This window comes from Lissotriton helveticus, chromosome 4_1 (assembly GCF_964261635.1).
Source record: "Lissotriton helveticus chromosome 4_1, aLisHel1.1, whole genome shotgun sequence".
Lineage (NCBI taxonomy): Eukaryota > Metazoa > Chordata > Amphibia > Caudata > Salamandridae > Lissotriton > Lissotriton helveticus.
Window position 1 is genome coordinate 612,615,748 of NC_136063.1, and position 72,089 is coordinate 612,687,836.

Sequence of the window (72,089 nt, forward strand, 5' to 3'; positions counted from 1 at the left end):
TTGGTCACCACCCTGGTTCTGGTTCTGGTTCTTTTGCTGAACTCTGGTTCTAACCCATTTGTCTGCCCTCTTTCCCAATTCTTGGGGAGAGGTCAGATCTGAGTCAACCAAATGTTGATGTAACTGCTGGTTCTGACAGTTATTTAAAATCTGTTCTCTCATCAGTAAATTGTACAATCCTTCATAGTCTGTAACCTTACTTCCCAGCAACCAGCCCTCCAGAGCCTTAGTGGCACATTCAATAAATTCAGACCAGTCCTGAGTCTGTGTCTTCTGGGTGTCTCTGAATATTAACCTGTATTGTTCAGTGGTTAAGCCTAACCCATCAATCAGAGCACTCTTCAGGACCAGGTCGTTTCTAGAATCCCCATCACTAACTGTCAGGAGTCTGTCTCGGCCTCTACCTTCAAAGGAGAGCCACAAGATTGCTGCCCACTGCTCCTGAGGGATCTGCTGTACTTTGCAGGCTCTCTCAAGTGCAGTCATCCATTTGTGGATGTCATCCCCACTCTTGTAAGGGGGCACAATCTTACTCAGGTTTCTATTGTCATAGGACCTGTCTTTATCCTTTTGGATATTGCTGCCACCAGTGGATCCTAAGCCACTCTCTCTAGGCTGTCTTGCTCTAGCAAGCTTCTCTTTGGCCAAGGCAACTTCTAATTCTTGCTTCTGGATCCTAAGTTCAGCCTCTCTCATTTTGGCCTCATGTTCCCTTCTCTGAGGGCTAGACAACTCCCTTCTGGAGTGTCCATGAGAACCTCTAGAAGCTTGGGAGGCATTCGACTCACCTGAGTGATTCCTTCTCCTCCTTTGCTCCTGGTTAAGTCCACTTGGGGGTCTGAATGGGTTGGACCCACTTTCAGTCCCAAATGTGCTTAAGTTAGCCTGGTTAAGCCTGCTGACTAGCACCTGACTATTTTTCTCATCCTCAGACCCACTTTCCTCCTCCTCCTCCTCTTCTTCCTCATCCTCTGGCTGAGTATCTCCAGTGACCTGGTCTTCCTCATCTATCAGGATGACAGGGGCAGGGGGGTCAGTGTTGTCATCTTCAGTGGGAGAGCCTCCCTCTCCAGTCCCTGAGGGGCCTGGTTTGGAGGTCTTTAGAGCTTCAGACTGGTCTAAAAGCTCTCTGAGGTGACCTGCTGTAGGGGTAGGACCCGTTTTGATTCCTCTTAAGGATCACAGCTGCCTCAGTTCTTTAAAAGTAAAGATAGCAAATTTGGATGGTGCCCTTGGAGGGTCACTCTCAACAGAGATAGGTCCAGTGGATCCCTCTGCTCCAGACATTGCTCTAGTGTGGGTGGATATGTTGCAATCTACCTACACTGGTGTTTGCCTACCAAACCTATCTAGTAGTTGTAGTCAGGGTGTGCTACTCCCTATCATCTACAACAACTAAGTTCAGTAGAACTTAAGTATACTAGTCTTGTTTTAGTGTACCTATCAGGTACCTGTATGATCTTTCAAATGATACTCTCCAAAGATTGTAATGGTAAAACAACACCAAGCTCAAATCCCAATCCGCTGCTCACCAATGTGAGAAGTTGGCCTGGTATATGATGCTCACTAGTTCTAGTGATCACCTTGTACCATGCCAAGCAACCCTTATGATGATTGGTTGTAAGTCAACCTTAATAGACCAGCTATCCTAGTAGCGTGGACAAAGCAGTCTTAGGCTAAACTCTGTAAAGGCATGTGAAACAAGCTGTTTTACCATACACAATCCCCTTGAATACCAAATGAAAGGACACCACACAGATATATATTGAAAATATATATAGATTTATTTCTACAAATATCCCCTATACTCTTTATGAGCTCAGAAGCAAATGCGTTAAAACAAAACACAGTTTAAATATACGAAAGTTGCACAATATGGATGAGCCCTAGGGGCCACCTAAACCATATACTAAAATAGTGGTATAAGAACCACTATGGGGAAAGGAAGGAGGCCTAGGGCCTGGGGAATCGCTGGAGCTGTTCGAGACTAGCAGTGATGAAGTCGGGAAAGGCCCGCGGGACTCGGGTGCAGTGCTCAAAGTGCACGCATGCACCAATGTTAAGTTAATGGTGCGTAAAAGTTACAAAGTTAGTGTTTTAGGAACCTTCCGATGGACCTACAAGGATAAAACTTTAGACACAGGCACTAGAGGTGTATACCAGTGTGGGAACACCGGCGTTGCTGAGTTATCTCACCCACAGGAAGCGGGTCTACAGGTGCGAAGTTGTGTTGGGTTTTGTCACGCAGGTCGATGGTGCTTGGAGCTGAAGATGCTGCAGGCGGGTCGTCGAGGAGAGTTCCGGTGGATCCAAGGGTGGATCTGAAGAGGTGAAGACCTGAAAGCAGAGGGGACAATGTTCAAAGTCACTAGCCAGTGACTACCGTGGAACCAGGATGGAACCAGGCAATGTCGGGAGCAAACAGGTGAAGAGGTGCAGCTTGTCTCCGCAGCCACGTGGACACGAAGAGGTCAAGGACGTCCAGGAGTCGATTACGAGCTGTCCCACAAAGGCTCTAGCTGATGGCGGTGTCGGCAACTTGATTGGAGCAAACAGGCCTTGGCTAATGCAAGCCACGTAGGAAGTGGAAAAAGCTTAACACTCGGACCAGCAAGGTCAGAGCGGGTGCTCTTTTTCAGGCGAGCAAGGGGCAGTCTGGAGCAACCAGACCAGCATTGCAAATTGTAGTTTTTGTTGCCAAGATGGCCACTACCCGCGTGGCAAGTGACCGGGATGGCGCGTCGAGTGGCAAAGTGCAAAAGGGCCCCACGCAGATCGTGGAGATGCTGGGGGGCTATTCTTCAGTGCAGATTCTGCTCGGTGTCGTGGCTTCTCAAACCCCAAAGCACAGCGTCGAGGGTGCCTCGGGTGCTGCGCAGTCAGCTTCTCGGGGGTCTTCCAAGATGTCCCGTCCCACGTCTCTCGGTGCCTCCACAGGTCTCTTCTTTTCAGGGACTGGGAATCGGGCTCTGAGATGTCTGGAAGTTTGGGTCTTGTCAGGCTCTGGGCTCCGACGGGAGGCGGGAGGCGGCGGCAAAGCAGACGTCGAGTTGCTGGTTGGTGCCTGTATTCACAGGGTGGTCACTCCTTGGCCACAAGGGAGATTCTCTTCAGTCTTCTGTGCAGCAGAATGTCGAAGTTCAGTCTTCTTCTTAGTTTCAAGTCGAGTTCAGGATGATCTGAAGTCTTGGGACACAGCTCCTACTCTTATCCCAAATCTAGGGCCCGGATTACCTGCTAGGTCCCTCCTCTGGGTGGAACCAGGAAGGGGGGTGGTTACACCCCCTTTCCTTTGTCCAGCTTTGTACCAAGACTGGGGCTAGAGAGCCCCAGCACCGGTTTGAACTGGCATATGCACAGGGACACCTTGTGTGCCCCAGGCATGTCTGATTCTATTCAGCCCTGTCCTACCCAATACACAAAATCCTGTCTGGGGTGGTGCTAGCACCTCCCAAGGCAGGAAACCCTTTGTCCAAGCTGCCCTCGCTGGAAGGACTCCCAGCAGCAGGAGGTCAGACTTGTGTCTGTGGTGGCAGCCTCCATTTTGTGATGCTGAGGCTCTGTTTAACTTTAACCGGGGTTCAGGTTAGGTACATGTCGTATCCCTCTAGAAGGGTGGAATGCTACCCCCGTCGCCAGAACTGGCGAGGGGGTAGTATTCCAATTCGTATGACACCTTACTCGACATGTTTTGATAAAGCCAAACCAAAGATAGCATTTAACCGCAAGGTTCATAATGCACTTAAGAGTATATGGTATGGCAGTATCATGGAACAGCTAAAGGAATTGGTTCCGAAAGCTGCAGACAGGCTCAGCTCATGCCAGAGCACTATCTCGCATATTTCCAAGCACTCTGCCTCCAGGATTGATGAGGCCTTCCATAGGAGTGGCTGATAGGAACATATGTGTCCATTTTGGGTTAGATATAGGCATACTATACCTAAGTAAGGGGTGATTACACCGACTTACCCCAGCTGAGTGATCATCCAGTTGTGTCAAATAGGGAGGCCAGGCCAGGGGTGGCACAATACGTGCTGCAGCCCCTGATAGGCCTTGGAAGCACCTATGCCCTGGGTACCTGGGGTACACTGTTACAGGGGCCAATAAGGTGAACCAGTTCCAATTTCGTAATGCACCTAATGGGCATTGGCATTAATTTAGAGAGAGAACAGCAGGCTGTGGGTCTGATTAGCAGGCCCACAGCCACATCAAGTCATAAACCAGTGAAGCAAAAAGCAAAAATTTGGGATGACCATAGGATAGCAGACCCTACTCTCCTACAACGTTGCCACTGGAGTCAAGCAAGCCCGGCTGAAGACAGCTGTAATGCCTGAAACCGCCCCTGGGAAGCTTGATTCCGGTCCAGGGAAGACATGGCTTGGCAGTTCGGGCTGGACTATTCCCATGAGGCACAGGGTCAGACTGATTTCCACATGGCCATGTCTGAACTGGGGTGGCGGAGTGAGCTAAAGAACGGTGATGGATTAAACCCAGATCAGTTGATTGGGGTGGGTGTTTGTATTGTCAACGCTCCGTCCATCATCACCTTTGGTTTTTCTTTGTTCGCCCTAAGTTGGCAGGGTATGCTCAGACGTGAGTCCCTTGCTCACTTTGCCACTGGAGTCAAGCAAGCCCGGTTGAAGACGGCTGTAATGCCAGAAACCGGTCCTGGGAAGCTTGATTCCGGTCCAGGGAAGACATGGCTTGGTAGTTCGGGCTTGACTGTTCCCATGAGGCACAGGGTCAGACTGATTTGCATATGGCCATGTCTGAACTGGGGTGGCGGAGTGAGCTAAAGAACAGTGAAGGATTAAACCCAGATCAGTTGACTGGGGGTGCGTGTTTGTATTGTCAACGCTCCGTCGATCATCACCTTTGGTTTTTCTTTGTTCGCCCCAAGTTGGCAGGGTATGCTCAGAAGTGAGTCCCTTGCTCACGTAGCCCCTGGAGTCAAGCAAGCCCGGCTGAAGACGGCTGTAATGCCTGAAACCGCCTCTGGGAAGCTTGATTCCGGTCCAGGGAAGATATGGCTTGGCAGTTCGGGCTGGACTGTTTCCATGAGGCACAGGGTCAGACTGATTTCCACATGGCCATGTCTGAACTGGGGTGGCGGAGTGAGCTAAAGAACGGTGATGGATTAAACCCAGATCAGTTGACTGGGGTGAGTGTTTGTATTGTCAACGCTCCGCCCATCATCACCTTTTTTCTTTTTTTTCTTCGCCCTAATTTGGCAGGGTATGCTCAGACGTGAGTCCCCTGCTCACTTTGCCACTGGAGTCAAGCAAGCCCGGCTGAAGACGGCTGTAATGCCAGAAACTGGTCCTGGGAAGCTTGATTCCGGTCCAGGGAAGACATGGCTTGGCAATTCAGGCTGGACTGGTCCCATGAGGCACAGGGTCAGACTGATTTGCATATGGCCATGTCTGAACTGGGGTGGCGGAGTGAGCTAAAGAACTGTGATCGATTAAACCCAGATCAGTTGTCTGGGGGTGAATTTTTGTATTGTCAACGCTCTGTCCATCATCACCTTTGTTTGTTTTTTTCTTCGCCCTAAGTTGGCAGGGTATGCTCAGACGTGAGTCCCCTGCTCACTTTGCCACTGGAGTCAAGCAAGCCCGGCTGAAGACGACTGTAATGCCAGAAACCGGTCCTGGGAAGCTTGATTCCGGTCCAGGGAAGACATGGCTTGGTAGTTCGGGCTGGACTGTTCCCATGAGGCACAGGGTCAGACTGATTTCCACATGGACATGTCTGAACTGGGGTGGCAGAGTGAGCTAAAGAATGGTGATGGATTAAACCCAGATCAGTTGACTGGGGGTGTGTGTTTGTATTGTCAACGCTCCGTCGATCATCACCTTTTCTTTTTTCTTTGTTCGCCCTAAGTTGGCAGGGTATGCTCAGACGTGAGTCCCTTGCTCACCTTGCCACTGGAGTCAAGCAAGCCCGGCTGAAGACGACTGTAATGCCAGAAACCGCCTCTGGGAAGCTTGATTCCGGTCCAGGGAAGACATGGCTTGGCAGTTCGGGCTGGACTGTTCCCATGAGGCACAGGGTCAGACTGATTTCCACATGGACATGTCTGAACTGGGGTGGCAGAGTGAGCTAAAGAACGGTGATGGATTAAACCCAGATCAGTTGGCTGGGGTGAGTGTTTGTATTGTCAACGCTCCGTCCATCATCACCTTTGGTTTTTCTTTGTTCGCCCTAAGTTGGCAGGGTATGCTCAGACGTGAGTCCCTTGCTCACTTTGCCACTGGAGTCAAGCAAGTCCGGCTGAAGACGGCTGTAATGCCAGAAACCGGTCCTGGGAAGCTTGATTCCGGTCCAGGGAAGACATGGCTTGGCAGTTCGGGTTGGACTGGTCCCATGAGGCACAGGGTCAGACTGATTTGCATATGGCCATGTCTGAACTGGGATGGCGGGATGAGCTAAAGAACGATGATGGATTAAACCCAGATCAGTTGACTGGGCGTGAGTGTTTGTATTGTCAACGCTCCGTCCATCATCACCTTTGGTTTTCCTTTGTTCGCCCTAAGTTGGCAGCGTATGCTCAGACGTGAGTCCCTTGCTCACTTTGCCACTGGAGTCAAGCAAGCCCGGCGGAAGATGGCTGTAATACCAGAAACCGGTCCTGGGAAGCTTGATTCCGGTCCAGGGAAGACATGGCTTGGCAGTTCTGCTGGACTGTTTCCATGAGGCACACGGTCAAACTGATTTGTATATGGCCATGTCTGAACTGGGGTGGCGGAGTGAGCTAAAGAACGGTGATGGATTAAACCCAGATCAGTTGGCTGGGGTGAGTGTTTGTATTGTCAACACTCCGTCCATCATCACCTTTGGTTTTTCTTTGTTCGCCCTAAGTTGGCAGGGTATGCTCAGACATGAGTCCTTTGCTCACTTTGCCACAGGAGTCAAGCAAGCCCGGCTGAAGACGGCTGTAATGCCAGAAAACGGGCCTGGGAAGCTTGATTCCGGTCCAGGGAAGACATGGCTTGGTAGTTCGGGCTTGACTGTTCCCATGAGGCACAGGGTCAGACTGATTTGCATATGGCCATGTCTGAACTGGGGTGGCGGAGTGAGCTAAAGAACAGTGAAGGATTAAACCCAGATCAGTTGACTGGGGGTGTGTGTTTGTATTGTCAACGCTCCGTCGATCATCACCTTTGTTTTTTCTTTGTTCGCCCTAAGTTGGCAGGGTATGCTCAGAAGTGAGTCCCTTGCTCACGTATCCCCTGGAGTCAAGCAAGCCCGGCTGAAGACGGCTGTAATGCCTGAAACCGCCTCTGGGAAGCTTGATTCCGGTCCAGGGAAGATATGGCTTGGCAGTTCGGGCTGGACTGTTCCCATGAGGCACAGGGTCAGACTGATTTCCACATGGCCATGTCTGAACTGGGGTGGCGGAGTGAGCTAAAGAACGGGGATGGATTAAACCCAGATCAGTTGACTGGGGTGAGTGTTTGTATTGTCAACGCTCCGTCCATCATCACCTTTTTTCTTTTTTTTCTTCGCCCTAAGTTGGCAAGGTATGCTCAGACGTGAGTCCCCTGCTCACTTTGCCACTGGAGTCAAGCAAGCCCGGCTGAAGACGGCTGTAATGCCAGAAACTGGTCCTGGGAAGCTTGATTCCGGTCCAGGGAAGACATGGCTTGGCAGTTCGGGCTGGACTGGTCCCATGAGGCACAGGGTCAGACTGATTTGCATATGGCCATGTCTGAACTGGGGTGGCGGAGTGAGCTAAAGAACTGTGATCGATTAAACCCAGATCAGTTGTCTGGGGGTGAATTTTTGTATTGTCAACGCTCCGTCCATCATCACCTTTGGTTTTTTTTTCTTCGCCCTAAGTTGGCAGGGTATGCTCAGACGTGAGTCCCCTGCTCACTTTGCCACTGGAGTCAAGCAAGCCCGGCTGAAGACGACTGTAATGCCAGAAACCGGTCCTGGGAAGCTTGATTCCGGTCCAGGGAAGTCATGGCTTGGTAGTTCGGGCTGGACTGTTCCCATGAGGCAGAGTCAGACTGATTTGCATATGGCCATGTCTGAACTGGGGTGGCGGAGTGAGCTAAAGAATGGTGATGGATTAAACCCAGATCAGTTGACTGGGGGTTTGTGTTTGTATTGTCAACGCTCCGTCGATCATCACCTTTTTTTTTTTCTTTGTTCGCCCTAAGTTGGCAGGGTATGCTCAGACGTGAGTCCCTTGCTCACCTTGCCACTGGAGTCAAGCAAGCCCGGCTGAAGACGACTGTAATGCCAGAAACCGCCTCTGGGAAGCTTGATTCCGGTCCAGGGAAGTCATGGCTTGGCAGTTCGGGCTGGACTGTTCCCATGAGGCACAGGGTCAGACTGATTTCCACATGGACATGTCTGAACTGGGGTGGCGGAGTGAGCTAAAGAACGGTGATGGATTAAACCCAGATCAGTTGGCTGGGGTGAATGTTTGTATTGTCAACGCTCCGTCCATCATCACCTTTGGTTTTTCTTTGTTCGCCCTAAGTTGGCAGGGTATGCTCAGACGTGAGTCCCTTGCTCACTTTGCCACTGGAGTCAAGCAAGTCTGGCTGAAGACGGCTGTAATGCCAGAAACCGGTCCTGGGAAGCTTGATTCCGGTCCAGGGAAGACATGGCTTGGCAGTTCGGGTTGGACTGGTCCCATGAGGCACAGGGTCAGACTGATTTGCATATGGCCATGTCTGAACTGGGGTGGCGGGATGAGCTAAAGAACGATGATGGATTAAACCCAGATCAGTTGACTGGGCGTGAGTGTTTGTATTGTCAACGCTCCGTCCATCATCACCTTTGGTTTTCCTTTGTTCGCCCTAAGTTGGCAGCGTATGCTCAGACGTGAGTCCCTTGCTCACTTTGCCACTGGAGTCAAGCAAGCCCGGCGGAAGACGGCTGTAATACCAGAAACCGGTCCTGGGAAGCTTGATTCCGGTCCAGGGAAGACATGGCTTGGCAGTTCTGCTGGACTGTTTCCATGAGGCACAGGGTCAGACTGATTTGCATATGGCCATGTCTGAACTGGGGTGGCGGAGTGAGCTAAAGAACGGTGATGGATTAAACCCAGATCAGTTGGCTGGGGTGAGTGTTTGTATTGTCAACACTCCGTCCATCATCACCTTTGGGTTTTCTTTGTTCGCCCTAAGTTGGCAGGGTATGCTCAGACATGAGTCCCTTGCTCACTTTGCCACTGGAGTCAAGCAAGCCCGGCTGAAGACAGCTGTAATGCCAGAAAACGGGCCTGGGAAGCTTGATTCCGGTCCAGGGAAGACATGGCTTGGTAGTTCGGGCTTGACTGTTCCCATGAGGCACAGGGTCAGACTGATTTGCATATGGCCATGTCTGAACTGGGGTGGCGGAGTGAGCTAAAGAACAGTGAAGGATTAAACCCAGATCAGCTGACTGGGGGTGTGTGTTTGTATTGTCAACGCTCCGTCGATCATCACCTTTGGTTTTTCTTTGTTCGCCCTAAGTTGGCAGGGTATGCTCAGAAGTGAGTCCCTTGCTCACGTAGCCCCTGGAGTCAAGCATGCCCGGCTGAAGACGGCTGTAATGCCTGAAACCGCCTCTGGGAAGCTTGATTCCGGTCCAGGGAAGATATGGCTTGGCAGTTCGGGCTGGACTGTTCCCATGAGGCACAGGGTCAGACTGATTTCCACATGGCCATGTCTGAACTGGGGTGGCGGAGTGAGCTAAAGAACGGTGATGGATTAAACCCAGATCAGTTGACTGGGGTGAGTGTTTGTATTGTCAACGCTCCGTCCATCATCACCTTTGGTTTTTCTTTGTTCGCCCTAAGTTGGCAGCGTATGCTCAGACGTGAGTCCCTTACTCACTTTGCCACTGGAGTCAAGCAAGCCCGGCTGAAGACGGCTGTAATGCCAGAAACTGGTCCTGGGAAGCTTGATTCCGGTCCAGGGAAGACATGGCTTGGCAGTTCGGGCTGGACTGGTCCCATGAGGCACAGGGTCAGACTGATTTGCATATGGCCATGTCTGAACTGGGGCGGCGGAGTGAGCTAAAGAACTGTGATCGATTAAACCCAGATCAGTTGTCTGGGGGTGAATTTTTGTATTGTCAACGCTCCGTCCATCAACACCTTTGGTTTTTTTTTCTTCGCACTAATTTGGCAGGGTATGCTCAGATTTGAGTCCCCTGCTCACTTTGCCACTGGAGTCAAGCAAGCCCGGCTGAAGACGACTGTAATGCCTGAAACCGCCTCTGGGAAGCTTGATTCCGGTCCAGGGAAGACATGGCTTGGCAGTTCGGGCTGGACTGTTCCCATGAGGCACAGGGTCAGACTGATTTCCACATGGACATGTCTGAACTGGGGTGGCGGAATGAGCTAAAGAACGGTGATGGATTAAACCCAGATCAGTTGGCTGGGGTGAGTGTTTGTATTGTCAACGCTCCGTCCATCATCACCTTTGGTTTTTCTTTGTTCGCCCTAAGTTGGCAGGGTATGCTCAGACGTGAGTCCCTTGCTCACTTTGCCACTGGTGTCAAGCAAGCCCGGCTGAAGACGGCTGTAATGCCAGAAACCGGTCCTGGGAAGCTTGATTCCGGTCCAGGGAAGACATGGCTTGGCAGTTCGGGTTGGACTGGTCCCATGAGGCACAGGGTCAGACTGATTTGCATATGGCCATGTCTGAACTGGGGTGGCGGGATGAGCTAAAGAACGATGATGGATTAAACCCAGATCAGTTGACTGGGCGTGAGTGTTTGTATTGTCAACGCTCCGTCCATCATCACCTTTGGTTTTCCTTTGTTCGCCCTAAGTTGGCAGGGTATGCTCAGACGTGAGTCCCTTGCTCACTTTGCCACTGGAGTCAAGCAAGCCCGGCGGAAGCCGGCTGTAATACCAGAAACCGGTCCTGGGAAGCTTGATTCCGGTCCAGGGAAGACATGGCTTGGCAGTTCTGCTGGACTGTTTCGATGAGGCACAGGGTCAGACTGATTTGCATATGGCCATATCTGAACTGGGGTGGCGGAGTGAGCTAAAGAACGGTGATGGATTAAACTCAGATCAGTTGGCTGGGGTGGGTGTTTGTATTGTCAACACTCCGTCCATCATCACCTTTGGTTTTTCTTTGTTCGCCCTAAGTTGGCAGGGTATGCTCAGACATGAGTCCCTTGCTCACTTTGCCACTGGAGTCAAGCAAGCCCGGCTGAAGACGGCTGTAATGCCAGAAAACGGGCCTGGGAAGCTTGATTCCGGTCCAGGGAAGACATGGCTTGGCAGTTCGGGCTGGACTGTTCCCATGAGGCACAGGGTCAGACGGATTTGCATATGGCCATGTCTGAACTGGGATGGCAGAGTGAGATAAAGAACGGTGATGTATTAAACCCAGATCAGTTGACTGGGGGTGAGTGTTTGTATTGTCAACGCTCCGTCCATCATCACCTTTGGTTTTTCTTTGTTTGCCCTAAGTTGACAGGGTATGCTCAGACGTGAGTCCCTTGCTCACTTTGCCACTGGAGTCAAGCAAACCCGGCTGAATACGGCTGTAATGCCAGAAACCGGTCCTCGGAAGCTTGATTCCGGCCCAGGGAAGACATGGTTTGGCAGTTCGGGCTGGACTGTTCCCATGAGGACTGATTTGCATATGGCCATGTCTGAACTGGGGTGGCGGAGTGAGCTAAAGAACGGTGATGGATTAAACCCAAATCAGTTGACTGGGGGTGAGTGTTTGTATTGTCAGCGCTCCGTCCATCATCACCTTTGGTTTTTCTTTGTTCGCCCTAAGTTGGCAGGGTATTCTCAGACGTGAGTCCCTTGCTCACTTTGCCACTGGAGTCAAGCAAGCCTGGCTGAAGACGGCTGTAATGCCAGAAACCGGTCCTGGGAAGCTTGATTCCGGTCAATGGAAGACATGGCTTGACAGTTCGGGCTGGACTGTTCCCATGAGGCACAGGGTCAGATTGATTTGCATATGGCCATGTCTGAACTGGGGTGGCGGAGTGAGCTAAAGAACGGTGATTGATTAAACCCAGATCAGTTGACTGGGGGTGAGTGTTTGTATTGTCAACGCTCCGTCCATCATCACCTTTGGTTTTTCTTAAATAAAACAAGGCTGAAATTCATGCTGTCCGTTTGTAGATCCAAAGTTGAATTCAAGTTGTGAACCCTGCTGTCCGCACTGTAGATCGAAGGAAATAGTCAGCACAGATATCGACAAATAATTTTTGTCACTTATTTTAACAAAATCTGAACATATACAGTTCAATTGTCTTTGCAATTAAATAAATTAAGGCTGAATTCCCTACTGTCCATAGCATAGATGCAAAGCTGAATTCAAGTTGTGAACCCTGCTGTCCGCAGTGTAGATCGAAGGAAGTAGTCGGCACAAACATCAAGGAATGCTTTTGTTACATCCTTTAACAAAATCTGAGCACACAGTACAATTGTCTATGCCTTAAATAAATCAAGACTGAATTCAATGTTGTCTGTAGTGTTGATGCAAAACTGGTATCAAGTTGTAAACTCTGCTGAACGCAGTGCAGATTGAAGGCAGTAGTCAGTAGACATTGAGGTATATTTTTTGTCGCATCCTTTAACAAAATCTGAGGAGTTGGAGGACAATTGTCTCTGTCTTAAATAAATCAAGGCTGAATTTTATGCTGTCCGTAGTGTAGATTCAAAGTTGAATTCAAGTTGTGAACCCTGCTGTCTGCACTGTAGATCGAAGGCAGTAGTTACCACAGATATCGATGAACAATTTTTGTCACTTATTTTAACAAAATCTGAGGACATAGAGTACAATTGTCTCTGCCTTGCATAAATCAAGGCTAACTTCAATGCTGTCCGTAGTGTAGATCCAAAGCTGAATTCAAGTTGTGAACCCTGCTTTCCGCAGTGTAGATCGAAGGCAGTAGTCGATACAGACATAAGTCTGCGGTGCTGTGGCGCTGAGTTTGCAATGGGTCTGTATCGAGGAGGCACGTGGACATGGCAGCAGCCACGTGGCAGGGTGAGGACCTTCGCTGTGGCAGAGTCTTTTCTCTTTGCAGAAGTGAACCACACCCAAGGCATAGGCTAATTATTTATACTCTTACACTAGAGTTGTGTGCATTGGACGAGCCAACTTCCCTTCTGCTTCGAGGGGAGACAATACAGCTACATGACCAAGATATTCCCCAGAGTCTGAGATAATATGGTTGCATCCACTGTGCAGTACACTACACGTATCAATAGTATAACTACACACAGAAAAGTTTTTGGTTTGTATAGTGACTTGTGTATAGCATATCACTGGTAGTTTTAGCATTATGTACATTATTGTTGATGTGCGAGTTCCTTCCCTTATACATAGTTGTTTGCCACATCTCTGAACATTCAGCTAGTGTGCTGTTGAGGGAATATATTATTTTGGAAAGGTCCGTCGGCCTGGTTTGCGCTGCCTCTGAGGTAGTAGAGGGGGAGGGGTCAGGAGGGGTGGTTGTAGTGGTGGTGGCGTTAGGTGTTGTGATTTTGTTGGGTCTTGGAAGTGCATAATTAGTACCTCTATTACATATTTGTCTTTAGACATGGGTGTGAGTTGGATGTAATTCACACAGTACTTAGTCGATGTCCTTACACTAGTTAAATGTTGATATTAATTTGTTAGTGGTGCATGGAACTATCGCCTTTTTTTAGGTAGCATTGTAGATTTGGTTTGTGGTTTAAAGTATGGGAAGTGGTGTTTTTTTGTTTTTTTTCTAGGGGAACGCCTAGTTTGTATATTATTAACGTTAGTTGTGGCTCTGGTTTGTAGCGATTTTCTCGGAGGAAGGAATAAATTGAAGAGTGGTAATATTTGCAGTTTTTATTACGTTGAGAATGGGATGGTAATTAAAAAAGATAGAAAAAAACAGATATGATTAATGAACATTATAATTAGGAATTATCATTTAAAAAACCTTTGAATTTCATTGAAAAAAACATATGTTTCAGGCAGGTTATAGTTAGGAATTATCATTTAAAAAACCTTAAAAATTCACTGAAAAAACCATAGGTCTCAGGGGTGTTATAGGTAGCTGGACATTTCACTCATACAAAACCATTGAAAATCCTCCATGATAGTTAGTTGCACTAAGAGTAACTCTCGCGCCCGGAATCCACTACTGATGATGTCGCATATTACATAATTCATGACATGGTCAGTGACATCACTGATGACATATCAAATGACATCACTGATGACATCATCCACGTGACAATCAGATACACCTCATCATACACTAGTATAACCTTTCATCACTCACTGTAAAATACAGAGTACCATATTTGAAACCATTGACACACCAATACCAATTACTACATACCGACACAGTGATTCCTAGATCTACACACACATCTTATCAATTACCTATTGATTCACTCATACATGTTGTCAATAATCAATAGAACACTATCAAATATACTTATACACCTATATTAACATTACACACCTACTCACTTTTGCAAACAATGTATCATATTTACATTTACTCAGCTACACACTTATACAAATAGCACTTCATTCATTCATATAGATAGTAACTCATACTTAGTGTGTTATGAAATCACTATTACAAGTATACAGTCATCTATACAGCCACTCATGCAATCACTGAGTCTTATGTATACTTATTTGTATACAACTACTGTTACATACAGTGCCTTTTATTTTTCTACTTTGTTGGACATGTACCATTGAGAAATATATTTGCTCATCACCACACCCATAAATATATTCACTCACCCAAATAACTATTATAACACCTAGTCTTAACGTCATATACCTACTGAATTAACTATTCACATATCTTTGGGCAGTCACTGATCCCTTCACTGAACTACACACACATTCACTCTACCATAAAAATAGTCAGTTAACTAATCAATAACTAATATAGACTTTCACGTAGCTGATAAACAACTGGTGCAGCAGTTTACACAACAACTGATAAAGTAATACAGATATTCACACAGTTTAGTCACTATCCAATATATTTAGTGAGACACTATAAATTAGTCAAGTAAACAGTCAATCACACTGCTACTAAATCCTCCCTCAAGATAGGTATATATCCACTGATTCTTAAATGCAGATTGCTTATATATTGTGGTACTGAAAATTCTGGACCCATGTCATAAACATCGTCGAATCATGACGATTTTGGTAGCAGCAGACCGAGAATGACGAGTATACTATGTACAGGCATTTTTGGCGTACTCGAACAGCTAGATCACCATTTCATCAGGGATTCCGTCCTGAACCCTCGGGTTCCATTTTGTGCATGGCAGCCATTTTGTGGTTGCCCTCACATAGGCTAATGACTAAGGTCAAAACGAGTCTTAAGGACTCGTACACCTTTGCTGACTTTTGTGTGACCTGGGCAAGCTGACTTCACTGCCTGAAGCCAAACCTGTTCGGCCAGTTCCTCTCCCAGTGGCCGATCGAGATTAGTATCAAGGCACAGCAAACCATAAACCTTTCATCACATCCAAACCACGCCAAATCTTACACACACCTGTCTCTTCTTTTTGTTTTATGACCTGCTTTATGAGGAGGAGGTGCCCGATTTTATTAGGGGTCCGTCCGATATCTGATGAAAAATGTTGGGCCTTGCCGGGAAATTGGTTATGGGATGGACAAACTGAAAATGGGCTTGTCATCATGAATCTGCTTTTTTTTTGTGAAAATATGTGAATGGTCAACTGTAAAATAAGGAATGTTTGCCTAAAGCATAATATTTTGTATAAAAAGGGATGGCTGGCTTTGTAAGTTGAGCAGTCTCCTGAGAATATACACCGTGTTGTACTTCTAGGATACCTGTTACTGGCTGCAGCCAATAAATTCGATCTTTGACTTCACCAAGAAGACTCTGTGTTTCTGTAGTCTGGGACAGGAAGGACTCGAAGTTTAAGGGTGTGTTCCCTGGCACCGTTGGGTTCTTAAAAACCCAGTACTTCAGTTGGCGCCCAACATGGGGCGATTTCAGCGGTACCGGTCCAAGCCAGAGGTTCGTGAGGAGCTTCGTGTGAAAATTCTGGAGGAAGGCCAACCACTTCATCGACCCCTGTATGTCGTTCGTGGTCCGAAAGTCTTTGCTGCGAGGTTCCCCGCATCCAGACGGCTACGCAGGACTGCTGCCCTGACTATCGCCCTGTCTTGGACCCTTTGATGTTTTGTAGAGCGAAACGATAGACGAGTCTTCTGGTGACGTAATCGATACCTCAGTTAAGTATAAGTGGAGCGTCTCCCAGTCCTTAGTTTGAGTATCCCCTTGGGATCTTTGATTTGGAACTTGCAAGTACCAAAGCCGAGGGACTCGTGTATTCACGAGACTATCGTATTCCGATAATCCTTTGAAGTTTGAAGCTAGACTAGTTAGCGAAGATGCTTGGTCTTAGCAGACTTGGAAATTTGTTTTGTCTTGGTTGTAATAGGGATTCCCGATTGGAGGACTTGTGTCCGGTTCCTCCAATTGGAACTCCAACTTATGAACTCTATGTAAAGCACGGCGTGGGCCCCATCACGTATAATGAAGTATGGATTCGATACACCAGGAAGGATGGTGTTTTAAAATGGCCCCAATATGGTAGTTTTGACACAGAGATATTAGATAATCTAGAGGTTAGACTTTTTAAGAAGAAAGCCCGGCCGGCGATGTTTGACTGTTTCCGCCTATGACGAAAGGAAGCCAAACAGAAAGAAATGAAATTAGCTAAAAGGAATAAAAGAGAAAAGGGTATCTCGATAATGCAAGCTGCTATGCAGTATAAAGATAACGAAGAAGAGCAAGCGAGTGAGCAGTTGCACAGGCAACGGGCAATCGATAAATGCTATCCAGTTTTGTCACCTCTCCAGCAGGATACAGCAAAGGAACTTGAGAAAGATCCTTTAATGTCACATTTGTTGAATTCGCCACCCCCCTATGCTCAGAGTGCTACTGCACCTCCGCAACCTTTAGTTGTGCAACCTCCGATTATTGTGCCTCAGATTCTTCCACAACCGCCAGCTCTTCTTCAGTTGGCTCTAACTGCTACGGAGCAGCCTCCTCAAGGGCCGCTGACTTTGCTACCTGCTCCCTCTGTACTTCCTACAACTTTGCCTACTGCACCGACTACCTCTTCTGATGTTCCTACTGTTACTGCCTCTGTGTCTGCATCTGCATCTACCTTGCCTCACTCTGCTTTTCCTCCTGTTCTTTCGTCAACTTCTCCTTCTGTTTGACAGAGAATGACTGACAGTGTTGCTAGTCTCCTATCTCCTCTTTTTGGGGCAGCAAGTATGACCCCTGTTTCAACGCACAAGCAGTTGCGCAGTCAACTGCCCGACTCTAGAGAGCAGGAAACATTGGATTATTTGGCACATAAATGGGTTACAGACTCCACAAGATATGAGCTAGAGTCTGTTATGGATGTCTTCCAGCAGTGGGAAGCACCGAAGCAAAGATACGTTTTTGATAAAATGTGTGCTTTTTTTGTGAGGATTTGGAGAATAATGATTTGGAGCCCAATCTACCTGAGTTGTGTCATGTATGGTTCGAGTTTGCAAAAGGAACGATAGTGGGTTCCGGTATTGAAAGAGCAGTTGCGACATTGTTGTCATTTAGGAGAGAGGCTATCTCTCGGTCGTTGTTTGAGCCTGATCCCTCTGTTAGGAGGAAAGCCAGACAGTATCCCATGAGAGAAGTTCCTCCGGTATGGAAGGATGCCGTTGCAGCTGATGTCGCTAATCACGTCGATGCTGTACCAGCACATTTTCAGCGTGTTTGGGTACATGTTCCATGGAAGCGAGCTGAAGTTTTGGCCTTTAAGCAGACTTTGCCTGACCCCCGTAAAAACCCTGCAGGGTATTATAAGGAACTATCACAGACCGCAGGCTCATGTATTATGAATTTAGCTGACATAGACATGTTGTTTGGAAATGTGGTTCCACAGCCTTTGTGGGGATTGATTTGTCATACAGATCATGCGCCGGAGTTAGGTGATACATGGGCTAATATTACTACTGCAGATGGCCGACAAGTTGGTGGTGCTAAACCTGAGCCTTTAGTTGCAGAACTCCCTGGTAAAATTGTTACCTACATGAAGACTTTAATGCCTGCTATGCGAGTGAATTGGGACAAATTGTCTGCATGTAAGCAGAAGAAAGAGGAAACCGTGTCTGATTTCTTCACCAGGCTTGAGGAGACATTTATCGACCACAGTGGTCAAGTTATGAGTACAGAAGGTGGTCAACGGTTGTTCGTTGACAAGTTCGTACATAATTTGCTTCCTGAGTTGTGTAAAAAATTGAAAGATTCAGAGAGTTCTTTGGCCGATTCCTCATCAGCACAGATATTGGCTACTGCGCAGTATTATGAAAATAGAGATAAGGACGAAAAAGATAGAGCAGACAAGAAAACTAAAGAGTTAAAAACGAAGGTTCTTTTACAGCAAGCTTATCCGCCTCGTGGTGGTCAGCGTGAATATCAGCAACCTCAACAGTTTCAGAGAAACTCGCAAAGGTTCGAGTTTTCTTAACCACGTTTTCCTGTAGACCCTAATCAGTGTGCATATTGTAAAGAAGAAGGTCATTTTAAAAGTAGTTGCCCTGCTTTGTTACAGCGTATGAATGGTGTTTCTAGCGCGAGAGGTCGAGGTGTTCCACAAGCATCTAGAGGTAGAGGACGTGGAGGTTTCCCCCAGAATGCACGCTCCTTTCTGCCTCAGAATTCAATGAATAATTTTGATCAGCAGAATAACGCGTCTGGTAGGACGCCTCAGTACTATGCTGATGACTACTATGCGGAAGATGAGAATATGGAAGGTAATGATTGCTAGGACAGCCATAGACAAAGAGAGGGAGTTGTTCCAGTTCCAGTAGATCAGAGTGGACCTTATGTTGAAGTGATTACATCAGGTGTGTCAGAGCCTTTTCTGTTGGATACTGGTGCTACAAAGAGTTCTATTATGCACTCTAAACTCCCTGGCGCACCTTTGTCTGGCGAAATGAATGTTTCAGTAGGTTTTTCTGGCGCCCCAGTTAGGAACCCGATTTCTAGTCCTATGTCCCTTTCTGTTGGACCTTGTGAATTAGAAGCACCCCTCATTTTGACAACAGGTTGTGGTGAGATCTTGTTAGGTTTGGATCTGTTGAAAAGATTGTATGCAACCTTGTATTGTTCTCCTTCAGGAGTACAGCTTACACTGGGTAAGAAAGTGGTCTCCCCAATGTATTTGTCAAAGGATAAACTTGCGACAGAATTGTCGCTCCTTCCTGATATTCTTTGGGCTATTGGTCCTAATGATGTGGGTCTTTTGGAAATACTGCCATATGTTGTGACATTAAAAGCGAAAGTTAAAATGCCACGTATTCCCCAATACAAGATCTCTAGTGAAGGTGAAAATGCGTTGCTAGCGATCATTTATGATTTGATTGAAAAAGATGTAATTGAGGAGACAAGAGGCAACGTTTGCAATAGCCCGGTTTTGCCTGTTTTGAAGCGTACTGACCCTTCTCAGCCACCTGTTTACAGGTTTGGAATTGATCTTAGAGAGGTGAACAAAATCGTTGTGCCACAATTTCCAGTCGTTCCTGATATCACTGCCCTATTGACTATGATTCCAGCTTCTGCGACTTGGTTCTCGGTGATTGACTTGAAGAATGCTTTCTTCAGAATCCCGATTGCCGAGGAGAGCAGGGATATTTTCGGCTTCTGTTTAGGAGGACGAAGCTTCCGGTTCAAACGCGCTCCTCAGGGCTACTGTGAAAGTCCATCGATATATAGTCAGGCTTTAAAAACACAGCTTGATACAGTTGTTCTACCTGATGGCACTACGCTTATTCAGTACGTTGACGATTTATTAGTCGCTGAAGATACTGAGGAAATTTGTAAAGAAGCAACATTGTCATTGTTACATCATTTGTCCGATTTGCATCACAAAGTGTCCCTTTCGAAATTGCAGTATTGTCGACAAGAAGTGACCTACTTAGGTCATCTCTTATCGAAGGAGGGAAGGAAACTGACCCCAGAAAGAATTCAGGCAATTGCAAAATTGAGTGTGCCAAGGACACAGAGAGAAGTGCGCGCTTTCTTGGGCATTACATCCTATTGCAGACAATGGATACTGAATTTTTCTTTACTGGCTAAACCCTTGGTGGCATTGACTCGTAAAGATACACCGAATCCCCTTCCATGGTCTGAAGATTGTCAGAAAAGTTTTACCGAATTGCGTGATGCATTGTGTTCGGCTCCTGTGTTGGGTACCTCCGACTACAGCAAGCCCTTTACACTGTATGTCCATGAGAAAGAAGGTTGTGCATTGTCAGTGTTGACACAGTCTTTTGGGGACAAGCAACGTCCATGCGCGTATTTTTCGTCGACTTTGGACCTGGTAGCTAGAGCGTTGCCAAGTTGCTTGAGAGCCACAGCGGCAGCAGCAGTTTCTCTTCGGCAGTCTGCTGGGTTAGTGATGAATAATATGTTAATTGTAATGGTTCCACATGCAGTGGACATTTTGTTAAACAGGACCAAGCTACAGCACTTAACTAGTGCTCGATTGTCAGGTTACGAGTTGACACTTTTAGCGAGTCATGTGCACATAAAAAGATGCAACACGTTGAATCCAGCTACGTTGTTGCCGATTGTAGCAGAAACAGATGTTTCTGAACAGCATGATTGTTTTCTTAAGACAGAGGAAGAAACGAAAGGGAGAGTAGATCTCAGAGGCACTCCTCTTGTGGAGTGTGATGGTACCTTATGGGTGGATGGTTCATGCTTCAAGCTTCCGAATGGTGATACGACTGCAGCATATGCTGTTACGACTCTGCATACGATTGTTGAAGCTGCTCGTATCCCACATAATTCAGCTCAAGCAGCAGAGTTGATTGCACTTACAAGAGCGTGTGTGTTGTCAAAAGGAATGAAAGTGACTATATATACTGACAGCCAGTATGCATTTGGTGTGGCCCATAGTTTTGGACGATTGTGGAAAGAACGTGGGTTTCTGACTTTGCATGGAGCCAAGATACAGCATGGTCAATTGGTGAATGAGCTTCTTGAGTCACTTACTTTGCCGTTGCAAGTTGCGATTGTGAAATGCAGTGCACATAAGAAGGTTACTGATGATGTTGGTCGTGGCAATGCATTTGCTGATGAAATCGCAAAAGAAACAGCGAGGGATGTGATGAGTCGAATGTATGTTGCAGGCCCTGCGAGATGGGTTGGTGACATTGGAATGTGTGAGGATACGATAGAGAGTGTGAAATCTATTCAAGCTTAAGCTACAGAGAAAGAGTTGAGTGTGTGGAGAGAGAGTACGGGTAAATTGGATGCAAATGGTTATTGGGTTGAATTGTCAGAACATCAGCGATGGTTATTACCCAATGCATATGTGCTTGCAGTGGTTACAATGGCCCATGGAATGGCTCACATCAGTGTGAAAGGGATTTGTAAGTTGTTGGCTCCAGTATGGCAAAATGCTAGAATTCCTAAGTGTGCAGAGAATGTGGTCAAGAATTGCATGGTGTGCTTGAAATACAATCCCGGTAGGGGAACTCCAACTCCAGCTGGTCATTTTGCACCTCCAACGTATCCGTTCGAGGTTTTGCAGCTAGATTCCATCCACATGGAGAGGTGCAACAACTTAAAATACGTACTCGTTGTTGTTTGTACCTTTTCAAGATGGGTAGAAGCATATCCCCTGAAAGACAACACTGCCATGTCCACAGCTAAAGCCCTTGTCAAAGAATTCTTCCCCAGATTTGGGTTGCCGAGAATGGTCTGGAGTGATAATGGGAGCGAATTTGTGGGTCAAGTGATGAAGAGAGTATGTGAAGAGCTAGGGATCCAGCAGAAGTTTCACCCAGCAAATCACCCCCAATCAGCTGGACTAGTAGAGTGCTACAATGGCACGTTAAAACTGAAACTGGCCAAAATACAAGCAAGCTCTGGTCTTAAATGGCCCGATTCCTTACCATTAGCACCTTATCGACAAGAATGACTGTGCACTCACGAGTGGGACTTAGTCCCTACGAAATCGTCTTCGGCCGCCCGGCTAACATATGGGGAGTGCCTAGGCCGACAAAATTCAGTGAGATTGAACACCCTGTGCTGCTTGATTATTTGTATGATTTGACGGCTGAATTGCGTGTTTTACACCAGCAGGTTCACGATTCTCTGTCTCAGGTTTCTGAAGATCCAGGTCACATCATCGATCCTGGCTCATGGGTTTTGGTGAAAAATTTCCAGCGGACAAAGAATGATCAGCCCCGCTGGACCGGCCCCCACCTAGTCCTGCTATCAACCAGATCCGCCATGCGAGTGGAAGGAAAGAAACACTGGATCCACGGCGTACACTGCAAGAGGGTTCCTTTGCCTCTGCCGTACGACCGGTGGGTCCAGGAGGGTATTGCTGACTCTGAGACTGAGACTGTGCCTCGTTTTCTGCCTTTCAGCGATGCACGTGTAAAAGGAACAATTTCTGAACGTGAAAGTGACAATCTTTTGCAAGAAGCTGTGCCACCGTCAATTCGATTGGACACTATCGAGCCTGAACTCTTGTTCCAAGACCAGACATTACCTGAAAAAAGGCGTTATAATCTGAGGCCGAGAACTATGGACTAATAACATTTTCTTTCCCTTGCTATTTTTGAAAGTGCAGCTCTCTCATCTGAGAAACTTTTTTATTTTTGTTTTTCGAACCACCATCTGGGTTCAGCTGTAGGGTCGCGGGCGACAAGTCTTTGGAGTGCAAGCCGAAGACACAAGGTCGACGGTTCTGGTTGGTCCCTGGGCGTTTCCCTTGGACTGACAGGCGCATTCCTTAGCACGGAACACCCTACCTCCGCGAGCAGCAACGTTAGAGGATGGAGTTTTTCGAGATGGAGAGACCTGCCAAAGAGATGAACTTTAAAGCAAAAATGTGTACAATGATGACCAGAAAAGTTTTTTGATATTTTGCATTTCCATGTTGGTTAGCGTAATGATGTTTTTAATAGGATATGTTTTATTCTCTTTTCAAGTGACATTTGCACCCACAGCACAGCCCATGCCTCCTTCTACTATTTCCTCACATTCTTTTCACCCTTCACCTGAACATGAGTCCATTAGGAGATTAGAATTTATCAATAACTCCTTCGTTCAGCTTTTGCACCAACACCAATTAGTAGTAAACACAACTAACTGTTGGGTGTGTGGTCTTATGCCTCACACTACTGATTAAGGTATCCCTTACCTGGTCCTGCCTTTCAGCCATAATGGTTCTGTGTGGGCATACAGAGCTATGTTCATTTATGCACATGAAGTCCACCCCCTACGGTCTGTAAAAGATAATCCAAAGAATAGTGCTCTAGTTAAGGGTATAGTAGATATGATTAGGGACGATACTCCCTTTGAGACTATCTCGAGAGATGAGACACTAGCATATATTGGATGGAATGTGACCGGATACGGAGTTACTCTAAGTGAAAAACAGCGAGCTAAGAGATCCTCCCCGATTTGGATTGTACCCCATCAGGGTCACCTATGTCTGCAAGGTAATGGCAAGAATCCCAGAGCTCAGTTAGGAAAGAGTATCTGCACGGAAACATATGTCTTTGCATCTCAGACTTCCCCTTCGTTCCTAGCAGCTAAGGGTACCTATTTCATCTGTCATGATAGAGCCTACACATGGTTGCCCCCTGACTTCTCGGGCACATGTTTTGTTTCATTCCTGTTGCCTTCCACCTACACAGCTGCTGCAGATTACCATAAGACAAGGATAGTTAGAGGTGTCTTCAGTAAAGAAGACACTGCAGGACAAGAATTTGGAGACTTCTTTAAGGGTTTTCTGCTGTTTTGGGGACCTATGGTTAACAGCAGGAACATAAGGCAATTGACGAGAGTGGTTGAATCCACCGTAGTTGTAACTGCCGGTGCCCTTAGTAACTTGACTGCTGAGCTCCAGTCGGATCGCCTTATGACCCTTCAGAACAGGGTCGCGTTAGACGTCATACTTGCAGACCGAGGTGGGGTATGTAAAGTGATCCAATCGAGTTGCTGTGTTTTCATTCCAGATAACGCTCCAACAGTGTACCAGGCCATCTCCAGACTACATAAGATCTCTGAATCTATTCATGTTGATAAAGGAGATTGGTCGTTGATGGGGTGGTTCTGGGAACTGATGTCCGCCTGGGGATGGGAGATTCTGATGGTTATTGGGATGATTTTAGCCATCCTTTTCCTGTTTTGTCTATGCGTACAGTGTCCTCCTGCTATATGTGGCCTCTGTGCTACATCGTGTGTAAGGAAACCTGTATCAAGGGACGAGCTAAGCAATAGGATGATGTTACAACAACATCTCAATGAATTTGTGAATATAGACCTGGACTCAGATTAGCGTGAGTATAGGTTGATTGCCTATGTAAGGGCAAAAGGAGGGTCTGTGGTACTGAAAATTCTGGACCCATGTCATAAACATCGTCGAATCATGACGATTTTGGTATCAGCAGACCGAGAATGACGAGTATACTATATACAGGCATTTTCGGCGTACTCGAATGGCTAGATCACCATTTCATCAGGGATTCCGTCCTGAACCCTCGGGTTCCATTTTGTGCATGGGAGCCATTTTGTGGTTGCCCTCACATAGGCTGATGACTAAGGTCAAAACGAGTCTTAAGGACACGTACACCTTTGCTGACTTTTGTGTGACCTGGGCAAGCTGACTCCACTGCCTGAAGCCAAACCTGTTCAGCCAGTTCCTCTCCCAGTGGCCGATCGAGATTAGCATCAAGGCACAGCAAACCATAAACCTTTCATCACATCCAAACCACGCCAAATCTTACACACACCTGTCTCTTCCTTTCGTTTTATGACCTGCTTTACGAGGAGGAGGTGCCCGATTTTATTAGGGGTCCGTCCGATATCTGATGAAAAATGTTGGGCCTTGCCGGGAAATTGGTTATGGGATGGACAAACTGAAAATGGGCTTGTCATCATGAATCTGCTTTTTCTTTGTTGTGAAAATATGTGAATGGTCAACTGTAAAATAAGGAATGTTTGCCTAAAGCATAATATTTTGTATAAAAAGGGCTGTCTGGCTTTGTAAGTTGAGCAGTCTCCTGAGAATATACACCGTGTTGTACTTCTAGGATACCTGTTACTGGCTGCAGCCAATAAATTTGACCTTTGACTTCACCAAGAAGACTCTGTGTTTCTGTAGTCTGGGACAGGAAGGACTCGAAGTCTTAGGGTGTGTTCCCTGGCACCGCTGGGTTCTTAAAAACCCAGTACTTCAATATATATAAAATACATATTTAAATAACAAACCAAACCATATTTACTGGATTATGTCATCAGTGATGTCATTTGAGATGTCATCAGTGATGTCATCAGTGATGTCACTGACCATGTCATGAATTAGGTAATATGTGACATCACCAGAAGTGGATTGCAGGCGCGAGAATTACAGTTAGTACAACTAACTATAAAGGAGGAATTTCAATGGTTTTGTAAAAATGTGTAGGAGTGAAATGTCCAGCTAACTATAACACCCCTGAAACCTATGTTTTTTTCAGTGAATATATATATTCAGAGTATAATGTTAAAATTGAGCTTCCATGAAATTATTTGCACTTGCACTTTAAATATATGACATGCACTGATGAAATCCAAGATGCGACTATTTACAAATGTTGTATATAAAAAAAAGGCAAGGAATCAAAATTCCTGCAAAGTATAAATAATCAGTTTTTGTAGATCGCTATTAGTTTTATAAATGTGCATCATCACTTTATTAGAATTCTGTGAATAAGGACTTCAAAATAAGTAATGGAAGTACAAAAAAACATGCTTTCTGGTAAAAAACGAACATGTTGTAAAATGGCTGCAAAAATTGCAAGCAGTAGACCCTCAAATGCAATGCGTTGTGTCCTTTGTTAATGTTGTTCACTCTTGGTTGTGTATTTTATTGACAAAAAAGTGGCGCTCAGGCATCGTGAACAAGGCAGCGCGAGTCTACTGAAACGCATTGATGTTTAACTTCATCCTAATAAATTAGAGCGAGTGTCAAAATTTACTCTGGAGTGCCGGATGATTATTTCTAAAGAAGGAGTGTAATTATATATATATATATATATATATATATATATATATTCACTGAAAAAACCATAGGTTTTACACCAGTTATAATTAGCTGGAAGTTTTACTCGCATAAAACCATTGAAATTCCCACGTTATAGTTAGTTGGACTCACTATAACTTGCGCGTGCAATGCACTGCTGATGACGTCACATATTACATCACTCATGACATGGTCAGTGACATCACTCATGACATCACTGATGACACCATCCAGTGAATGTGTGTCTTTCTGAAAAATAAATATATGTTATATATGTATATGTTATTGAATATATTAGTGAATACATATATTAGTGAGTAATGTTTAAATATTTAAATATATGTATTAGTGTTTCAGTTTGTTTAAAAGTGGCTGCATGGGTTGGTGAGTAGCTAAATTTGTATGTATATGGATTATTAGACATTTTTTTAAATATCAGTATGAGTGTCTATATGGTTTGGTGGGGGTATTACTTAGCACATAGATGCATGAATGACTGACTCTCTCTTTGTTTGTGTTTTGAAGACAGCATATGTGAAGGACTGTATGGGTGGATGAGTGTGTATGTATGTGTGTTAGTGAGTGAATGACTGTCTCACTAGTGTCTTTATCAATAACTACATATGTTTTAATCTACTATATATGAATATTAATATATATAAGTGAGTATATGTGAGACTGAGGCATTGTAAGAGTTCCTGTTTAAATAAGTATGTTTTTCTATAAGTGATTGTTTAACAGAGTAAATATATATATGTTTTCTTAGAAGTAAGGTGGTAGTGTGTGTATAGCTGTATATGGAAATAAATGGATGTTCAATAGTTTATTTGCATGTGTGAGTATGTATTTGAGTAAGTTTTGGATGACTGTCGGTGTGTAACAGGATATATAGGTGTATCACTACATATGATGAGTGAGTATATGTATGAGTGACTACATAGAACTGTTGGTGAATGAGTGGATGTGTATATAGATAGTGGAATTACTTAATTGGCTGTTGTAACTGATATGGGTATCTCCATTTTTTTGAAAAATGTAGTTTCTATTTATAATATATGTTCAAGGGTTACATTACAGTGAAAGGAGATGGGTCACTCTGTCACTAGGATGGTGTCATCAGTGATGTCATGAGTGATGTCACTGACCATGTCATGAGTGATGTAATATGTGACATCATCAGCAGTGCATTGCACGCGCATGTTATAGTGAGTCCAACTAACTATAACGTGGGAATTTCAATGGTTTTATGCGAGTAAAACTTCCAGCTAACTATAACTGGTGTAAAACCTGTGGTTTTTTCAGTGAATTTCATAGGTTTTTTAATAGCAAATATCTATAGGTATGAAAGTAATAATTTATATAACAAATTTTAAATTGCGTGAATATTATTATTTTTTTTTATTGTTTGCCTTGGTACGCGCCCCGGGGCGCTCCCGGGGCGCGTACCGGTGAACGTACGGGTGAGCGCAATGCTACGGAGCGCCCCGGGGCGCGTACCGGGGAGCGTCCCGAGAGGGCTATTCCCGCGAACGAAAACAACATCATGACGTTTCGCGTAGTCGCGTGATGCATCATATGACGCACTGTGTAAGCGCACCCGGAAGCACGCGATCGCATACGATCGAGCAACGTCTCGATTCGCTTACGCGACGCGCCCCGGGGCGCGTAGCGTAAGCGCATCGGGTCATGTGATCTGAAAATAACACTTTTCATTGGTGCAGATCAGTTTTGATTTCCAAATGATGAAAGCTTGGATCATGTGACTTGAAAATAACACTTTCATTGGTCCAGAACACTTTTGTTTTCCAAATGATGAAAGCGCCCTTCTTTTTTCCTTATTCTGACTTTGTCCTTTGACTGAGGAAGACCTGTGTGGAGATCTGTCTCTAATCTTTTCTACTTTAAAATGGCTACAGTAGCAGCAGCAGCTGGAGCATCTGCCCCACCACCACCACCACCACAAGACCACCAGAAGATTATATTGGTGGTGAACGGGAAGAGGAGGAGGATGAGGAAGAGGAGGCACAGACAAGGGAGTTCCTGCCAGAAGATAAACAGCCCTACAAACCCAAAGAGCACTTTGTATGGCAGTTCTACAAACTCCCAAGGGGTTTTAAAAAAGTCAACGCAGCAAAGGTGACTTGCTTAATTTGTGGTGCTGAGCTATCCAGGGGGAACCCTAACAAAAAGTATTCCTTCGGGAATCATACGATGATTCGCCACATGATGCGTTGGCATCCAAACAACTACTCTAATGCAGAGTTAAGGGACCTCTGCAGTAAACTACCCCCATCAACGTCTCGACGCTCAACATCAAAAGAACCCACTCCGTCGGGTTCGGGGGCAAGAGACACATTGGCTACTATCCAACCAAAGTTTAATGATTACAAAATTGTATGCAAATATTGTAACAAGTTACTTGCTTATGGTGAGCAAAGCATTGAACTTATCATGGTTTCTGGTGATAACCATAAGTGTCCAAAAAAACCCTATTTTTCCTGATTTTTTTCATACTCCAGTTGAGCCATTTACAATTCCCTGTTTTTTGTTTCTCCCCATAAAAAATACAAAAAAATATAAAAGTGTTCAGAAAAGCCAAAAAAAGTACAAAATGTTCAAAAAAACATTAAAAAAATATAAAACAACAAAAAGAAGAAAAAAACTGTTCTTTTTAGAACTACCTTTACTTTATAAAAATAAACCTATATTTTTAAAGAATCTGTGTCAATCTTTTTTCTGCAGGGTACGCGTACCGGTACGTGCACCGGGGCGCGCACCGGGGAGCGCACCAAAAAAACAAGAAAAAAAAATTAATGAAGGAGTTAGCATGAGGGAAGAACACAAAGAGAGTAATGTTAAGATAAAGAGAGCTAGAGGGATAAACACAGAGGGATTATTTACTACATAGTTAAAAACAGACAAAGTGTAATAGGGTGAAAATGAGAAAAGTAAAATCACTAAAGGAGCAAAAGAAGGGAAGGGAGAGGAAGAACACTAAGCTAGAGATAGTGGGAGAATGTGAGTGGGTGTTGAAAGAAAAAGATAGGACAGAAAAAAATTGAGAATGAACGGTAGTGGCGTAACTAGGATAAATGAAGAACGGTGAGGGAGGGTAAGAAAAGACCAGTTAGTATAAGTAAAGAGGGGTGAAAGAGAGTGAAAAATTGAATTAGGATAAGAGATGGGGAGTGACAAACACAAAGGACAGAGAAAATAAAGGTAACAGTACCTGAATGGGTTTGAGTGAAATAGCAAAGATAAATAATGCAGTTTGTGTGAGTTATAGGGAGTCAGTGGGTGTAGGTCAGGGTGTCGGTGTGTAAGGTGTTTCTTTGGTTGTGGCTGTGTGGGGTGTTTCGGTGTGGGTAGAGGTGAGGGTGTGTGATATATGTGTCAGGGGTGTGTGGGTGTGGGGTATATGTGTGGGATGTATGTGTGTGTATGGAATGTGTGTGTGTTTTTGAGGAGTGTGTGTGGGAGGTTTTTTGTGTGTATGAGGTGTGTGTGTGGTGTGTGTGGGGGATGTGTGTTAGAGGTGTGTGTATGTGTTGGGAGGGGGATGAGGTGTATGTGTAGGAGTAAGGTAAATAATTAAGAAAAAGAGAATGAGTGAAGAAGCAAAGGAAGGGAACAGAGGGTAAGTGAAGTAAAGAATAGGGATCGAATGAAGTTGAATATGAGATGGGAAATCGGAAAAGGGGAGTAAACATGTAGAATAAGAATAAGTGAGTGAAGCAGAGTAAAGACACAGGAGTGTGGTAGATTAAGAAAATGTTAGTGAGCTTAAAGCAAAGGGTGATAACAAACTACATTTTTTTAGTCATACTTACCATATAATAAATACATTTTTTAACTACACTTTGTATCTGTGAAAGAGAGAAGAAAAAATAAGTTATAATTAGTAAAATATGTATTTTTAATTAAAAGATCCAAATGAAGAGGTTAAAAATCATAACGCTCTATTTAGAAATAAAGTTAGAGTGAAGAACACAGAAAGGAAAATAAACAAAGGTAGAAGGACAAAAAGAGGGAAAAAGAAATAGAAGGAGAGCAAATTACAAAGAGTAAGGCATATAGATTCACTGAGAAAAAGAGAGAGAAGAACAGAGAAATGAAATGAAGGTAAGAAAGATACTAAAACAATGTGAGTTACCAAAACTAAATCAGGAAACAGTAGTAAGTAAAAAGATAATGACTGAGACAGAAAACAGTCCAATTAAGGATGCATTTAGAAGAATGAGGAATAGAAGATAACTGAGAGTAAGTGAAGAACACTCATAGAATGAAAGGATGAAGGGAGAGATGATAATATACAACGATTAAGGGAAATGGAGTGAGGAAGTTAGTAGAGAGACACACTAAGAGAAAAACTGAGTGAGGTGGAGTACAATGAGTGAGAAAAGGAAATGAGTAAGGTTTCAAAAAAAGGAAAGAGAGGAGAAGACGACTAAAACAGTGGTACTGAGAGAAAATAATTTGGTGATGAAAGTAAAGAGAAGGACATTGAAAGAAAGGAAATGAGGGATAGTAATGGAACTAGAGTAAAAGAAATGGGATGAAGAACGATGAGAGAGGAGCAGTGAAGTTGTCGTAAAAGAAATGATAGAAGGTAGATAAACACAAGTGAACATAACACAAGGAGAGTGAGGCTCTGAGGACATAGAAGTAGTGTACGAAAAATAGATAGAAAAGGTCAAAAGTAAGGAGCAAACAAAGATAAGCGAGGGAGAGTGGGTGATTTATAGTGATAGAGTGTGATAATACTGCTGAGTGAGTAAACAGGAATTACTAAAAGAGCAAAGGCGGAAAACACGGAAAAGGGAAGTAAAGCAGAGAGACTGAAAGCTGAAAAGTTATGCAAGGGAGAGAGGGGATGCAGACAGTTGAAATGAGAATGAGGGCTTGTCAAAGAAGTGGAGTAAAAGAACAGGGGTTACAGAGAGTGAGAGAAATACATTATAAGTGAGTTAAAAGAGCTCAAAGAGGATGGAAAAAGGAAAGTGAGTGTCAGAGAATGGGAATATAATTTAATTTACACAATCCAAAGTATAGAATAACTTGTACAACATGTTACATAGTTTATTTTTGCTGTTCTCAGAATATATTGAATTTCACTTAAAACAGTGAGTTCAAATTACTCATCATATGACAGCGGGAAAAAAAAAACACAATCTAAAAGATTGTGTTTTAAAAAAACCTTAGATACTGACAAATGACAAATGTACACTAATCTTTGATTGACTTACTTTTCCTTGAGGCCAAATAGTATATCATGGAGGTCCTTTTCCAATTGCAAAGTACTTTGCTGTTCAGTAAAAAATCCATTTCATCGACTTTCTAGAAGAAAAACTCCAAGAACATCTGAAATATTTTCAATATTTTCATATACTCCTTTTTTTCAGTCATGACTCTTTACTCATTCCTGCACCTTTCCATTTGGCCAAATAGTGTCAGATGTATGAGTATATATCAGTACTCCTCCTGTCTTCATAGGCCAATTACCTTTACCTAAATTTTGGCTGTAAAAACAGTAGGTATGAATTTATAAAGCAAAAAGGCAAACGTTGTTTGAAAGTCAAATGAGTGTCGTTACATTGGGTACAACCTTTAGAAGTTTTTAAATAGCATGTGTAATGCCCTGATGTTGTAGAAGGACCGTCATGAAAAATAATAGCTACAGTTGCAAAGGTTCTTCCTGATATTGATAACTGAGAAGCCACAACATTTTTAATAGAACTTGTCAATTTAGTTCCATCAGGTCTACATCGTTGGAACATTAAAATAACATAGTGACCATAATTTTGTAGAAATAATGTGGACAGCATTGCAGACTTACATTGGGTACACACCATATTGTGATCCGCTGCTTTAACTAGATTATTAAAAGGCACTGATTTGCAGTCTGGTAAAGTCAAATATATAAATCTTTCAGAGTCCATTCTAGTAGTACTTGATGAAGCACAGTTATCACAGTCATGTTGCCATTGATAAGAAAGGTTAAAAAGATTTTTTATATCTACTCCTTCATCTTGCAATACATCAAACATATACATTAAAAATTCCTGACAATCCTGCTGAATATTCCGTGAAAATTGATTTTGACCTGAACATATGTCTAGAAGATTTCTAATTTCTGAAACACTTTCTATTTTTGCTCTATCACTACTAAATTTCTCTAACACAGAATTCAATAAACAGCACAATGTTTGTTCCCGATTTTCGACAATCTGTTTTTGTAAATTTTGAAGAAAAAAAACAACATTAACTACTACATTAGCATAGCAGTTGACACCAGAACTGTTTTCAAACTGAAATCCAACAACATCCTCAACAGAATCCTTTTTCCTTCTCCTTACAATTACAGTGTCATCTACTTTTTGTCTTTTTGCTACTACCTCACTGCAATTACTCTCATTTCTTCTTTTTCGGCCTACCACACGTTTTTCAATCAGAGGATATTGAGGCAAATGTGGAGCATACTCTCTTCTTAACCTATTGTATTCTTTAACACAATCTAGATCAGCACAAATCTTTGTTTCATCACACTCAATCAAGTACAATCCTGATAAAGTTCTGACTCGTGATAAAGCCACATATGCTATACCCTCTTTAAACACAGAACTTCCAATGTTCACCAAAGCACTATCTACACTTAAACCTTGAGATTTATGAATTGTCACCGCATATGCCAAACAAATAGGAAACTGTTTTCGGCGAACATATAAGTCTTTCACGAGCAAAAATCTAGCTGAACAACGACAAATTTGTTCTATTTCATCAATGCCATCAAATTTAATTTTTAAAATTTCAATTCCATCTCTATTTTTGTAATTCACAAAACCAACAACATGACCCATTGCTCCATTTACCAGACCTCTTTCAACATTTAAATTCCTTCTCAAAATGACACAACAATTCAAACACACATTCAGAGTCTTTTCAAAACCAGCAGTTTTAGATATACTCTTCTCTAATGAATCCAATTTTGATTTCAAATTTTCAGACAAAACAATTGTTGCTCCCATATGCTCTATTTTATCTGTAGCTTCCAGTTTCACTCTCTCTTCATTTTCTAAATTTAACATTTTGTTGTTGAACATGTAACATTCTTTCAGAGTTGGCATCAAACATATGGCAGATTTCCTCTCGTTAATTTTCTAAAAATATTCTCTGGAAGAATGTTTTCATTTGGGTACAAATTTGAAATTAACCATCCATGTAAAGCTTCTTTCCCTTGCTGACTTACTTTTCCAATCCTTACATCTTGTAAAATATTTTTATAATCTTCATCCTTTGCCTGCCGCATATTTTGAAGCAGTTCTGCATATTTGTAGTTTAACCATATATTAACGTTTCCAATGCTTCCTAAGCACTTCCTGGTATCTTCATGTGTGAGCATTTTGAACACAGGTTGTCCTTTCACTGGAGTCAACTGCAGAAGATCTCCAAAAACAATAATATGTTTTCCTCCAAATAAGACATCATAGTCTGTTCTAAGAATTTCTTGCATTCTCAAATGCACAAAAGCAAGCATTATATTTGACACCATGTTTACTTCATCAATGATAAGAAGTTTCATTTTCTTCAGGACTCTCGAAACTTCATAACACGCATCTCCAGATAGCTTGTGATACTCCAATTTGTTATCATGCTCCACTGGCAGCATCAGTAAACGATGTAAAGTAATCCCTTTAATGTTATGTGCTGCCAGCCCAGTTGGAGCGGTAACAACACAAGACAGCGGTGATTCAATCCTTTTCTGCAGATAAGTTGCAATTGCTTTAATCAGAAAACTTTTTCCAGTTCCCGCTTCTCCACTCACGTACAGTTGGACAGGCTTAAATGATGTACATGAGCACTCTTTTTTCTCATGACTGAATCCATGTTCAATCTGTTCTGTGACTTCGTCATATATCTGTTTCTGCTCAAAGTTTAGTTGTTTTACCAAATCTTCTAAGTTAACTTCATCATCGTGAGCTTGTTCCATAGCTCTTTCCACCTCATCCATGGCAGTGGCAGCTTAATTTTGGATAATTGGTCCTCCAAGTGGATCCTGACTCAATGAAGCAGAACTCTGACTGTCTTGGGAACTGTCTCTAGCAATCTCTGCAGCAATTGTGGCTTCTTGCTCTATTTCTTCATTCAACATTTGCAGATAATTTGGAAAAACAGGATATTCTATGGTATCCTTGGTTGCATTAAAAGAATCTTCGTAACAGAGAAAATCTCCAAGTAGTTCCTCTTCTGTACGCCATGGCTTAAAGAGTTGCAAAAGAGCCAAATAGTAAAATTCCCTTTTCTCTGGATTTTCGCAACTCAATTTTCGATGATTAATCAAATGGCATTTTTTCTGTCTCACTAGACATCCTTCACACCAAATGATAGCATATATTCCATTGTTAATATCTTCTCTGATGGTTCTCTTATAAATATAGTTTTGCAGAACTTCATACAAACAAACGTTCTCAAGATGACTACTTCTATTTGGATAGTATGTATCCAACATGTTGGTCTTCAAAATATCTGTACTTTCTGGTTCTTTCTCCGCCAAATACTCTATTTCTTGTACAGATTTCAAAACTCGATTTCGTGTTGCAGCAAGACCTAGACTCACCCAAATGATGGTTCTAGATTTGGCATAGAGACTTGCTGATGACAATCGATCAGAACATTCATATGCTCCAATTTCTCGATGCAACAACATCTTCAGACTGTAACTGTATAATTTCTTGCTTAGACTCTTTTCATGTGAAATGTCCTCCCACATTTCCTTCAGTTCTGTCTTTTCTTTTTTTGTGATGTAAGACGTCACATATCGAGCCACAGCAATAGAGTTGTCAGCAACAAATTGAATATCCATGTTAGCATTCCACATGGACAAAATCACTGGGTTGTAGTCGTTGATGTACTTAGACTCTTCGTCTCTTTTTAAATTGTATGTATTTTTTGGTGATTTCCTCATAACACTATGTCGCAGAGAAGACATCAAATTATTTACTCTTCCTTTAGAAATCACTGGTCGTGGAAAGGCGAAACGTCATTTTGTGTAGAACTTGTCTTTGTTTCTGAATTTTCGACGACAGTACTTTCCACAACGATGGGATTGAAAGCGTAAAACTTGTTGCCTTAAACTATTTTCTTCGGTACTCTTCAATGAAGCTCATCACTGTTTCATCCCAATCTGTTCCAAATTTGGGTGCATCTTTAATCCACAACAACATATGTATATGAGGAGCACCTCTCGCTTGATACTCCTTTCTCCAAAAGAAATCCAAAACCTCTCCAAGGGGAGGATTTTTTTTGTTGGTAATAAAAGACATCATAGCTTCAAATCTATGATTGAAATATCTGCATACATTCACTGGATCCAAAGAACACAGTTCTCCAGGTGTTTTGAATTCTATATTTTGTATATTTGCATTTGCCTCTCGTAGAAATTGGAGTAAGTCATCCCATGCATACTCGGCACAGCTAAGAGTGAGGAACCATGTAGGAGTTCCTAAGTTTCTTAGCATACATTTCAATTCCCCATGACGACGGTACCAATACTCGTTTGTACCACGCTGACATGCCATGAGATTGATTAGATGAGATTCCAAAATATTATCTTACAGATTCACTTTCTCCATAAAGTCCCTCGCCGAAACATTTTGCAGATGTGCTCCACTTTTAGGTATATGGTTTACTGCATAAGAAAGCACAGACAAGTCACTTTCATACGGTAGATGAAACAAATAGGGAATGCATTGACGAAACCTTGGATCTTCAGCATATAATCTTACAGTTCGATATTCAGATGCAGGAATTTGAAGTGGTCGATCGTCATATCGTCCACCTCGACCTGTTGGAAATAGCTGTGGAAAACAACAAGCTTCCAAACTTTCTTCCAATACACTAACGGGACTTCCTTTTGCTGCTTTCATTTGAAACAATTCAATTGCATTCCCCATTACTTCTTTGGAATGCAAAGGATGAACAGTATAATGTTAATATATTTCTTCACTTCTAGAGACATCAACTTTTTCAATTTGGCCACCTGAACAATCACTGTCTTCATCTGCAGCTGTTTCCTCTGCTGCAACACATACATCTTTGTAATACTCATTGTTTTTGACTAAATACAATGTTGACTTTTTGACTTTCCTAACATCCACTAAATCTTGCCAGATTTTTTTACTCTTTGTCGGAACCCCATTAACTAGAATAACTAAAGGTTCCTCTTCTACTTTTTCTATACCAATTGTATCAATATTTTTTTGAAATCTAGAGGCAAATAAACAACTCTTCCCTTTAATCCTCTCTGCAAATCTGTAGGAGGCAATTTCCCTATCTTAGGCTCCATGCGAACAATTGCCTGAAAGGGTGGGCACATTGAATCAAAATAGACTCATATGTATTGAAATCCATCAATTCAGGGGGAATGTCTACCAACTCCAGATTATTATGAACAGCTCTAGCAGGCATTCTGTTTTGATTTAATTTATCCTAACAATATTTACAAATACGCTGATCAGAACTCAAATCAAAACAATTCTCCACCCACAAATAAGTTGCAAAATCTTTCCACTCATAATTATTCACCTTTTCACTTTTTACGTATAAATCAACTAATCTAGTTTGATGCTTATAATGACTTCGTCGACAACACACACAAGTAAAATTCGGCCTTTCACTTGATTTCACCTTAAACCTGGTAATTTCCTGCTCAAACGTTTCTGTACTTGAAATCTGTACATTGTCTTCCACATTACCTTGAATTGCTGTGTCAATTTCTACACTATCCTCTTTTTTATCAAAATAACAAATCTCAATTTCTTCACAAATCTTCTTCACATCTAATTCAGTTCCATGCAAAAGAGCACTGTTTAATTGTTTAAGCTTAAGTGCTGGACTTTTTGCATAATACAACATTCTCACTAATTTCCTCATTTTGGTATGATGCACTGCTAACATCCTAAAATGATGAAAAACACTCTGACAGACTTTTCTAGAAAGACAAGCCAGTGAATGGCCTTGCAAACCTGTCTTTTCTCTCACTCTGCAAGGATCTAAGTCTTGCAACAACTTCATTTTCTGCTTTAGACTTTTCTTACTATATGTACGTAAGAAATTACAAAACAAATCAATTGATTCCTGTCGCACACTACAAATACGACTACACTTCCAAGTGTACACTGGACCCTTAGTACGTCTCCCTAAAACTCCATCAGATAACACCTCTTCTGGTTCTCTAGGCACAAGTTTCTCTTTTTCAATCGGACAACCGTCTTTCACTTGATACGCTCGACCACTGGTGTCAACTGCATGCATAAATCATTCTCCTGGAAGTAACTCTCCTCATTAAAAAATGGCTCACAACTTGAACTGTGCATCCATTCTCCAGAAAAAACTTTACAAAAATTAGTCCGATTAATTACTCTTTTCCATCTACTGTTTGATTTGAAAACACCAATTGTCTTGTTAAGTGTCCTAATTCTATTGATTATTAAAATAAATAATTTTTTCTTAACTTCAAAAGCCTGATCAACAATCTTCTCTACACTTTTCTTTTTCTTATAAAAAGCAGCTCTCTGTTTACCTTTCCTAATGTTTTTTAACAAATTTAAAACCACTCTATTGCGAAACATTCGTCTACGAATGTCTCTAAACTGATTCTGCCTTCTATTCCTATACATATTATTCTCTCCTGCTCCAGTTTTAGGATTCTTTGAAGTTCTCTCCTTCCTTTTCAATTTTACTCTCTCATTTTCTTTTTCTACATGCTGTCCATCATTTTTTTGGGATGTACATATGTTACGTAAAAAAGACTTAGTTGTCTTACCAGGAGCTTGGTTCCTGTTTTTTGAAGTATTTGTTGTGGAAGAGTGCTGTAATTCCGTTGCTGTTTTTGATTTTTCCCGGTTACGTTGTTTTCTTTCTTTATTTTATTTATTTATTTATGCAATTTTATATAGCGCAAACTTTACCCGAAGGTGTCAGAGCGCTTTACATAGGACCCAGTTACAACCATAAGGACTGAAGGTTACAATCGGAAGAACAAATTTGCAAAATTTTTGACTTACATAAGAACCAGTTGAAAACATACGGACTTAGGATTACATGCGTTATAAAAAGGTACAAACAGAAAAAATTGCAAATCTACAAGTGATAGAGTCACACAAGGAGGAGATACAAATGGATAAACTCTAGGCATATACTAGAGATATCTCTATCTACTTAGGGAGGGGATACACATGGATATACTCTAAGAGTCACATAGGAGTGGTAGAGGGCAAAGCGGACTCCTGCATATACCAGTGATTAGAGTTACCTCTATATACATAGGGAGGGGATATGACTGGAAAAACTCTAAGAGTCACATAGGAATGGTATACGGTGCAAGGTCTAAAGCAAATACCATTGATTAGAGTTATTACAATAAGTCAAAGAGCAGAGTTCCATAAGTGTGGATGCAGTCACAGCACAAAGGGAGGGTGGGAGGGATGGAAGGGTATGGAGAGAAGGGGAGGCAGAAAAGGGAGGGAACATTTGTCCTTTCCCTTATGGGCATCTTTGCTTACTCTTGAAATAACGATTTAAATCTGTGTTAAAGAAAAAAGTAGCACATTATAGACCACTATTACCAAACAACAAAGCAATGACAAAAAGCAAACGATCTATTCAGGGTTACAGATCAGGTGAGGATTCTCCATGGGTGCACAAAACGTGAGCCCTGTATTGAAGATTATAGTGGAAGACAGCTCTGTCCACAAGTACAAAGAAGATGAGACCTGTGTATAAGTCCACTGCACTCTTATACACACGCTTCACCACCTATGCTTCCCGAGAAAGGCCTCTCTCCCAATACAGTCTTGATCATAAACCTCACCTCCTCTGTCCCTCTGGACATGTCTCACCTCATCTGCACAATCTACTTCCTAATCTCAGGTAACACAGATGACATAATTGATCCTCATTTATAAAGCCATGCGTCAGTTTTGCGCTACTGAAGCGTCACTTTTTTTGACGCATTGGCGTCATAAAACATGTGCCTTGTTGCACCATATTTAAAAAGTGACGCATGTAGGTAGATGCGTCATTTTTAAAACCTTTTGCACCACATTATACCTCTGTCAAGTGTAATGTACAAAGAGGGGTCATTTCTCCAAAAAAAGCCTCGTAATAATGACACAGTAAAATCTATGAGATTTCACTGCATCACTTTTAGGACACTGTTACATCAAAATCTTGCACCTGCCTCACAACAGGGATAAGATTGAGGCAAAAGCTTTCACATGGAGCTTCACAATTTTACAAAATGCAATTGCTCTATGCAAACAAACTCAGTATGCTTCCTACACTGAGTTAACACAGGTAACATCATTGTAAAGAGTCAGATTGACACCTGTGTCTATGAGTGCAGACAGGGATAGGCTTCATGGAGCCTAGTCCACTGCACTCTTAGATACAAGCCTCACATCATACGCTCCCCAGGAAAGCCCAAACATGTACCTTTTTGCTCCATATTTAAAAAGTGACGCATGTAGTTAGATGTGTCACTTTTTAAACCTCTGCGCCACAATATACTCAAAGATGTCAAAACCATTCATTTTCCCCAAAATAGCACAGATCCTATGTACAAACATCTGCCTCACAGCAAGGATTAGACTAAGGTAAAAGCGTTCACATGGAGCTTCACAATTTTTCAAAATACAATTCCTCTATGCAAACAAACTCAATATGCTTCCTACACTGTGTTAACACAGGTAACATCATTGTAAAGAGTCAAATTGACACCTGTGTCTAAGAGTGCAGTCAGGGATAGGCTTCATGAAGCCTAGTCCACTGCACTCTTAGACACAAGCCTCACCACCTACGCTCCCCAGGAAAGCCCAAACATGTACCTTTTTGCACCATATTTAAAAAGTGACACATGTAGTTAGATGCGTCACTTTTTAAACCTCTGCGCCACATTATACTAAAAAATGTAAAAACCAGGGATAAGACTGAGGCAAAAACTTTCACATAGAGCTTCACAATTTTACAAAATACAATTCCTCTATGCAAACAAACTCAATATGCTTCCTACACTAAGTTAACACAGGTAACATCATTGTAAAGAGTCAAATTGACACCTGTGTCTATGAGTGCAGACAGGGACAGGCTTCATGGAGCCTAGTCCACTGCACTCTTAGATACAAGCCTCACATCCTACGCTCCCCAGGAAAGCCCAAACATGTACCTTTTTGCACCATATTTAAAAAGTGACGCATGTAGTTAGATGCGTCACTTTTTAAACCTCTGCGCCACAATATACTCAAAGATGTAAAAACCATTCATTTTCCCCAAAATAGCACAGATCCTATGTACAAGCATCTGCCTCACAGCAGGGATAAGACTGAGGCAAACGCTTTCACATGGAGTTTCACAATTTTACAAAATACAATTCCTCTATGCAAACAAACTCAATATGCTTCCTACACTGAGTTAACACAGGTAACATCATTGTAAAGAGTCAAATTGACACCTGTGTCTAAGAATGCAGACGGGGATAGGCTTCATGTAGTCTAGTCCACTGCACTCTTAGATACAAGCCTCACCACCTACGCTCCCCAGGAAAGCCCAAACATGTACCTTTTTGCACCATATTTAAAAATTGACGCATGTAGTTAGATGCGTCACTTTTTAAACCTCTGCGCCACATTATACTCAAAAATGTAAAAACCATTCATTTTCCCCAAAATAGCACAGATCCTATGTACAAACATCTGCCTCACAGCAGGGATAAGACTAAGGCAAAAGCTTTCACATAGAGCTTTACAATTTTACAAAATGCAATTCCTCTATGCAAACAAACTCAATATGCTCCCTACACTGAGTTAACACAGGTAACATCATTGTAAAGAGTCAAATTGACACCTGTGTCTAAGAGTGCAGTCGGGGATAGGCTTCATGAATCCTAGTCCACTGCACTCTTAGACACAAGCCTCACCACCTACGCTCCCCAGGGAAGCCCAAGCATGTACCTTTTTGCACCATATTTAAAAAGTGCCACATGTAGTTAGATGCGTCACTTTTTAAACCTCTGCGCCACATTATACTCAAAAATGTAAAAACCAGGCATAAGACTGAGGCAAAAGCTTTCACATAGAGCTTCACAATTTTACAAAATACAATTCCTCTATGCAAACAAACTCAATATGCTTCCTACACTCAGTTAACACAGGTAACATCATTGTAAAGAGTCAAATTGACACCTGTGTCTAAGAGTGCAGTTGGGGATAGGCTTCATGAAGCCTAGTCCACTGCACTCTTAGACACAAGCCTCACCACCTACGCTCCCCAGGAAAGCCCAAACATGTACCTTTTTGCACCATATTTAAAAAGTGACGCATGTAGTTAGATGTGTCACTTTTTAAACCTCTGCGCCACATTATACTCAAAAATGTAAAAACCAGGGATAAGACTGAGGCAAAAGCTTTCACATGAAGCTTCACAATTTTACAAAATACAATTCCTCTATGCAAACAAACTCAATATGCTTCCTACACTGAGTCAACACAGCTAACATCATTGTAAAGAGTCAAATGTATTTCTTTAAACATGCACACATTCTTTATTCCTTTTAAAAAATGTAAAAGCAATTCATTTCTCCCAAAATCGTTTTTGACATCCCATTTAAAAAACACAGCACAGGTCCTATGTAGAAGCATTCCATGTCACTACTAAAACTTCACAATTTTACAAAATACAATTACTCTATGCAGTAAAAACTTTTTACCAAGCATTATCAAAAAGCATGACACAAAGCAACATTAAAAACCACAATTTGCTTCCAAATATTCTCCATAGAGTATACAAGTCTCTATGTATATTAAATAAATCATAACTCACCTTTACAAATATTTTAGGAGATTCAGAACAGTGTCAGATACACACACCAATATTTCTGTAGCAGAGCAAAAGGTATGTTCTCCAGGCACTGCAAACCATAAAGGCCCAGAAACCCTCTAATTCTACACACATATTGCTCATGGTAACCAATCAAATCTCTTCCCTCTGTATTTTCAAACCAACACCCTTCCCCCCCTCAGCCCTTTCTACCTGTTACAATAGCAACTCCCTCCTCACTGAGCTCCCAGGGTTAAAAGTTTATTCTACAATGTTGTAAATCACCTCAGCAAGGATGTTTGACCTGCAAATACACCAGCTTTTCTGGTGTAAGGTTTCTTTAAATGACTTTTTTTAACCATTAAAATTACTTCTTACACAGAACACAACCATGCAGCCTAACTTTCAGTTTTCAACTATCTCATTCTACCAATCATTGCTTATGATTCAAGAGCACTGAAACTCCACAGTTTTTTTTTTGCAAACTCCTATTGTTCCAACTGCCATTTCTTTTCCACACTCCATCTGACTGCATCAGAATCTCCTCTCACCATGTATTCTGTCTGGATTATTGGACATAGCTATATCCACTGGGCTCAAAGGTATGCAGCTACCAGAAATTTTCACAACCTTGACTTACCAAATGTGAAGATTAAATGGATTGGCCAGAGAGGATTGAAATGTCACCAATTGATACCATTGGTGAAAACCTTTTTGCATTTGCCACACCCTGACCTTTTAATTGTGCACTGTGGAGGAAATGACTTGGACACTTTGACTGGGGTAGGTCTGGAAATGCTTTTAAAGGACACCTTTGTTCAATTGATGGCATTTTCTCCTCAAACTGCCTTGGTATATTCCAATATATGCCAAAGGCAGAAATGGAAGTGGTCCAATCAATTTTGTCCACAATTTGAGAAAGCACGGAAACATGTGAATAAATCTGTTTCTGCTTACATGAGAGACTATGGTATGGGTTCAATATACAATGATAACTTGCGTTACAACATGCAAGATATCTACAGAGCAGATGGTGTGCACTTTTCAGATGAGGGGAATAGAATATTCCTCCTGAATTTAAGACTGTGCATTGGTACCTACTTGTAGGTACCTAAATCAGCCACAGAACCCAAAAGCCCTTTTCAGGGCTACCCTATCTCTGATCACTCCAAATGATTATCTTTTTCTAACTTTATTTCACTATTTTTCACCAAAGTACGCTCCCCGGTACGCTTCCCGGTGCGCGTACCGGGCGCTCCCCCCGCGAAAATTTGAAAATAATGTTTTTCTTTTTTTTGGTCTATATGGGCCTCCTAACACCCCCTCAGAAAACCTAGGGGGTCAGGGAGTGCCTACCGTGCCCCCTTATACCCATTCCCAACGTTGTTTGTCCTCCATTTTCTGTCTCAAATCTACCGAAACACAAAATGAAGGACTCCCGTAGCGCTGCCGGTACGCGTACCGGGGCGCGCACCGGAAAGCGCTCCAAAAAAATAATAAAAGTTAATTTACATAAAAACCACTGGAGAAACTTTCACCAAATATAGAATAGGTCATACTACATACCAGTCCCTACCATTTTCCCAAATTTGGTGGAATTCCATTGAGCCATTTGAGCTGTAGCACTGTCTAAATATCCTGAGGTAAATTACATGACTAAAACACATATGAAAGTGTTAGAATTTGCAACCAATGAAAATTTTACTTTCATTTTGTATTTTTATGTGCTGACATTTCATTGGTTATGAACATGAATATATATGAAAAATGAGAGGGAAACACGGCCATTTTGAGTACTACTACCTGAGGTACATTTATAAAGGATTTCCTCTGAAAACATCAACTCCTTTCTGAAAGGTAATTTGTTAATTTTTAAGGGGAACTATGTTCTGCACTTTAAGTTAAATTGGAAAAACGTTTTATGATAGTTTTTTACTGTCCCTCTGTTATAGTTATAGATTCAGATAGGCTTCTCTGTTATAGTTATGGATTGATTTAGGCTTCTCTAGTATATTTATGAATTTACTTAAGCTTCTTCACAAGCACTTTTTTATATTTCTACTTTCTGCCTGATACCATACACTGCCCAAAGATAACTTGACTGTTAAAAACTCAAAAGTACCTCTCTGAACTTAAACCCAACAGTGCCCTATCTCTACTGATATATTTATTTTTATGCAATGTACAGCAACATAATGGAAGGAGATCAAAATAAATGTAATATTACATTTGAACTTGATCTTCAGGACAACCCAGAGGAAGAGAATAACGATTCAGATTTTTTGGATCAGTCTCTTGATGAAGAGTTTCTCAAATATGTGGAAGAAATGGAATCATGTAATCCAAATGAGGACATTCCCGACGACATAATGTTGGAAGTCTTATTAAAGTTTGAAAAATCAGAGCAATAAATTTATATTTAATAATTAAAAATTGTTCCAGACATTATTCTTTTATATATGTAATCAATGAAATAGTACCAAAATGAATATAATATAATGTGAGACTTATAGTATACTGTGCAATTTTTTTTGTGATACATAGCAAGTTTGCTCATAGTTACTTCCTTTCTCCCACTATATTATCTCCAAAGTGTATTTGACATCTGTTTTTCATCTCCTGCCTCCTGTCTCTCACAGTCTGTCTCTAATGCACGATATCACCGCCAATTTTCTATACATTTAGAAGAGATTAAATGTAATACTGGAAAACATCATAAGGGAGCAGGATAGACTACCTCTGATCCCCTAGACCTTCTCAGGGTGTGCTTAAAGGATCTGTTTCTACTTTCCTGACAGACTATGCTATGGATTCCATATACAACAATAACTTCTGTAACAACATACAAATTATCTACAAAGGAGACGGTCTACATTGAATTTAAAACTCTGCATTGGTACCTACATGTTGGTACTTAAATACGCCACACAACACAACAACTCTATTCAGAGCTACCCTACCTCTAAGCACTTTAAATTATTATTTTACTGTTTCACTGAGTTTTCCCCATGTGTGGAGGGGGGGAGGTGTGTGTGGGAGTTGTGTGGGGTGTGTCGGTGAGGTGTGTGAGTGTGTCTGGGGGGGTGAGGTGTATAGGTGTGTGTAAGTGTGTGGGGTATGTGGGTGTGGGTGGGGGTGTGGCTGTGTAAGCTGTGTGTGTGGGTATGGGTGTGTGTGGTGTTTGGGTGTAGGTGGAGGTGTGAGTGTGTGCGGTGTGTGTGGGGGTGTGTGTGTGTGGGGGATATGTGTGTAGGATGTGTGTGTATGTGTGGGATGTGTGGGTGTGTCTGTGAGGTGTGTGTGTGTCTGTGGGGGGGGAGGTGTGTGTGTGGGATGTGTGGGGTGTGTCTGTGAGGTATCTGTGTGTGCGTGTGTGTGTGTGTGTTGGGGGGGTGAGGTGTGTGTGTGGGTGTGTGGGGTGTGTGGGTGTGGGTGTGGATGTGTAAGGTGTCGGTGTGGGGGTGTGGGGTGTTTGGGTGTGGGTGGAGGTGTGCGTGTGTGAGGTATGTGTGGGTAGTGTGTGACTGTGGGGGTGTGGGGTTGTGTGCATGTGGGTGTGTGTGGGATGTACTTGTAGGTACCTAAAACAGCCACAGAACCCAAAAGCTCTTTTCAGAGCTACCCTACCTCTAATCACTCAAAATGATTATTTTTCACAACTATTTTCACTATTTTTCACCAAAGTACGCTCCCCGGTACGCGTACCGTGCGCTCCCCCCGTGAAAATCGAAAAAAAAAAATGTTGTCCCGCGGGACCCTTTTATGACCCCCACATCAAACCTAGGGGGTCAGGGGGGTCTACCCTGCCCCCTTTTGGTTATTCCCCCTTTGTTTTTGCCACCTCTTGTGTCTCGATCCTACCTAGACACAAGATGGCGGCTGCTCCAAACAGTTTGGAATGTTTACAGACACCCGAGAGCCAATCAGCTTTCCTTGCGCAAGACGCGTGGCGCGCCCGGAGCGTGCCCCGGTGCGCGTACCGGGGCGCGCCTACAGATATATAATTTTTTTTTAACCTAAATTACTCAAAATCCTCTGGAGCACATATCTTGAGACATAGCAAAGGCACATCGGGCTACCAGTCCCTACAAATTTGCCAAGTTTGGTGAAAATCCATTCAGCCGTTCGAGCTAAAAGTGCGACAGACCGCCCTATGGAAATTAACATGGGGAAAACACGTTTTGGGAACCCCCTTTTATCTCGGCCCCCGCTTGATGGATCCCCCCCAAACTTTCAGAGAAGGAGCGGAGAGCCGTGAGGCAAAGTTGCTGACAAATTCAGGCAGGTTCCTCAACCGGCGCCAAAGTTATTCCCAATAGAATGTTGCGATTTCCCTAGGACATCAATCCTAACTATAACTACCTACTGGCGACCGCCAGTAGGTAATATATATATATATATATATATATATATATATATATATATATATATATATATATATATATATATATATATATATATAATTCCACAATCCTGAAGTGTGTGCAACCAGCCGGCGGCACAGACACAGACCACAGCAAGGGATCGTAGGGATTTAAAGTGCTTTTATTCCATCGATGGGATCCGCATATAGATCGCAGTCTTCTGTTTTTGCACAGGATTGCCTCTATTAACGGACACGGACCCAAAGAATGGTGCGCATAGGATTATATTGCACGTCCCCTGTCGCCATTATGCGTTTCGGCTCGCTTGAGCCTTGATTAAACAGCTGCAGCTATTTAAACTGGGCGCTACGGACATGCGGTGCAGCAGGGGGCGTCTGAAGAAAGAGAAGTCCAAAATGCATTATGCCTTACCTGTTTTCCAATAAAGATCCCCACCCGAAGTCTCTGCTTGTGGCTCCTTCTTTTAATGCTGTTGGAGGGTTTTGTGGATTTACCCGTGTCAGCCAGAGACATGTTAAGAAGCTCCGTTTCCTCAAGTGGCTGTCCGCCTCACTGGTTCCTGTGAAAGCAGTTTTCTTTGTTGCCAAGGTATTGGCTAGCGGCAGCTCATCTACGGAGTACAGGAATGCGAGGGACACTGCTGGCTAGCAGACCGTGACTGCACGGAGGAGTTTTTTGCTATGTCACAAACCAAAGGCTCAGCGGACCTGTGCCCTGCAGGTTGAAGCATCAAGCGGGGACTCGAGGGGTCAGGATGAAAGAATGGCAACTACACCACATGCGCCCAGCTTTACTAACGCCTGTAAGTCTTACGACTTTACTTTGATTTCCCCACATCACGCTATCCCAGATGAACTGGATTCTAGGAGTTGGAGTTTCTACAGTGACTGCAACAAGGCGGATGATCACATGGTTGGGGCGGCGCTAGTAGTGCATTCCACAATGGCTGCGGCTATTTAAACTGGGCGCTACGGACATGCGGTGCAGCAGGGGGCGCCTGAAGAAGGAGAAGTCCAAAATGCATTATGCCTTACCTGTTTTCCAATAAAGATCCCCACCCGAAGTCTCTGCTTGTGGCTCCTTCTTTTAATGCTGTTGGAGGGTTTTGTGGATTTACTTGTGTCAGCCAGAGACATGTTAAGAAGCTCCCTTTCCTCAAGTGGCTGTCCGCCTCACTGGTTCTTGTGAAAGCAGTTTTCTTTGTTGCCAAGGTATTGGCTAGCGGCAGCTCATCTACGGAGTACAGGAATGCGAGGGACACTGCTGGCTAGCAGACCGTGACTGCACGGAGGAGTTTGGTGCTATGTCACAAACCAAAGGCTCAGCGGACCTGTGCCCTGCAGGTTGAAGCATCAAGCGGGGACTCGAGGGGTCAGGATGAAAGAATGGCAACTACACTACGTTGAAGTACTGGGTTTTTAAGAACCCAGCGGTGCCAGGGAACACACCCTAAGACTTCGAGTCCTTCCTGTCCCAGACAACAGAAACACAGAGTCTTCTTGGTGAAGTCAAAGATCGAATTTATTGGCTGCAGCCAGTAACAGGTATCCTAGAAGTACAACACGGTGTATATTCTCAGGAGACTGCTCAACCTTACAAAGCCAGCCATCCCTTTTTATACAAAATATTATGCTTTAGGCAAACATTCCTTATTTTACAGTTGACCATTCACATATTTTGATGACAAAGAAAAAGCAGATTCATGATGACAAGCCCATTTTCAGTTTGTCCAGCCCACAATCAATTTCCCGGCAAGGCCCAACATTTTCATCAGATATCGGACGGACCCCTAATAAAATCGGTCACCTCCTCCTCGTAAAGCAAGTCATAAAGAAAGAAACAGAGACAGGTGTGTGCGAGATTAGGCATAGTTGTGTGCAATGAAAGGTTTATGGCATGCAGCACCTTGATCCTAATCTCGTTTGGCCACTGGGAAAGGAACTGGCTGAACAGGTTTGGCTTCGGGCATTGGAGTCAGCTTGCCCAGGTCACACAAAAGTCAGCTAAAGGTGTATGTGTCCCAAATGACTTTATTCGGCCTTAGTCATCGGCCTATGTGAGGGCAACCACAAAATGGCTGCCATACACAAAATGGAGCTCGAGGGTTCAGGACGAGATCCCTGATTTCAGGGTGATCTCGCCACTCGAATACGCCGAAAATGCTCGTATATAGTGTACTCGTCATTCTTGGTCCGCTGATACCAAAATCGTCATGATACGACGAGGTTTATGACACGGGTCCAGAATTTTCAGTACTACAGACCCTCCTTTTGCCCTTACATAGGCAATCAACCTACACTCACACTAATCTGAGTCCAGGTCTATATTCCTAAAATCATTGAGGTGTTGCTGTAGCATCATCCTATTACTTAGCTCGTCCCTCGATACAGGTTTCCTTACACATAATGCAGCACAGAGGCCACATAAAGCAGGAGCACACTGTACGCATAGACAGAACAGGAAAAGAATGGCTAAGATCATCCCAATGACCATCAGAATCTTCCATCCCCAGGCCGATAACAGTTCCCACAACCACCCCATCACCGACCAATCTCCGTTATCCACATGAATTGATACAGAGATTTTATGTAGTTTGGAAATGGCCTGGTACACTGTTGGAGCGTTATCGGGAATGAAAACAAAGCAACTTGATTGGATCACTTTACATACCCCACCTCGGTCTGCAAGTATGACATCCAGCGCAACTCTGTTCTGAAGAGTCATAAGACGATCCGACTGGAGCTCAGCAGTCAAGTTACTAAGGGCACCAGCAGTTTCAACTACGGTGGATTCAACCACCCTCGTTAATTGCCTTATGTTCCTGCTGTTAACCATGGGTCCCCAAAACGGCAGAAAACCCTTCAAGAAGTCTCCCAATTCTTGTCCTGCAGTGTCTTCTTTACTGAATACACCTCTAACTATCCCTGTCTTGTGGTAATCTGCTGCAGCTGTGTAGGTGGGTGGCAACAGGAACGAAACAAAACATGTCCCGAGAAGTCAGGGGGCAACCATGTGTAGGCTCTATCATGACAGATGAAATAGATACCCTTAGCTGCTAGGAACGAAGGGGAAGTCTGAGACGCAAAGACGTATGTCTCAGTGCAGATACTGTTCCCTAACTGAGCTCTGGGATTCTTGCCATTACCTTGCAGACATAGGTGACCCTGATGGGGTACAATCCAAATCGGGGAGGATCTCTTTGCTCGCTGGTTTTCACTCAGAGTAACTCCATACCCGGTCACGTTCCATCCAATATACGCTAGTGTCTCATCTCTTGGGATAGTCTCATAGGAAATAGCGTCTCTAATCATATCTACTATACCCTTAACTAGAGCACTATTCTTTGGATTATCTCTTTCAGAACGTAGGGGATAGACTTCATGGGCATAGATGAACATCGTTCTGTATGCCCATACAGAACCATTGTAGCTAAATGGCAGGACCAGATAAGGGATACCTTTATCAGTAGTATGAGGCATAAGAACACACACCCAACAGTTAGTCGTGTTCATTACTAGTTGGTGTTGGTGCAAAAGCTGAACAAAAGAGTTATTAATCAACTCTAATCTCCTAACAGGATCATGTTCAGGAAAAGGGTGAAAAGAATGTGAGGAAACAGTAGAAGGAGGCATGGGCTGTATAGTGGGTGCAAATGTCACTCGAAAATAAAATAAAACATATCCCACTAAAAACATCATTACACCAAGCAACATAAAAATGCATAACATCAAAAAACGTTTCTTGGTCATCATTATACACATTTTGTTTTTAAAGTTAATCTCTTTGGCAGGTCTCTCCATCTCGAAAAACTCCATCCTCTAACCTTGCTGCTCGCGGAGGTAGGGTGTTCCGTGCTAAGGAATGCGCCTGTCAGTCCAGGGGAAACGCCCAAGAACCTACCAGAACCGTCGACCTTGTGTCTTCGGCTTGCACTCCAAAGACTTGTTGCCCGCGACCCTACAGCTGAACCCGGATGGTAGTTCGAAAAACAAAAATAAAAAAGTTTCTCAGATGAGAGAGCTGCACTTTAAAAAATAGCAAAGAAAAAGGTTTTTTATTGTCCATAGTTCTCGGCCTCAGGTTATAACGGCTTTTTCCAGGTAATGTCTGGTCTTGGAAAAAGAGTTCAGGCTCGGTAGTTTCCAATCGAATTGACGGTGGCACAGCTTCCTGCAAAAGATTGTGACTTTCACGCTCAGAATTTGTTCCTTTTACACGTGCATCGCTGAAAGGCAGAAAACGAGGCACAGTCTCAGTCTCAGAGTCAGCAATACCCTCCTGGACCCACCGGTCGTACGGCAGAGGCAAAGGGACCCTCTTACAGTGTACGCCGTGAATCCAGTTCCACTTGCCTTCCACTCGTACGGCGGATCTCGTTGACAAAAGGACTAGGTGGGGGCCGGTCCAGCGGGGCTGATCATTCTTTGTCCGCTGGAAGTTTTTAACCAAGACCCATGAACCAGGATCAATAGTGTGTCCTGGAGCTTCAGAGACCTGAGGCAGAGTATCGTGAACCTGTTGGTGTAAAACACGCAATTTAGCCGTCAAATCATACAAATAATCAAGCAATACAGGGTGTTCAATCTCACTGAATTTTGTCAGCCTAGGCACTCCCCATATGTTGGCCGGGCGGCCAAACGCGATTTCGTAAGGACTAAGTCCCACTCGTGAATGCACAGTCATTCTTGTCGATAGAAGTGCTAATGGTAAAGCATTGGGCCATTTAAGGCCAGAGCTTTCTTGTATCTTGGCCAGTTTAAGTTTTAGAGTGCCATTATAGCACTCTACTTGTCCAGCTGATTGGGGGTGATTTGCAGCATGAAATTTTTGCTGGATTCCTAACCCTTCACATACTTTCTTCATCACACGACCCACAAATTCACTCCCATTATCACTCCAGACCATTCTCGGCAACCCAAATCTGGGGAAGAATTCTTTGACAAGGGCTTTAGCTGTGGACATGGTGTTGTTATCTTTCTGGGGATATGCTTCTACCCATCTCGAAAAGGCACAAACAACAACGAGTACGTATTTCAAATTGTTGCACCTTTCCATGTGGATGAAATCTAGATGCAAAACCTAGAACGGGTACGTTGGAGGCGCAAAATGACCAGCTGGAGTTGGGGTTCCCCTACCAGGATTGTATTTCAAGCACACCATGCAATTCTTGACCACATTCTCTGCACATTTAGGAATTCTAGCATTTTGCCATACTGGAGCCAACAACTTACAAATCCCTTTCACACTGATGTGAGCCATTCCATGGGCCATTGTAACCACTGCAAGCACATATGCATCGGGTAACAACCATCGCTGATGTTCTGACAATTCAACCCAACAACTATTTGCATCCAATTTACCCGTACTCTCTCTCCACACACTCAACTCTTTCTCTGTGGCTTCAGCTTGAATAGACTTTACACTCTCTATCGTATCTTCACACATTCCAATGTCACCAACCCATCTCGCAGGGCCTGCAACATACATTCGACTCGTCACATCCCTCGCTGTTTCTTTTGCGATTTCATCAGCAAATGCATTGCCACGACCCACATCATCAGTAACCTTCTTATGTGCACTGCATTTCACAATCGTGACTTGCAGCGGCAAAGTAAGTGACTCACGAAGCTCATTCACCAACTGACCATGCTGTATCTTGGCTCCATGCGAAGTCAGAAACCCACGTTCTTTCCACAATCGTCCAAAACTATGGGCCACACCAAATGCATACTGGCTGTCAGTATATATGGTCACTTTCATTCCTTTTGATAACACACACGCTCTTGTAAGTGCAATCAACTCTGCTGCTTGAGCTGAATTATGTGGGATACGTGCAGCTTCAACAATCGTTTGCAAAGTCGTAACAGCATATGCCGCAGTCGTATCACCATTCGGAAGCTTGAAGCATGAACCATCCACCCATAAAGTACCATCACACTCCACAAGAGGAGTGTCTCTGAGATCTACTCTCCCTTTTGTTTCTTCCTCTGTCTTAAGAAAACAATCATGCTGTTCAGAAACATCTGTTTCTGCTACAATCGGCAACAACGTAGCTGGATTCAATGTGTTGCATCTTTTTATGTGCACATGACTCGCTAAAAGTGTCAGCTCATAACCTGACAATCGAGCACTAGTTAAGTGATGTGTCTTGGTCCTGTTTAACAAAATGTCCACTGCATGTGGAACCATTACAATCAGCATATTATTCATCACTAACCCAGCAGACTGCCGAATAGAAACTGTTGCTGCTGCTGTGGCTCTCAAGCAACTTGGCAATGCTCTAGCTACCGGATCCAAAGTCGACGAAAAATACGCGCATGGACGTTGCTTGTCCTCAAAAGACTGTGTCAATACTGACAATGCACAACCTTCTTTCTCATGGACATACAGTGTAAAAGGTTTGCTGTAGTCGGGGGTACCCAACACAGGAGCCGAACACAATGCATCACGCAATTCGGTAAAACTTTTCTGACAATCCTCAGACCATGGGAGGGGATTCGGTGTATCTTTACGAGTCAATGCCACCAAAGGTTTGGCCAGTAAAGAAAAAGTCGGTATCCATTGTCTGCAATATGACGTGATACCCAAGAAAGCACGCACTTCTCTCTGTGTCCTTGGCACACTCAATTTTGCAATTGCCTGTATTCTTTCTGGGGTCAGTTTCCTTCCCTCCTTTGATAAGAGATGACCTAGATAGGTCACTTCTTGTCGACAATATTGTAGTTTCGAAAGGGACACTTTGTGATGCTAATCAGACAAATGACGCAACAATGACAATGTTGCTTCTTTACAAAGTTCCTCAGTATCTGCAGCGACTAGTAAATCGTCAACGTACTGAATAAGGGTAGCGCCATCAGGTAGAACAATTGTATCAAGCTGTGTTTTTAAAGCCTGACTATATATCGATGGACTCTCACAATAGCCCTGGGGAGCGCGTTTGAACCGGAAGCTTCGTCCTCCTAAACAGAAACCGAAAATATCCCTGCTCTCCTCGGCAATCGGGATGCTGAAGAAAGCATTCTTCAAGTCAATCACCGAGAACCAAGTCGCAGAAGCTGGGATCATAGTCAATAGGGCAGTGATATCAGGAACAACAGGAAATTATGGCACAACTATTTTGTTCACCTCTCTAAGATCAATCACAAACCTGTAAACAGGTGGCTGAGAAGGGTCAGTACGCTTCAAAACAGGCAAAACCAGGCTATTGCAAACGTTGCCTCTTGTCTCCTCAATTACATCTTTTTCAATCAAATCATAAATGATCGCTAGCAACGCTTTTTCACCTTCACTAGAGATCTTGTATTGGGGAATACGTGGCATTTTAACATTCGCTTTTAATGTCACAACATATGGCGGTATCTCCAAAAGACCTACATCATTAGGACCAGTAGCCCAAATAGTATCAGGAAGAGAAAACAATTCTGCCGGAAGTTTATCTTTCGATAAATACATTGGCGAGACCACTTTCTTACCCAGTGTAAGCTGTACTCCTGAAGGAGAACAATACAAGGTTGCATACAATCTTTTCAACAGATCCGATCCTAACAAGTTCTCACCACAACCTGTCGTCAAAATAAGGGGTGCTTCTAATTCACAAGGTCCAACAGAAAGGGACATAGGACTAGAAATCGGGTTCCTAACCGGGGCGCCAGAAAAACCTACTGAAACATTCATTTCGCCAGACAAAGGTGCGCCAGGGAGTTTAGAGTGCATAATAGAACTCTTTGTAGCACCAGTATCCAACAGAAAAGGCTCTGACACACCTGATTTAATCACCTCAACATAAGGTCCACTCTGATCTACTGGAACTGAAACAACTCCCTCTCTTTGTCTATGGCTGTCCTAGCAATCATTACCTTCCATATTCTCATCTTCCGCATAGTAGTCATCAGCATAGTACTGAGGCGTCCTACCAGACGCGTTATTCTGCTGATCAAAACTATTCATTGAATTCTGGGGCGGAAAGGAACGTGCATTCTGGGAAAAACCTCCACGTCCCTTACCTCTAGATGCTTGTGGAACACCACGACCTCTTGCGCTAGAAACACCATTCATACGCTGTAACAGAGCAGGGCAGCTACGTTTAAAATGACCCTCTTCTTTACAATATGCACACTGATTAGGGCCTACAGGAAAACGTTGTTGAGAAAACTCGACCCTCTGCGAGTTTCTCTGGAACTGTTGAGGTATCTGATATTCACGCAGACCACCACGAGGCGGATACGCTTGCTGTAAAAGAACCTTCGTTTTTAACTCTTTAGTTTTCTTGTCTGCTCTATCTTTTTCGTCCTTATCTCTATTCTTGTAGTACTGTGCAGTAGCCAATATCTGTGCTGATGAGGAAACGGCCCAAGAACTCTCTGAATCTTTCAATTTTTTACACAACTCAGGAAGCAAATTATGTACGAACTTGTCAATGAACAACCGTTGACCACCTTCTGTACTCATATCTTGACCACTGTGGTCGATAAACGTCTCCTCAAACCTGGTGAAGAAATCGGACACGGTTTCCTCTTTCTTCTGCTTACATGCAGACAATTTGTCCCAATTCACTCGCATAGCAGGCATTAAGGTCTTCATATAAGTAACGATTTTGCCAGGAAGTTCTGCAACTAAAGGCTCAGGTTTAGCACCACCAACTTGTCGGCCATCTGCAGTAGCAATATTAGCCCATGTATCACCTAACTCCGGCGCATGATCTGTATGACGAATCAATCCCCACAAAGGCTGTGGAACCACATTTCCAAACAACATGTCTATGTCAGCTAAATTCATAATACATGAGTCTGCGGTCTGTGATAGTTCCTTATAATACCCTGCAGGATTTTTACGGGGGTCAGGCAAAGTCTGCTTAAGGGCCAAAACTTCAGCTCGTTTCCATGGAACATGTACAAAAACACGCTGAAAGTGAGCCGGTATGGCATCGATATTATTAGGGACATCAGCTGCAACGGCATCCTTCCATACCGGAGGAAGTTCTCTCATGGGATACTGTCTCGCTTTCCTCCTAACAGAGGGATCAGGCTCCAACAATGATCGAGAGATAGCCTCCCTCCTAAACGACAACAATGTCGCAACTGCTCTTTCAACATCGGAACCCACTATCGTTCCTTTTGCAAACTCGAACCGTACACGACACAACTCAGGTGGATTGGGCTCCAAATCATTATCCTCCAAATCCTCACAAAGAAAAGCACACATTTTATCAAAAACGTATCTTTGCTTCGGTGCTTCCCACTGATGAAAGACATCCATAACAGACTCTAGCTCATATCTTGTGGGGTCTGTAACCCATTTATGTGCCAAATAATCCAATGTTTCCCGCTCTCTAGAGTCGGGCAGTTGACTGCGCAGCTGTTTGTGCGTTGAAACAAGGGTCATACGTGCTGCCCCAAAAAGAGGAGATAGGAGACTAGCAACAGTGTCAGTCATTCTCTGTCGAACAGAAGGAGAAGTCGACGAAAGAACAGGAGGAAAAACAGAGTGAGGCAAGGCAGATGCAGATGCAGACGCAGAGGCAGTAACAGTAGGAACATCAGAAGAGGTAGTCGATGCAGTAGGCAAAGTCGTAGGAAGTACAGAGGGAGCAGGTAGCAAAGTCAGTGGCCCTTGAGGAGGCTGAGCCGTAGCAGTAGGAGCCAACTGAAAAGGAGCTGGCGGTTGTGGAAGAACCTGAGGCACAACAACCGGAGGTTGCACAACTAAAGGTTGCGGAGATGTAGTAGCACTCTGCGCATAGGGGGGTGGCGAATTCAATAACTGTGACATTAAAGGATCTTTCTCAAGTTCCTTTGCTTTATCCTGCTGGAGAGGTGACAAAACTGGATAGCATTTATCGATTGCCATTTTACGTTGCCTGTGCAACTGCTCACTCGCTTGTTCTTCTTCATCATCTTTATATTGCATAGCAGCTTGCATTATCAAGATGCCCTTTTCTCTTTTATTCCTTTTAGCTAATTTAATTTCTTTCTGTTTGGCTTCCTTTCACCATAGGCGGAAAGAGTCAAACATCGCCGGCCGGGCTTTCTTCTTAAAAAGTCTAACCTCTAGATTATCTAATATCTATGTGTCAAAACTACCATATTGGGGCCATTTTAAAACACCATCCTTCCTGGTGTATCAAACCCATACTTCATTATACGTGATGGGGCCCACGCCGTGCTTTACATAGAGTTCATAAGTTGGAGTTCCAATTGGAGGAACCGGACACGAGTCCTCCAATCGGGAATCCCTATTACAACCAAGACAAAACAAATTTCCAAGTCTGATAAGACCAGGCATCTTCGCTCTCTAGTCTAGCTTCAAACTTCAAAGGATTATCGAAATACAATAGTCTCGTGAATACACGAGTTCTTCGGCTTTGGTACTTGCAAGTTCCAAATCAAAGATCCCAAGGGGATACCCAAACTAAGAACCAAACTAAGGACTGGGAGATGCTCCACTCATACTTAACTGAGGTATCGATGACGTCACCAGAAGACTCGTCTATCATTTCGCTCTACAAATCATCAAAGGGTCCAAGACAGGGCGATAGTCAGGGCAGCAGTCCTTCGTAGCCGTCGGGAAGCGGGGAACCTCGCAGCAAAGACTTTTGGACCACGAACGACATACAGGGGTCGATGAAGTGGTTGGCCTTCCTCCAGAATTTTCACACAAAGCTCCTCACGAACCTCTGGCTTGGACCGGTACCGCTGAAATCGCCCCACGTTGGGCGCCAACTGAAGTACTGGGTTTTTAAGAACCCAGCGGTGCCAGGGAACACACCCTAAGACTTCGAGTCCTTCCTGTCCCAGACTACAGAAACACAGAGTCTTCTTGGGGAAGTCAAAGATCGAATTTATTGGCTGCAGCCAATAACAGGTATCCTAGAAGTACAACACGGTGTATATTCTCAGGAGACTGCTCAACCTTACAAAGCCAGCCATCCCTTTTTATACAAAATATTATGCTTTACGCAAACATTCCTTATTTTACAGTTGACCATTCACATATTTTGATGACAAAGAAAAAGCAGATTCATGATGACAAGCCCATTTTCAGTTTGTCCAGCCCACAATCAATTTGCCGGCAAGGCCCAACATTTTCATCAGATATCGGACGGACCCCTAATAAAATCGGTCACCTCCTCCTCGTAAAGCAAGTCATAAAGAAAGAAACAGAGACAGGTGTGTGCGAGATTAGGCATAGTTGTGTGCAATGAAAGGTTTATGGCATGCAGCACCTTGATCCTAATCTCGTTCGGCCACTGGGAAAGGAACTGGCCGAACAGGTTTGGCTTTGGGCACTGGAGTCAGCTTGCCCAGGTCACACAAAAGTCAGCTAAAGGTGTACGTGTCCCAAATGACTTTATTCAGCCTTAGTCATCGGCCTATGTGAGGGCAACCACAAAATGGCTTCCATACACAAAATGGAGCTCGAGGGTTCAGGACGAGATCCCTGATTTCAGGGTGATCTCGCCACTCGAATACGGCGAAAATGCTCGTATTTAGTGTACTCGTCATTCTCGGTCCGCTGATACCAAAATCGTCATGATACGACGAGGTTTATGACACGGGTCCAGAATTTTCAGTACTACAACGTGTGCCCAGCTTTACTAACGCCTGTAAGCCTAAGACTTTACTTTGATTTCCCCACATAACGCTATCCCAGATGAACTGCTTCTGGGAGTTGGAGTTTCTACAGTGACTGCAACAAGGCGGATGATCACATGGTCGGGGCGGCGCTAGTAGTGCATTCCACAATTGCTGCGGCTATTTAAACTGGGCGCTACGGACATGCGGTGCAGCAGGGGGTGTCTGAAGAAGGAGAATTCCGAAATGCATTATGCCTTACCTGTTTTCCAAAAAAAAGAACCCCACCTGAAGTCTCTGCTTGTGGCTCCATCCTTTAACGCTGTCGGAGGGTTTCGTGGATTTACTCGTGTCAGTTAGAGACACATTAAGGAGCTCCGTTTCCTCAAGTGGCTGTCCGCCTCACGGGTTCCTGTGAAAGCAGTTTTCTTTGTTGCCAAGGTATTGAGTAGCGGCAGCTCACCTACGGAGCACAGGAACGCGAGGGACACTGCTGGCTAGCAGACCATGACTGCACGGAGGAGTTTGGTGCATTGTCACAAACCAAAGGCTCAGCGGACCTGTGCCCTGCAGGTTGAAACATCAAGCGGGGACTCGAGGGGTCAGGATGAAAGAATGGCAACTACACTACATGCGCCCAGCTTTACTAACGCCTGTAAGTCCTAAGACTTTACTTTGATTTCCCCACATCACGCTATCCCAGATGAAATGCATTCTGGGAGTTGGAGCTTCTACAGTGACTGCAACAAGGCGGATGATCATATGGTTGGGGCGGTGCTAGGAGTGCATTCTACAATGGCTGCGGCTATTTAAACTGGGCGCTACGGACATGCGGTGCAGCAGGGGGCGACTGAAGAAGGAGAAGTCCGAAATGCATTATGCCTTACCTGTTTTCCAATAAAGAACCCCACCCGAAGTCTCTGCTTGTGGCTCCTTCCTTTAACGCTGTTGGAGGGTTTTGTGTATATATATATATATATATATATATATCTCCAGGCTCCTGCTACACCACTAGTACGAGTCATTCTTACATACGGGTGCTGCAACGCGGTGGTGTCCGCGTGTACAAATAACGGCTCCAACTTCCTCTCAAATACCCAGCCGGGTTTCGAAGAAATACAGCACTCACGGCTGTTACAGCTTTCAGCAAAGGAATTTATTTACAAAACAAACGCGTTTCGAGAATAGAATCCCTTCGTCAGTGTTCACGTCAGAAAACGCTATGCTGCACCCTTATCTATGTTTGTGAGAATCATCAAAACAAACAATGGACTTCAATGGTCAATTCATTTGGTGCGCCATCTTTGAGTGTGTTTACATTCACTATTTGTTGCGAGAACGTTACAATAGTTGGTTAAACCTGAAATTCAAGCCGTGTATCGGCAGGATTCCATAATTATTCCAATTAATGAACTCCATTCATCAAAGCTTCCAGAATATCTGAGAAACAAACGGCGCTGCATCGCAGCGTCAACATTATTACATATATCGTAAATTTCAATGTCTCATTCACATCAGTATCTTGCCGTGTATCGGCATTTGCAGCCCAAATGGCTGCCAGATTCTCAGAGTAAAATCAGAAGCAAAATTGTTAAACAAACAATGGAACATTCTCACTATCAAATATTACACCAAAATATTTTCCTCTATGTGCGTCCTCAACGATAATAAACCCTTCATCAATATATGTAAATTTCATATACCTTCTCAAAAATTCAATATGAATGACAATCACATTTCTCCCAATACTGAAATCAATTCATTTACCCCAAGTGTGAGGCCAATTCTTCTCCCATATTCAGACCTTTAGGTGCCCTAGTTTCCAAATCAATATTATATCGAGATTCTAATCTCCTCAGTATCTGTAATCTGTTGCCCCCCCTTGGATTTTCAACAACACAGTCCAAACAGAAATACCTCAAGAGATCCCTGTTGCGTTTGATTGCAAAATGGCGGGCCACCGGATATGTGAAATCTTTATTCACGATGGCCCGCATATGCTCCAATACTCTCAATTTGACGGGGTTGATGGTACTCCCAACGTACCTCAGTAAACAAGGGCATGTTAGGCAATAGACCGCATGGTCTGTATGGCAGGACATAAATTTATTGATTTTCTTGCCCCCTTTGCATCCTGTTACTTCATACGTCAAAGTTCTTTTACTAGCTGAACAGGCTTTACATTTCCCACAGGGGAAAAAACCCTTTGCATCCTTCAACATACCTATTTGCTTCTCAGGCGGCTTCAAATAACTGTGAACACTTTGGTCACGTAATGACCTGGCCTTCCTGAAAGTTATAAGTGGGGCAACTGGTATATCTGGCCCTACAATTTGATCAGATTTTAAAATGTGCCAATGTTTGGTTAGGATGGACCTCAGCTTAAAGGAATTTGATGAATAGGATGTTACCATACGGAATTTGCCATCTGTGATGGGACGGATCTTCTTCTCAAAGAGAGCACTACGGGGTAGTGCTCTGACTTTATTCAATGCCTCCCGGAGAAGACTCAAATTGTAACCTCTCACTAGGAATCTTTCAAGACTTTCACTTGCTGCTAATTCAAAATCCTCAGTCTGTGTACAATTACGCTTCAGTCTTAAGAATTCCCCGTAAGGGATGTTGTTAATCAATTTCCGGGGATGACTGCTGGAAGCGTGTAAAACGCTATTCCCAGCCGTGGGTTTGCGATACAGTGTTGTACAGATTTTTCCATTTCTCACACTGACTTGGAGATCTAAGTAGTTGACCTTTTCACTGCTCACTTCACCCGTAAATCTTAAGTGTTGCTCATTGTCATTGAGCACCTGTATGTACTGTTTGGCCTCATCCAATGACCCGTCCCACACAAGGAACAGGTCATCGATATATCTAATCCATGACACCACTTTGCTGTTCCAGGTGGCATTCCCTGGGGCCCAGGCTACCTGCTCCTCCCACCAGCCTACGAAAAGATTCGCATAGCTGGGAGCGAAGCAGGAGCCCATTGCCGTACCAGAGAGCTGTCGATATAGAACATCCTGAAAGAGAAAGATGTTATTATACAAGCAGAATTTGATTAAGTCCAACAGCATTTTGTTGTGCATAGCATATTTCAGTTCTCTTTTGTTCAGGAAATATTCCACAGCGAGGAGGCCTTGTTCATGTTCTATACATGTGTAAAGACTTGTTATGTCTAAAGTAATCAGTACATATGTGGGTTGCCAGTCAATGAGTTCCACCTTCTCTATGAAGTCTGATGTATCTCTAATGTAAGACCTCAAAGAAAGTACAAAACTGAATAGATAATGATCCAAGAATTTCGAAAGATTTTCAGTAAGTCCTCCCATGGAGGAGATAATGGGTCTCCCTGGGGGGTCGTCAGTGTTCTTGTGAACCTTGGGCAGATGGTAAAAACAAGGTAAAATTGGATTGACAGTCTTTAGAAAAAGATACTCTTCAAGTTCTAACATTTGCTTGTCATGCCATTTTTTGAGCAAAGTATGTAGGTCTTCAATGCTTGCCAGATAGTCTTTTTTCATTATCACGGCATAACAAGTTGTATCTTGTAATTGGCGTGTGGCTTCTGCAATGTATTTTGATCTGGACATAATGACGATGTTGCCTCCTTTATCAGAAGGTTTGCATACTATTGTCTTATCATCCATCAACTCTTTTATTGCCAATTGTTGTTCTTTCGTGATGTTAAAATGCTGTTTATGATGACTTTGTTCCATCCTCATGGACATCAGATCCCTAATGACAGCTTCGGAGAACACATCAATGGAATCTGTGGCTGTTTGAGGGACAAATTTTGACGCAGATTTAAATCCACTGTTGGGTGCCTCTTGATCGATGTTTACATTGACTAGTCTTTGAGTGAGAGTGTTACACACCACATTCACTGCGTTCTCTCCCTCTAGTCTTAAATCTTGCAGAACTTCACACGCAGTCAAATCATTGACTGTTAAAAGATCGGTGTTTTTTTTGTTTTGTCTTAATTGTTTGACTTCTTTTACAGTTGGTTTTGTCTTGTAGAACTTGTGCAGTTTGACCTTCCGAATAAATTAAACAAGTCAATTCTCGTTTGTGTATATTCCATATTTTTATTCGGACAAAATGTGAGTCCTAATTTCAACACGGACTCTTCCACTGATGTTAATTTTCTTTGGGATAGATTCACAATGGTAAGGTGTTCAGAGGTGCTTACCATCTGCCTCTTCTCTGGCTTCTGGTTACCCTTGAATTTGCTTTTGTTTGCCCGCTGCCTCTTCCGTTTCCAGCCACCGCGTCGGGTTTGTCTGCCGCTTCTGGGGGTTTGTTCTTTCCATCCCTGAGCCAGCTTTCTCGAATTACTTTGAACTCCTGTTGAAAAGGAGTTTTGGTGGTGGGTGTCGTTACTGGACCTGTCATTTCATCTCCAGATACTTCACTTGTAGTGAGATCTGAGTCCGAGGTTTCCACTCTTGTTTCAGCTGAGGTTTTTGGCATTTGGCTCTTCCTGGCTACTTCCTTTCGTGGCTGGTCATACTTTTTAGAAAAAGTCAGGACCCTTCCCATTGCGTAATCCCTTTCGTCTCGGTCAAATTTTTCTTGTTTTCTTAATTTAATCTTGGTCTCGTATTTCTGCAATCTTTTCTTCATGTTTGCCCTCAGTTGTTCTTGATCCTCCTTATCAGTATTTAGTAGGATTAATGCTTCCAACTCCTCGATCTCTTTCATTACTTTATCGCGGTCACTCCAAGCGAATTCGATTAAAATCTCCAACATACCTTTACAGGAATTGGCTATATGTGTAGCCCATGTTTCCAGCAGTAGGGGATGTGGGTTTTCGTATGCATGGACGGTGAAGATCCGTAATCCTCGAGGTACCCTCTCTACCTCGACATATCCCTGCAGCGATGTTCCCTCCCACCACTTGCGGAGTTCTCGCTCGTAAAGTTTCTCTAATTTATGGAATTGGAGTGTCAAAGTAGTGGTAACCTCCACATTCACTATTGGAGGCGGTTTGGAGATGTCCGGGTTTTCATTCTTGAAGATGCTACCGGCCGCATCCCTGCGTTCTGACATGTTGAACATGTTTTGTTTCTTCAACTCTGTGCTGGTCTCCCGGTCCTGGGAACCAACAGTGAACCAATGCTGAAAGCTGTAACACCTGTGAGTGCTGTATTTCTTCGAAACCCGGCTGGGTATTTGAGAGGAAGTTGGAGCCGTTATTTGTACACGCGGACACCACCGCGTTGCAGCACCCACATGTAAGAGTGACTCGTACTAGTGGTATAGCAGGAGCCTGGAGATTTATAAACACGAGTGCACCACCGCCGCCGGTAAAACCAGGGAGGATTGACGAAAACATTCCCCTCCATTGGATTCTACTGTGAATGAGCTAACAGGAAGCGTAGGAGCTGGCGGACACCAGATGCGGTAAGCCAGCTTTCTACATTTTTTACTCCTGTGTTGCTCTGAAGTCCACACTGAACGGTATAGCGAGGGGTTACAGCAACAAGAAAGCATTGGTTCACTGTTGGTTCCTGGGACCGGGAGACCAGCACAGAGTTGAAGAAACAAAACATGTTCAACATGTCAGAACGCAGGGATGCGGCCGGTAGCATCTTCAAGAATAAAAACCCGGACATCTCCAAACCGCCTCCAATAGTGAATGTGGAGGTTACCACTACTTTGACACTCCAATTCCATAAATTAGAGAAACTTTACGAGCGAGAACTCCGCAAGTGGTGGGAGGGAACATCGCTGCAGGGATATGTCGAGGTAGAGAGGGTACCTCGAGGATTACGGATCTTCACCGTCCCTGCATACGAAAACCCGGATCCCCTACTGCTGGAAACATGGGCTACACATATAGCCAATTCCTGTAAAGGTATGTTGGAGATTTTAATCCAATTCGCTTGGAGCGACCGCGATAAAGTAATGAAAGAGATCGAGGAGTTGGAAGCATTAATCCTACTAAATACTGATAAGGAGGATCAAGAACAACTGAGAGCAAACATGAAGAAAAGATTGCAGAAATACGAGACCAAGATTAAATTAAGAAAACAAGAAAAATTTGACCGAGACGAAAGGGATTACGCAATGGGAAGGGTCCTGACTTTTTCTAAAAAGTATGACCAGCCACGAAAGGAAGTAGCCAGGAAGAGCCAAATGCCAAAAACCTCAGCTGAAACAAGAGTGGAAACCTCGGACTCAGATCTCACTACAAGTGAAGTATCTGGAGATGAAATGACAGGTCCAGTAACGACACCCACCACCAAAACTCCTTTTCAACAGGAGTTCAAAGTAATTCGAGAAAGCAGGCTCAGGGATGGAAAGAACAAACCCCCAGAAGTGGCAGACAAACCCGACGCGGTGGCTGGAAAGGGAAGAGGCAGCGGGCAAACAAAAGCAAATTCAAGGGTAACCAGAAGCCAGAGAAGAGGCAGATGGTAAGCACCTCTGAACACCTTACCATTGTGAATCTATCCCAAAGAAAATTAACATCAGTGGAAGAGTCCGTGTTGAAATTAGGACTCACATTTTGTCCAAATAAAAATATGGAATATACACAAACGAGAATTGACTTGTTTAAATTTATTCGGAAGGTCAAACTGCACAAGTTCTACAAGACAAAACCAACTGTAAAAGAAGTCAAACAATTAAGACAAAACAAAAAAACCACCGATCTTTTAACAGTCAATGATTTGACTGCGTGTGAAGTTCTGCAACATTTAAGACTAGAGGGAGAGAACGCAGTGAATGTGGTGTGTAACACTCTCACTCAAAGACTAGTCAATGTAAACATCGATCAAGAGGCACCCAACAGTGGATTTAAATCTGCGTCAAAATTTGTCCCTCAAACAGCCACAGATTCCATTGATGTGTTCTCCGAAGCTGTCATTAGGGATCTGATGTCCATGAGGACGGAACAAAGTCATCATAAACAGCATTTTAACATCACGAAAGAACAACAATTGGCAATAAAAGAGTTGATGGATGATAAGACAATAGTATGCAAACCTTCTGATAAAGGAGGCAACATCGTCATTATGTCCAGATCAAAATACATTGCAGAAGCCACACGCCAATTACAAGATACAACTTGTTATGCCGTGATAATGAAAAAAGACTATCTGGCAAGCATTGAAGACCTACATACTTTGCTCAAAAAATGGCATGACAAGCAAATGTTAGAACTTGAAGAGTATCTTTTTCTAAAGACTGTCAATCCAATTTTACCTTGTTTTTACCATCTGCCCAAGGTTCACAAGAACACTGACGACCCCCCAGGGAGACCCATTATCTCCTCCATGGGAGGACTTACTGAAAATCTTTCGAAATTCTTGGATCATTATCTATTCAGTTTTGTACTTTCTTTGAGGTCTTACATTAGAGATACATCAGACTTCATAGAGAAGGTGGAACTCATTGACTGGCAACCCACATATGTACTGATTACTTTAGACATAACAAGTCTATACACATGTATAGAACATGAACAAGGCCTCCTCGCTGTGGAATATTTCCTGAACAAAAGAGAACTGAAATATGCTATGCACTACAAAATGCTGTTGGACTTAATCAAATTCTGCTTGTGTAATAACATCTTTCTCTTTCAGGATGTTCTATATCGACAGCTCTCTGGTACGGCAATGGGCTCCTGCTTCGCTCCCAGCTATGCAAATCTTTTCGTAGGCTGGTGGGAGGAGCAGGTATTCTGGGCCCCAGGGAATGCCACCTGGAACAGCAAAGCGGTGTCATGGATTAGATATATCGATGACCTGTTCCTTGTGTGGGACGGGTCATTGGATGAGGCCAAGCAGTACATACAGGTGCTCAATGACAATGAGCAACACTTAAGATTTACGGGTGAAGTGAGCAGTGAAAAGGTCAACTACTTGGATCTCCAAGTCAGTGTGAGAAATGGAAAAATCTGTACAACACTGTATCGCAAACCCACGGCTGGGAATAGCATTTTACACGCTTCCAGCAGTCATTCCCCGGAAATTGATTAACAACATCCCTTACGGGGAATTCTTAAGACTGAAGCGTAATTGTACACAGACTGAGGATTTTGAATTAGCAGCAAGTGAAAGTCTTGAAAGATTCCTAGTGAGAGGTTACAATTTGAGTCTTCTCCGGGAGGCATTGAATAAAGTCAGAGCACTACCCCGTAGTGCTCTCTTTGAGAAGAAGATCCGTCCCATCACAGATGGCAAATTCCGTATGGTAACATCCTATTCATCAAATTCCTTTAAGCTGAGGTCCATCCTAACCAAACATTGGCACATTTTAAAATCTGATCAAATTGTAGGGCCAGATATACCAGTTGCCCCACTTATAACTTTCAGGAAGGCCAGGTCATTACGTGACCAAATTGTTCACAGTTATTTGAAGCCGCCTGAGAAGCAAATAGGTACGTTGAAGGATGCAAAGGGTTTTTTCCCCTGTGGGAAATGTAAAGCCTGTTCAGCTAGTAAAAGAACTTTGACGCATGAAGTAACAGGATGCAAAGGGGGCAAGAAAATCAATAAATTTATGTCCTGCCATACAGACCATGCGGTCTATTGCCTAACATGCCCTTGTTTACTGAGGTACGTTGGGAGTACCATCAACCCCGTCAAATTGAGAGTATTGGAGCATATGCGGGCCATCGTGAATAAAGATTTCACATATCCGGTGGCCCGCCATTTTGCAATCAAACACAACAGCAACAGGGATCTCCTGAGGTATTTCTGTTTGGACTGTGTTGTTGAAAATCCAAGGGGGGGCAACAGATTACAGATACTGAGGAGATTAGAATCTCAATATATTATTGATTTGGAAACTAGGGCACCTAAAGGTCTGAATATGGGAGAAGAATTGGCCTCACACTTGGGGTAAATGAATTGATTTCAGTATTGGGAGAAATGTGATTGTCATTCATATTGAATTTTTGAGAAGGTATATGAAATTTACATATATTGATGAAGGGTTTATTATCGTTGAGGACGCACATAGAGGAAAATATTTTGGTGTAATATTTGATAGTGAGAATGTTCCATTGTTTGTTTAACAATTTTGCTTCTGATTTTACTCTGAGAATCTGGCAGCCATTTGGGCTGCAAATGCCGATACACGGCAAGATACTGATGTGAATGAGACATTGAAATTTACGTTATATGTAATAATGTTGACGCTGCGATGCAGCGCCGTTTGTTTCTCAGATATTCTGGAAGCTTTGATGAATGGAGTTCATTAATTGGAATAATTATGGAATCCTGCCGATACACGGCTTGAATTTCAGGTTTAACCAACTATTGTAACGTTCTCGCAACAAATAGTGAATGTAAACACACTCAAAGATGGCGCACCAAATGAATTGACCATTGAAGTCCATTGTTTGTTTTGATGATTCTCACAAAGATAGATAAGGGTGCAGCATAGCGTTTTCTGACGTGAACACTGACGAAGGGAATCTATTACCGAAACGCGTTTGTTTTGTAAATAAATTCCTTTTCTGAAAGCTGTAACACCCGTGAGTGCTGTATTTCTTCGAAACCCGGCTGGGTATTTGAGAGGAAGTTGGAGCCGTTATATATATATATATATATATATATATATATATATATATATATATATATATTACCTACTGGCGGTCGCCAGTAGGTATATATAGTTAGGATTTTTTCTCTATGGGATTTTTGAAAATTCTATGTCTAATAACTTTGGCGTTTGTGGACGGAATTGGCTGAAATTTTCTGGAAAATGGAACATTTTGTTTCTGAGCAGCCCCTGGAAATTTGGGGGGGGTTCGTCAAGGGGGGGCCGAGAAAAAAGGGGGGTCCCAAAACGTGTTTTTAACATTGAGTTTTCCATAGGGCGGTTGGCCTCACTTTTAGTCCGAACGGCTGAATGGATTTCCACAAAACTTGGCAAAATTGTAGGGACTGGTAGCCCGATGTGCCTTTGCTAGGTCTCAATATATGTGCTTCAGTGGATTTTGAGAAATTAACGTTCAAAAAAAGATATATATCTGTAACAGCGGACCGGGCAGCGCTCCGGTTCGCGGACTTTTCGCGGTACGGAGCTTTCTGAAGCGAAGCTGATTGGTTCTCCGGCGTCTGTGAACATTCCAAACAGTCCGTAGCGGCCGCCATCTTGTCTCTCGGTAGGATCGAGAGACAAGAGGAGGCCAAAGCGAAGGGGCAAATGACCATAAGGGGGCATAGTAGATCCTCGCTGACCCCCTAGGTTTGATGTGGAGGTTTTAAAAGGGCCCCGCGGGGCAAAAAAAAATAATAATAATAATAATCGAACGGCTGAATGGATTTGCACGAAACTTGGCAAAATATTAGGGACTGGTAGCCCGATGTGCCTTTGCTAGGTCTCAATATATGTGCTCCAGTGGATTTTGAGAAATTAATGTTCAAAAAAAGATATATATCTGTAACAGCGCTCCGCTTCGCGTACTTTTCGCGTTACGGAGCTTTGCGAAGCTGATTGGTTCTCCGGCGTCTGTAAACATTCCAAACAGTCCGTAGCGGCCGCCATCTTGTCTCTCGGTAGGATCGAGAGACAAGAGGAGGCCAAAGCGAAGGGACAAATGACCATAAGGGGGCATAGTAGATCCCCCCTGACCTCTTAGGTTTGATGTACCATTTTGCCAAGTTTGGTGTACTTCCGTTCAGCCATTCAGGCTGTAGACGTATGTAAATGTCCTATGGAAAATTGCATGGGGAAAACACATTTGAAAGTGTTGAAATTTAGAACCAATTAAAATGTTACTTTGGTTTTGTATTTGTGTGTGATGAAAGTTAATTGGTTATGTATATATCTCAAATGAGAGGAAACCACAGCCATTTTGTGATACTACTGTCTGAGGTACATTTGTGAGGAATTTTTGGTGGTCAATTTTTGGTGTTTGATTTACACAGTACTAACACTTCTCCTACTTTTAAAAAGGTGAGTTGTTAATTTGTAAGGGGAACTATGTTGTACACGTGAAGATAATTTGAAAAATGTTTTCTGTTATTTATTTGCAGTCCTTCTGTTATACTAAATACTTGATAAAGTTAGTTTTATATTATGTATTACTAAAAACGATAAATGAAAGTGATTATTTTTTCTGCAATTTACAGCAAGCAATTTCAAAATAAAATGGCTCACAATGAAGAGACCGTGGCAATTTCTTTTGAATTATCCACTACATTGATTGAAATTGACAGCACCAATAATGAAATATTGTCACAAGGAGGAGATGACATGAATGATTTTTTTGATCAATCTGTTGATGGCGAATTTATCGAATGTTTGGAGACCATAGAGTTACAAGAATCATCATTGCAGACTTTTAATGAGGAGATTCCAGATGAGATGATTGAAGAGGAAATTCCTGATGAGGACATGTTACTAGTTCTTTCAAATTTAGAAAATTCAGAAGAATAAATTTATATTTAGAAATCAAAAATTGTTTGAGACATTATTCATTTTTATTTTTAATTCATGAGGTTGTAGCGAAGTGATTGTAGTATAAAATGAGACTTATAGTATAGAGTGCAACATTTTTATGTTACATGGTAAGTTTACTCATATTTACTTCCCTTCTACCACTATATTATCTCCAATGTGTATTTGACATCTCTTCTTCATCTCCGGCCTCCTTTCTCTCACTGTGTGTCTCTGATGCATCTTATCGCTGCTATTTTGTGTAATTACAGAAGAGAGTAAAATAAAATAGTTCGGAACGTGAAAAGGGGGCAAAGTAGAGTACCCCTCACCCCCTAGGCCTTCTCAGGCGGTCCCAAAAGGATCAGTTTCTGCTTTCCTGAGAGATTATGGTATGAGTTCCATATACCACAATAACTTGCATTACAACATGCAAGATATATATCTCCTATTACCAACTTTTGGAGATATTCGCGCTAAGCGCGAATATCTCCAAAAACTAACACCTGCCCTGAGCAGTTCTTAGCCATGTTATCCAATGGGAGGTGAATAACATGGCTAAGAGCATTACCTCGGTAATGCATGAATATCGCTGACTTTTTAGCGATATTCATGCATTGCGGCCGTTTTTTATCGCATTTGCGATAAACCTTGATAATAGCAAGGTTTATCTTCTATAATTTCTGACGATGCTTAGCGGTAAAAAATTCGTTGGTAAGCATCGTTAGCGATAAATATCGCTTAACTTTGGTAATATGCACCAACGTCTGTTAACGTTCGATTCGAAGGAAATGAGGAAGTGTTGAAAAACATTGTTTGCGCCATCTTGCCTTTTTTGAAATGCCACACTTTTGTCGTGCATGGCAGCCATTTTAGATGCCTTGACCAGACCCACTCTCTGCACGCTGTCGATTCGTAGCATGGGTCCCCACCCTCGCAAGCATCTTCCCCAGGCACTGGTCACCCCCGCTCTCTGTCTTATGCATGGGCAATAAACCTCCCCCCATCTGCGCTGCTCTTCCCTGAGAATCACACTCTGTGCCTGCCCGACACCTCCCTTTCGCCCTATTCACTACCGCACCCTCTGACACTCCTCTTCCTCTGTGTCCGATTGTCCAGGCTATCAGCTAGCCCTGCAGATGTAGTTTATGGCCCCAGCTGTAAAGAATCACCCCTCTTCAAAGGAGTTATAGTAGATCAAGGCCCACACCCGATGAGATCCGTCACACCACACGTGTTCCTACTATCTGACAACCATCCTGTATTGTGATTGGGGAGGGGACCGAGCCTGAAGCGGAAGATTCCAGGGATGACTCTTTGTACATCAAAGTTTTTACATTTATGTGTCACATTAAAAATATATAGCACTCCAACAAAGTAGTAGGATTATAAAACTTTAATAACTTATAAATATATACAACAAAACAAAAACAGTAAAAACATTTAAACAACGAAGAGACCGTGGCAATTTCTTTTGAATTATCCAATACATTTATTGAAATTGACAGCACCAATAACGAAATATTCTCACAAGGAGGAGATGACTTGAATGATTTTTTTGATCAATCTCTTGATGGCGAATTTATCGAATGTTTGGAGACCATAGAGTTACAAGAATCATCATTGCAGACTTTTCATGAGGAAATTCCTGATGAGGACATGTTACTAGTTCTTTCAAATTATGAAAATTCAGAAGATGTTGCCTGGGTGCCGCACTGATTTGGGTATCCGGCGTGGGGCGTCCCGGGGGGTGGATTGTCAGTAGCGGTCTGTTGTGCGAATAGTTCCAAGGCAGGAGAAAGCGCTGAAATCTGGATGTCACGAAGGTGATGTCTAGTAAGTTGCCGCCCAGCAAATAACGGCGTGGGGCGCCGCGGGGGTGAGTGAGTCCAGTAGGCACCACAGCTATTCTTACCGGCATTGCAGAATTACTGCTGGGGACAATGCCTGTGCTGTAGCAGGGTCACAGCAGAAACAAAAAGGATTCTGTTGAAGATGTTGTTGGTTTTCAATTTGAAAACAGTTCTGGTGTCAACTGCTATGCTAATGTAGTGGTTAATGTTTTGTTTTCTCTAGAAAATGTAAAAGAGGGGGAGGCAGTCCAAAGTTCTGGTAAAAGGGCAAAGGAAAGGATCGGTGGTTTGAACTATCAGTCAAAAAGGGGAGGGGGTGCAACAATTTTTCCTACCGGGTCACAGTGTGCTTTCACCGGAACTGAGGTCTGCAGGATTCTAGTCATTCAAAGTGAGGCTGGCGCCAGCATGGGAGCGCCGACGTCCCGCGGATACAGTTTCGTCACTCCACGGGCGATCATGGCAGTCATTCCCCATCGGGGGTGTCTGCGGGGGTCGGAGACTCCCGCGGCTCCTCTAGAATCTTCAAGGTCGTGGAGGACTACGGTGGTGGAGTCAACCAGTGACCGGGCCATTTCTTTATGCTGGGCCCACTCTTGCCAGGTCGACCGCCATTTTGAGAGTTCGGTAGCTACTGGCGATCGCGGGGTCAAATGAGCGGACGGGCTCCACCCTGCCGGGCGAGACGTTGCAGCATCGCCACAGTGGAAGAACCCTTTTCCGGGCGCCTGGAGCGCTGAGGGTGCAGGTGGGAAGCCTCCACTGGGGAGGCGGGAGAGGCCTGTTCGCACCGTCTCTCCCTCCCAGTGCACCCCACGGCGTCTCGCTTGAGATTTGTTATGGCCGGACCAGGCGATGAGGACGAGGGGGGGGGGTCGGAGGCATGTGCAAGACATCCCCCCCAGTGTTGTCAAAGCCATTATTGAAGAAAGAAGAAATGTCCCATCCGTCTTCG